The sequence below is a fragment of the Onychostruthus taczanowskii genome, unplaced genomic scaffold (genome assembly GCF_017590055.1).
Source record: "Onychostruthus taczanowskii isolate IOZ18803 unplaced genomic scaffold, ASM1759005v1 scaffold113, whole genome shotgun sequence".
Taxonomy (NCBI): domain Eukaryota; kingdom Metazoa; phylum Chordata; class Aves; order Passeriformes; family Passeridae; genus Onychostruthus; species Onychostruthus taczanowskii.
Genome location: NW_024497963.1, coordinates 1,942,456 through 2,003,948, shown reverse-complemented (window position 1 = coordinate 2,003,948; position 61,493 = coordinate 1,942,456). Strand labels below are relative to the sequence as shown.

At 40.0% G+C, this 61,493-nt stretch overlaps 1 protein-coding gene across 1 annotated transcript; it reads right to left on the bottom strand.

Annotated features, from left to right (window-relative positions):
* Positions 1–759: 759 nt before the first annotated feature.
* On the bottom strand, positions 760–8,265 carry LOC121347615 (hypoxanthine-guanine phosphoribosyltransferase-like). Its single transcript, XM_041426387.1, has 9 exons — positions 8,248–8,265; positions 5,228–5,334; positions 4,650–4,833; positions 4,257–4,319; positions 3,692–3,709; positions 3,413–3,495; positions 3,297–3,324; positions 2,171–2,293; positions 760–807 (listed from the first exon to the last, which is right to left on the bottom strand). The coding sequence occupies exons 1-9, from the start codon at positions 8,263–8,265 to the stop codon at positions 760–762; spliced, it is 672 nt and encodes a 223-aa protein (XP_041282321.1).
* Between the last annotated feature and the right edge of the window lie 53,228 nt (positions 8,266–61,493).

Genomic DNA, 61,493 nt, shown 5'->3' with positions numbered 1-61,493 from the left:
AGATGTGCTGCCTGAAGTGAAATTGCAAGACTGTGATTTGGAAAATACAGAACAAAAATGCTAGAAAAACATTATACTTACAGTCTGGTCTGTAACCTGGACTCTGACATGTCCTTTTAACAAGCAGGCTGTAAGGCAGAGCAGAGAAGGTTGGTTTTTAAAATATGTCTTGCTCTAATTTGTAGACTTCCCTTCTGCCACGCCCCTCCAAAAGGTCCCTCCAAAAGGTTCTAAAATCATGCACTTAAATTAAAACTCCGAGTGCGGGGCCGGGCCGGGCCGGGGGCCGAGGCGGGACGCTGAGGCCGGGCGGGGCCGGGGCGATGGCGCCGGGCGGGCCTCGGTCTCCCCTCGATCCGTCCTCAGTCCCGCCTCGGTCCCTCCTCGTTCCGCCCTCGATATGCCTCGGTCCCGGCTCGGTCCCCGCCTGTTCCAGCCCTGGTGCACCCTCGGTCCCCGGGCACAGCGGGGTGGATTCGCTCCCGGGCCCGGAACGTAAGGGGCTCGGCGGCAGCGCTCGATATCGCCAGAGCCTCGGCCCCAGCTCCGGGCTGCTGCTCCACAACGAAAATCCCAGGGTCTCAACAGTTTGTGTTCAGCGCCTAGCACACGTGGGAATCGGCGAGCTGCAGCTCCTGGGCAGTAACATTTAGCTGCTCGTTCTTCTTAGGGACACACAAGTAGCAAAAGTAATTCCACGGTGTAATGTTTGTCACCTAATCTGTAGCCGGGAATTGGTGCTCCAGGAGACTGATGTTATCACATCCTGTATTTTTCTTTGGCATTCTCTTTCAGAATACAGATGTGCTAAAAGAAAAAAAAATAGTACAATATTTATCAATCTCTGTCTTCGAATGAAATGCAAGACTGATTTTTCAATTGCATTCCCAGCATTGTAATAAAAACACACTAGAACCATAATTATTGCAAGTTTCCTGCTTGCAGTAAACTTGAGATTTTAGTATTCTTTCCAAGTTTATCTGTAATATATATGATGCCTTAGGTTTTAGATTTTACATTTTTCAGATTCTGTGTAGCTTTACTGTGTAGTTCTGAGTTTCATATTATGGGAAGGTAAACTCTCTTCACAGAGTAGGGAGACAAAACAATTCCTTCTCCAGCTGGGGACCAAGGACAAATGATCCAAATCTCAGGCCCAAAAGCATAAACAACATGGGCTGAAGAGAGAAGAACAAGAAGGATGGGACTTCACAACCTAAAGCTGGAACTGGACAATGAACTCCAATATGCAAATGGAGCAGAACTGATCACAGTGAGTGACCCTGTGAGCGCTCGTGCATTTTGTGACCATTTTGGTTCATCTTGGGTGCAGCCCTGGCTGGGCTCTTGTGCTGCCCAAGGTGGATCCATTGAGGCCTTTTGGTAAATCCCTACTTTGTTCTTTAAATCCATCTAGCCTCTGTGCTAGGTCAGCCTTCACAAGGCATCATATAGGTTTATATATCCTAAAGAACTTAGGCTTGTTAAATTACTGCATTCATCTTCATGCTGCTGAGCTATAGCACAGATTCTGTGTCTTCAGCAGAACTGACGTCTTAGTAAAGACTTAGAAGTGAAAACCTTTCTGAGTTAACAAGAATTAAGGAAGGACATTGGAAAACAGATCAACCCTATTAGTTTATGATGTTTCCAAGTCTACTACTTTTTGCAGCCTAAGGAAGCTGTAATAGAATAAGGGAAGAGAGACCTTGCAGCCGTGTTATCCATAAGTGTGTGGAAAACCTTCACACGGAGCCCCTGCACAGCCACTTTATAAACTTGGTGACAGAAGAGCAACATGGGATTGAACTAAGACTGACAAATATCCAATTAAAGTCAAATTACAAGTTATTTTATTTTTAGATTGGGCCACAGATTGTATGCTGCTCACCATCCTTGGGGTTCAGAATGTCCTGCAGCATGGCTGAGCCATGCGACTTGTGGAGTAGAATTATGAAAAGGTGAAGCACAAACATTTCTTATGCACCTACATTGCATTACCAACTCAGCACCTTAAATATGGTTTTGCTCTTTTAATGGAAGTTTACAGCTGGAATTGAAGATTTTTTTAATTGTTGAGAAGGTCTGAGTAGAAGCAAATATTCTTGCCGGGTACCTGTGGTAGGTAGGTACCTGATACCTGGCAGTGGAGGAATGTGCATGTACTTACATTTAAGTCTCTGAAGTATTCATTATAGTCAAGAGCATATCCAACTACAAATTTATCTGGAATTTCAAAGCCTGTATCTGTAAAAAAAATACAGTTCTTTTTATAATTCGGTGGTGTAAGTAGCTTTTAAGTACACAGATGGTATTCAACACATACTTGAGCTGAAAGTAATAGGCATCATCTCTTTCAGAGTGCTGTCTTAAGAATCGGAGCTGTAAATTGATGTCAGAGGTTAGAATCTAAACCATTCCCATCAGTCAGTAATATAATTAAGGTGTTAAGAGAATGATTTTTATTAACAAAATAATTGTTTTAAACCTAGTTATGAGTTAGTCCTGAGAGAGGAGAAAAGGAGGGAGATTTTACTTGAGTGATTCAGTAGACTTTTCAGTTTGGAAACAAGGCAAATTTAATAATGCCAAATGTCAAAACAAATGCCCTCTGGGGTCAAAGCAAAACACAGTTGAGATTTGATTCTGTTTCTGCTATCTAAATAATTAAATTTGTGTATTAAGTAGCTAAATCTGCACTCGGGAAAAAAAGAAGGTGGTCATGGGAGGGAGGGAGGGAGAAAAAGAAGATTTCTTCTGCAAAACCATATCTATTCATGGCTTGTCTGTGCACTTCAGAAGAAACTGAGAACCTCCTGGACAGCCACTAGAAGGACTGTCTGAATAACTGATGCTTAAAGCAGCTGTTTTTATAAAGCATTGTGGTTACTTGACAGACACAGGGATATTCCACAAAATTTCTTTAGAGATCTACTAAAAGCAGATCTAGAATGCTACTTGAAGGCATCTTCCCAGTGCTGACAGACTCCTAGATTCTGGAAGCTTCTACGGTTGAGGATATGAAGAAATATTCTACGGCTGAGGATATTAAGAAATATTCTGAGTGTTGTCATTCTAGTATTGAGGCAACTTGAGGTGGTGTTAAAAAACCTACAGAAAGAGATTAAATTCCTTCAAACATAAAGTAAGAAACAGGGAATCCATCAGATTTTATGACTGCATGGAAAGAGCCATAAAACCTTTTTTCATTAATTTGAGCAGCGAAGATGATAGTGCACAGGTAAATTTCACAGTTTAAAAAACACTTAATTTTTCAGCAGCTGCGTAAGGATTACTTCCTGCATTTGCTTCCTCACCCCCAAACTTCAAGCCAAGCAAGCACCTGTCAGCATACACTGACTATTCACCCAAATTATTTTAATATATTAAGTTAGTGGCTATATCTTTGTACCTTACAACTTTTACCATCCTTGGTTTCTTGTCTTTTATTTTTGAAAGCAGAGCTTTCATTGTTCTACCAGTCTCAATAATGTCCTGAAAGAGATAAAAAAACAAATTATCCTTCAAATTTGAAAGGAAAACCAGACTGTAAGTGAATTAAATTAGAGGACACCAACGTGGTAGCCCAGTAACATAATTAATTATTATTTTATATGTAATGTATATTAATTTGAAAAGAAGTGAGAAAAAAAATCCATGTCATTCTACCCCTAGTTCAGTCATTACTTACCTCTACTACTAACACATTCTGGAAGAGATTACATAGGGAAAGAAGGAAAGAAAAGAAAATAAAAGAAAATACTTAAATGTCAATTTTCAGCAAATTATACAGCCAAGAAAAGCACACTAAAACCCTCAGTTAAAGGAAGTTGCACTGATTTTCAAAGGAGATTGTCGCTTGAACTACTGACTTTATTTTGGTGCTTTCCGAAGAGTCTCTCTGTAAGTATTTATGAAAGCTTACAATATGGTGATAAAGGCACCTATGTCAGGTCTATACATTGCTCTATGTATAGCACTAGTATTCTAGAGCCACACTGAATGAGTCAGTTTAGTATGGTTCATTTCTGGGCATTCCGGGATAAAATGGGGAATAGGATCTTTGGGAGCAGCCATCACTGATCAAGTTTCCACTGAGATCAGTGGGAATTATTCACTGTTTCAAAGCCCAGAAATTTAAATCAGTGTTAAGTGGCTGGAAGTATGCAGTATCAAAATCTTAATAAGTATGGATTTCCTGGAAAATACACAAGAACAGTTGTTTCCCTTTAAAAGCTGAAGATGATAATTCGTACCTTCCCCTTTAGTGTAGAGAGTTCCTCTCCAACAAAACTGACTTTTTTTGCAGGTGAATCATTCTAGAAGGAGAAAGAAGAGATTGAAGTCTCATAAAGCATGCCCAAAAGTGTTATTCTGCATTTATTTGAAAGGTGTGCTGCTCTTGATTTTTGCAAGAGGAGGGAGTTTGAGCTCTGTCCCTGGCTTTGTCATGTTGAGTGTTCTGCTGTATGTTTATTCCAGTGAATGTGTAATATCCACCCTTTGGGGAAGATCAGTAAATCACTTCCTTTTTAGTACATAATTTGAACAGACTGCTCAATTTTTGTATGCATAAACTCAAACTACCAGTATTTAGAATGCCATTCTATGAAGAGAGTCAATTTTCCAAAGCAAAGAAAGTTGCTTACACAGTAGCTTTTTATTCTGACAAAGTCCACGGTAACAGGCACAGATTTATCACCATTTTGATTTAGTGCTTTTATGTGGTCCAGCAAATCAGCAAAGAATTTATAGCCTCCTTTAAGGACACAGAGGGCAACAATGTGATGACTTCCCATGTCTTGCATGATATCTCTAGCCAAACGTTCTGTCCTGTGAGAGGAAAAAAAAAAAAAAACCAAAAGGGAATTCTGGAAAGAGTTTAAAAATTCTCATCTTGCTGTTATGTTTTCATAGCTAGAAAATTGTTACCACAGCTAGTCATAGGAAAGTTAGTTACATATTTGCACAGTACAAGCTGATTTAATCCATAAACCTTAATATTGCAGAATAGGAGGTCTTAAAGATATTTGATACAAGCTTAACTGAGCTTGTAGAGGAATCCTCTCCATAAACCCCCTGTTGTACTAGACTTTAGGACAGAAACGTTAGGCTGCAGGGTTTCCGTGTTTCTCATGGGTTGCACAGGGCAAGGACCTTGGTCTTTTCATTTGGATGGACAAAAATTGGCATCACTGTCCCTGTTCTTTTCTGTTTACCCTCATACCGATCCAGGATGAGACCATGAGGAATGAAGACTCTTTCTAAATCTTCTTCATAATGCTTAGGAATGCAAAACAGGTTTTTGTTGTAGCCGCTCTCCTCATCTCTTATCTGCAAGGGAAAGGAAAGTTAGGCTAAAACTAGCAACAAAGAAAAAACTTCCAGTCTCTGATAGTGTGAAGAAAAAATTCCTCCACCCCAATAATGTGTCAAAATAAAAATAATTCTGAGAGTTTTGGATCTTTCTGCTAGGAGTGTTCACAATCTGATAACTCAGGAGCTGGTGGCTGAGTTGTGAATGGAGTTGTGAATGGATAAACAAGTACTTTGCCCCAGTCATTATGAGATGAATTCTTGGCCACCATCAACTCCTTTATAAAGCCACCCAAAACAATAACCTCCCCTCTTGTTCCATTTGCTATTCTGCAGAGCTCAGTAGCTTGCTCGTGTGGTAGACAAGTGAAAATGTAAGGCAAGGAGATTGGGATTACGGGTCAGCATGTGACTTTGAGGTGCTGCTCTGCCTTGATCATAATTTTCCACTGTGTAAAAGAGAAAACTCTGCCTTCTAAGCCTGAATTCACAGTTGAACTTTTGACATTCCAGCCATTAGCTGTCTCAGAGGACAAGGGAGATGGCTCACTCCAAAGGAGAAGCTTTGGGATGGCATTGGGAAGAGGGGAAGCTGCTGAGGGTGCCCATAGGTGGGAAGCTGTTCTGCTGTTTGCCTTTGGAGCAGAGTGCTCCTCATCATGGCTGGGGTCTGGCCAGGGCTATGTCCCACAGATCGGGACCCTAACCCTTTTTGCCTCCAGGGTTTCAGATTAGTTCTTTATTAGTTCTTTATAACGTGCTGATTCCAGGCTCTTGCACCCAGAGATGTCTGCATGTCTAGAAGATCCATAATCTTCATTTGGGTTTCTCTTCTGGCCCCAAGCAGATCGATGTCTTTGGAGTCTACCTCCCTTCAAGACCTTGATGAATGTTTTGTTCACTTATAAAGTGGTGGTACAAAAGCAGGCAAGGAAACATATAGGGAAGTAGAAAGAATTGTGAATAAGATTAATATATAAATTATAGAAAAAAATTAGGAAAATCCCCTCAAATTCATGAGATTGTGTCACACCTGATACTGCCCTGCTGTAGTTAAAAATACAGAACTTACTGAGAGAAAAATTCAGAGCTGGCTCAAAGCTTCAACAGTGAAAAATAGGTTATCTACATACCAATTACCTTCCACAGAACTCAGTAAAGCATCTTTCTAAAAGCTCAGAGCTGTGGATTCAGCAGTAATAGCATAAAGTATTGCTAACAACAAGTCAACATCTGCAAACTTTTTAGACAGATGAATTGTTTTTAATTCTTCTTTTCTTTGGCATAGGAGGGATAAGTGCTTAGGAAGAAAAGAAAAATGGACTGTAGGAGGCAATAGTAGGTTATTACTTGCAAAACTCATGGCAGTCAAAAATGAAATAACCAGTTACTGCCATTTATTTTAAATTGGCCGCAAATAGCTTCCTGCATTTAAAGATAAAACTGGAGACAGGTGTTAAAGGAAGTTTCAGAGAACAGATTAGCACAAGGCAATGGGTATAGAAGCTCATCCTGGCTGGACTAAGCATATTCTGCAAGTACACTGGGATCAGCTGGGTCGGGCTGTGCCACAGCACTGAGAGAAGCTTTAGTGAGTGTAGAGCTGCTCATGGCTTGATGTTCGATTTACCCAGCTGGACAGCTTAAAACTGGCCCATTTCTGCCTCTGGGCAGCTGCTAGTGGTTAATACACAGGCAGGGTATGAGACTGACTTAATTAGAAGCATTGGTCAAAGACAGTGATTATTTGAGACTACTGGAGCACATAAACATCATTATCATTTGAAGTATCAAAAAAGCACCTTTAAGGATAGTCACTGACACCAGTATAAAAGGTGCTGTTTGTTTTGTTGTTGGGTTTTAGTTTGTCTCCAAAATTCCCACGTCTATTGCATTCTACTTAACTGCAGCCTAAACACAGTGATAATGCTCCCTGTAAATTTGAGCAGCTTCTTTTGCCTAAACATGATACTGATTGCAGTATTCAATGGACTTCAGCTTTACATCTGCTTTTGCTGTTATAAATGCACAGCATTTCTTCTGCACAGCAAGTTAAAGGTCAGCCTTCTTGCCAAACCTGAACTTCCTGCTGCACTTGATGAGTGACATCACAACTGCTTCAGCTCAAGCGAGGGATGAGTTTGTCTGTGTGGATGTAACTGTAAAGTAAAGGTAATCTTGAGGCATATAGATGTGAACAGTCATTGCTGCTTAAAGCTACTCCAGCAATGCAGCTTTGTAGCTGTCACTTGGTTTAGCAACTCTGCTCACTGAGAGTCTTGGGTACAAATATCAGCTACAACAATACCCTCTGTGGGAAGCATTTTTAAAAGCCTAATGAAAGGTTCAAAATCAGAACTGTAAGGATTGCATCAGTTTGAGCACCCATCACCACAGCAACCTGCCTTACAGGCTCATTAAAGCCTGTGCATTGTTGAATATTGCCTTGGCATATACTGAATAATACAGTGACAGCCCATAGTAATAAAGCAATCTACTAAACTGTCATACTAAATCATTAAATTTTTAAATAATGAGTTTATAACTTGAGGAATTAGTCATTTAATTTAGTTGCAGTCTCATCTGTTCAATTACTGGTGTAAGTTTCTGAGTTTAAGTGGAAAAAACAACAAAATTAACTACAGCAATTTCATACAGTAGATAAATTCATTATTTCATCAGCACAGAATGAAAGAATATGAATATCGGTATGTTAAAGTCAAATAATGTCATGCATTTGTAGAGAAGTGAGTCTATCAAGATGCCTCTGCTCTGAAAGCCCTCTTTTCTGCTGAGTAAATATAAGAACCAAAGCCTTTCATTAGCCAGTATTTCTAATGTTCTGCTATTTTTGCTGAAGCTGACCTTTCCCCCTCAGCCAAAGTTCCCTTCAGGCAAATAACCAAAGACAAGGACATTATGCTTTCTTACCTGCAGTCCATGAGCCATAATCCCTCTTTGAAGGATGCTCTTGCAGAAAGAATGAGTTGGTGTAACTACTGCAGTTTGGCTTGCTCTGTTTTAATATTCCAGTCAGACCATGACTTGCTTCTAAAAGGTCAAAATTGCCATCCTTCCTGCAGGAAGCATTACTTCCTTCTGCTAATGCACTGACATCACAATCCCAGGTTTTTACCTAATCAGATTAACCAGAAATAAAATGAGTTGAGCCCTGCTGTAACCAATGAGAATAGAGATGTGGGGAACGAGGGAGATGCAAAAGAAGCTCAAGAATCAAATTAATGGGAAGCACTAGGTAGAATCTGAGGTGGGGTTTTAAACTGAAAACACACATCAGATATTTGGTTGTAGCAGGTGGTAAATCAGTGGTGTATGTGTAAAAGGTAACTTTGTGTATAATTTTCTTACACAGTGTTTGTTTACACAATCCGTTGTTGTGACAAAGTCCATGACTTTTAAATATTCTTGTTATAACTTGCTGTCAGAAAATGTCAGTCAGTGATAAGGCAGACTAAACAAAGCATATTTTTAACAGGATCTTGAAGGAGATGTCTGCAACTGTTGAGATGTGGTGAACCCTGTCTGTCATTCTTCCAGGTCATCCTTTCATAAAACGAGAGGGTAGCAGTTCTAGTAACATGCTTCACATCATTTAAAATCAAATCATGCTGACATTTCCTGTAATCTGATTAATCTATCAAACTGCACTATTATCTGGGATTAACATGAAAGTCGAAAAGTCCTAAAAATTTATCCTACTTGAAAAATGAGCTAAAACCAGCTTGCACGCAACATATTACAGGATGTTCTTACTAGATGGGGTATATTTTATTAATTCAACTAGTTTAGTGTTCTCTTGGTGAGGGAGCACAGTAGCTAATGAAAGGAGAATTTCCTTGTTTCTTTGTAGTCTCACACTTGCTCTTCAGATTGTGGCTGTTGACACTTGGGATAATGTAGAAAATCTGTTCCAATGGATTAATGGGCATATCCACAACCTTAAGTGAGACATTAAATAGTAGTTCTTTTGGGAACTGTTAGTGCCTTGAGGCTACCTGACCCCTATTTGATGTAGTCAGCAGGACCTTCCCTCTGTGAATTCCCTACTGTATTTCATGATACATGCTCGTGAGCTCCATATCCTGAGAAAAGCCTTGCTTTTCCAATTCCTAGGGTAAGGTGACCCTTTCTAGCTGACGCATTTCTTGGTTGATTCTCACATAGTTTTCCACATTTAAACAAACTTTAGCCTAGTTTTGCTAAAATCAACATCTTGAATGCAACTACTTGTTTGAAGCCTCTTTCTAATCAAGGCACAAATTATTGGCCCTACTGTCAGTTTCCCGTTTTCAGCAGTAAAACTGAGCAGAGTGTCTGAAATTATAGTGAAAATATAAATACTGTATGCATATCTGATGTGATCTGTAGCTCCCAGCTTAGCTGTGCTCTGTTTCAAAATGCCCTGTCCTTCTCTGTATTATGGACTTTTTTTGTGTGTGTATTCTCTGTACTCTGTATAGAGAAACCTTGACTACAGATTACTCCTTGGATTTCTCCTTCCTGCTCTCTGATCAGGCCACTTGAAAATATTCTCACATGTAATATATTTGCTTTGGTTTTGGATATTAGAAGGCCACCTTTGCTGTGTACATTTTATAACTCCCTGAATTTTTTTACTTTAGGCAAGTTTGATTCCATATTACTCACATTTCTAGAAACTGTACATTGGAGCTTGCAAATCTTTGTGTTTCCTTTAGGCACTGTACTCTTAGATCTGACCTGAACTGGGCCCAATTCTAAAGTCCTGTTTAATTCTGTTTCAGAAAAAGGTTGTAGAAAATTCCTCTCACTGACTTACTGTTGTGTTTTGGCTGCATGGGGAATTTTAGCTGACTGGCAAATGAGCAGTGACTTTATTTATTAAAGCCCATGTTTACTTTTCATTAAACTTTAAACTGGTTCAAGAAGTCTCTGCCTACTCTATTTGAAAACTACTTCCCAGATCATATGTGTTCAAATTAATTTAGACTTCTCAGTAAATTCCACAGAACGATGATAGTAATCACACACCACAATCACCTGTTTTAGTGTTGCATTCTGAAGAAAAAAGTACTCACAGGTAAAGTGCTCATGCTAAAACAGCCGTTTGTCATTGCTGAATAATGAAAATAGAATGGAGCCAGCTGGCATCCGTGGATGGCTTCTCTGTTGTAAATTATGTGATCATACTCCCGTACGAAAGAACAAAAAAGTTTAGGTGTATATGTATTTGTTCCATATGGAAACCCCAAGTGCATCTTTTTAAAATTAAGTGTTCTGAGGAAACCAAATCAGGTTTCAATCTCTTCCCCTGCTCTAAATAATAGGATGCTGAAAGAACCAATAAGTGAAGCCCACACAAACAGTCTGGAAATTAATTAGATCAGCACTGAAAGCTTGGTAAACAGCAGCCAGTCCATACAGAACAACGGTGCTCCTGGCTCTGCATTTATTCCCAGAACTATTGAATCAGTAACTACTTTTCTCAGGGCATGATTTTGCTGTTTCCATACCTGAGTTTGTTAAACAGGTTTACATTCTATTACAGTTCGGAGTGACCGGCCTTGAGACTGCTGTGATCATTTTAAAGGTCCGCCAGAAACATTGCATGAACACTAATAAAGCATTTAACTTAATTAAACTAATTTCCGATGAGTTCTTTTCGTTCAGGAGGCAAACACATGCAGCTGGATGTGCCGTGCGGCTGCGCTTCGGTCCCCGGGCGAGCCCGGCTGTGCCGCGAGAGGGCAGCGCCGGCCAGGCGGAGCGGGCCGGGCGCTTCGGGATCGGGCTGGGAATCAGGGAAGGCTTCTGCTTCCTCACAGGGTGCTGGGCACTGCCCAGGCTCCCAGGGAACGGGCACAGCCCCGAGGCTGCCAGAGCTCCGGGAGCGTTTGGACAGCGCTGGCAGGGATGCCCAGGGGGATTGCTGGGGGGTCTGCAGGGACAGGAGCTGGATGATCACACTGAGAAGGATGGAGAGGGACTGTTTGCAAGGAAGGGCGTGGAGTGGCAGGGCCTTTATCAGTTGGTTGGAACATGGTGCTAATAATGCCAAGGTTGTGGGTTTGGACCCTGTGTGGGTCATTCACTTCAGAGCTGGACTTGCTGATCATTGTGGGTCCCTTCCAATGCAGAATATTCTGTGATCTTGTGACATGGGGGAATGGATTTCTACTGATAGAGTGTAGGTTTAGATGAGCTATTGGGAAGAAATTCTTGACAACAAAAGTTGGTGAGATCCTGGCACAGAGTGCCCAGAGATCCCTGGCAGTGTCCAAGGCCGGTTGGACACTGGGGCTAGGAGCACCCTGGTATAATGAAAGGTGTCCCTGCCCATGGCCCCTTCCAGCCTAAACCATACCCTAATTCAGTGATTCTGTCATCCCTGTGGGTCCCTTCCAGCTCTGAATATTCTGTGATTCTGTGAAATATTTACACCAGTTCCAAACTTGTATAATTGTGGATTACAGAAAAACTGCTCTGATCTTCACCACTGAAGATATGACCCATAGGCTCCAAGTTCCAAGTGGCTGCTAAAACTTAAATTAAAACTTAGCACTTGTATTCAGTGGCTGATGGGTTATTAGGCAAACTGATCAATATGTATTGCAATGGCTAGATTTCAGTTATTCCATGCCCATCCTAAATCTGCTTTTTTTTTTTGCTTGGCACTTTGCATTCTTAGATAAGACCAGTTGCTTAATTGGTTTGTGAAAAATCTGTTTGGGAAAACCACAGTGCACATTCCATGGTAAACAGTGCATGTTTACAATTAAAGACTAGGAGCAGTTACACAAATTTCAGTCTCCTTATGTACTCCTTTAGATTGTGTAGCTTTTTTATGTAGAAAATTTAATGATTATGAACCTTTATACTTTCCTAATCGATTTTCTGTCTAGCCTGAAATTTTATTATTTTACTGAAATAGAAAAGTGATATAAATCTCAATCAGTATTGGATATTTATAAATGCTGTGCATGGAAATGTTTTGGTTTTACAACTCATCTGATAACCGCAAAAAAACATCAATAACCCTAGGAAACACAGACTGGTGGATGATAGAACTGTAGAAGCTTACCTGGATTTTAAATTCGAATAATTCTTGAAAATATCCTGGCACCAGTTCATAAGTAGATGAATGATAAATTCTGCAAGCTCAGAAATTCTGATGGCCAACATGGAGGAAAAGTGCAGTATTTATTAACAAGATCTTTGAGGCCCTTACAGAAATGGTGGAGTGACTGTTTGAAGGAAACCTTTATATATCTTTTGCTACATTTAGTTTGTAGATTGGATAAATGTTTCAGTCTCCTGGACTGTCTATGTTAGAAAGCCATTTTGAGGGAGGATCTGATTAGGACTGGGGCACCAGAGCAGAGACAAGGAATCAGGACTTCTGGATTTTATTCCCAGCTCACAGTTTATTTACTGTATACCAATGGCCAATTTATTTTCCTGGCTGCTCCTGTTGTACCTCTGACCTCCCTCTGCCTGCTTTCCCCCTCTGCCTCCTGTAATCAGCTGACCTCAGTGACTGAGTCTTCTCTGCCCTGGGCTGCACGGGTCCTTGTCAGTTTTGGGGACATGCCTTCCAAGAAGCCCCATTGATGCCATCACTGCTGGTCAAATGCTTGATTTGATAAAAGGCTGTGACCTGTTTCCTTGCATGAGAAGCTCCAGTTGTTGCAGTTCAATTTGTCTGTGAGCAGACAGGAGCTGCTGTGTGCCTGCCATGGTGTGCAGTGTGTCTGATCCCATTCCCCCACCCCCCAACAGCTGGATGGGCTGTTTCACCTCGGGAGCAATGGGTGGTCCGGGAAGCAGCCTGCTCTGCTCTTGGGGAGCTGGACTCATCTCCACTACAGAGATGTTTAATAAAAATATTTGTTAAACAATGGCTTTATCTGAGTGTGTGATCACAGCTGTTTTATTTTAGCAACGTAACAGCAATAACAATTAAATCCATATTTCTCCTTGGATATTTATTTTCCTGAATTCATTCTCAGTGCAGTGAAAGAATTCGGTGTGAATTGCTGAGTTAAAATAGAACTGCTTGCAGTAGATTTCAGATTGGTTGTATTACCTTAATATGATTCTTCTATTACTTGAGACATTAAACCAGTATAAAAATACATACCACAGAGAGTCCATGTTTTGAAATATTCTAAAACTCTTCTTCATAATCACTATTTTTAATTGTTAATGTCATTCTATTCTGCAAAGCCATGTTTGACTCTTAGGAGAGCTAAGTGCCATCTTCCCATAACAGCATGTAAGAAAATTGTGGACTATGCATTTTAGTAAGATTAAAAAAATAATAATCCCTTTTACAATACCAGGCAACTACTGCATTCAAGTGAAGATATCTCATCTCTAAATCTCAGTTTTATAAACCCATCTATTTCAGTGTTGCCACTGCCTTCTGTTGAGATGTTCAGTATTGAACATGACACTTTGGTAGGAACTGGTTTAGAAAGATTTTGCTGCTGCTACTTATGCTCCTTACAGGCCCTGGCTGTGGAGCCCACCTCCAGTGCCATTGGCTGTGCAGGCTTGCCCACAATGTGAAAAGCCAGTTCAGTACAGTTTCCTAAGACAGTGGAGGGAACAAAAAGAAAATTCTGTTACTGATTCTTAAGTTTTCAATTCCTTCGTCAGACACAAAAGATCTACTTTCAACATAGATCACGTTTATCCCCATTAGAGAATAAAAAGTTCTTCCTTAACTGAAATAAAAGGGTTATGCTCTCAATGCACATTTCCATTGGAGTCCTCTGCAGCAAAATGTCCAGAAATTCAGAGCATTCACCACACTTTTATCCTGCATATATACCCAAATTCAGGTAATTGCTTTTCTTCAGTCTTACACAACCTATATCTCAGAATGGCAGATTTTATATCTTCTTAACACATGTGTTTTGCTAACTTAAAACTAAACATGGCTGCTTCATGGCAGTTGACAGTTGTCACTGAAACAGGTCAGGAAACTGGAAAGATGATGGAGTCTTCTTATATTTGTCTTTGGATTACTCTCAAATAAATCCTCCAGTGTTAATAAATAATATAGATTTCTCATGAAGCCCCCTTAGGCAACGTTTTTAAAAAGCAGTAATTCTGAAAAACAATAAGTTCTCAGTGCTGATATTTTTGCAACTGACTTACTTGTCCTTTCAAAAATATTTTGTGTTTAGAAAAGGTGCAAACCCCAATCATCATTGTAACAAGTGTCTTTGTCCCTGCTTTCCTTCTGAAGCCACCATTTTAATCTGGTGTAGGGGCAAGTTTTGTTTTTGCAAAATATATAAAGGGGTATAATTTAAATTTCCTGCCACACAAACACAGTTGTATGGAAGATACAGATTTATCCTAAGAACAACCATGCATTTAATATGGGACTACATATGGAATATTTGCTAGAAGCCATCTCATTGACATCAGTTAGGATTTAAGGGATTTAAGCAAATAGAGCACACCTCAGCATTTCTGAATTCATTAGCCTTCCACTGACAGCCTGCTCCTATTCTCCAGTCAGCATGCACAAGGGTTTCAGGCCTAAATATTGGAATTACTTGTATATCACCTTTACTCTGACCACAATTTGAAAAATGAGTATATAGCCTTGCGATTACGCTAAAAGAATTAGGTTATATAAAAGATCCCTAATGAAACACATTGTTTCATGCTTCCCCTATGTCATATAATGGTCTTGATCTATGGGAAAAGCAATAAAACCCAAATCTAAATGGTTGAAAATTAATGGAGTTCTACTGTAGCTAATCTACATCTACTTTAAGATTTGTATTCACTGATAGTTAAATTTATGCAAGTCTGTTTAAAGCATAGAATTAATTTAATTAGTTATCTAAATTTTAACCCTCAAATGATGCTAATATTTAAAATCTCATAGTTAAGGCTTATGCTTATGTCAAATTGTTTTGCTTGAAAGAGATTTATAAAATCCACATTTTTAATTTATAAACAGTTTTGTTTCATCCAAAAATGTTTATCCCGTTTTCCAGTCTGAAATACTGCTGTACTTGCGCTGCTCTTGCGTGCCCCAAATGCAGCGAAATTAATTCCCTATTCACTCTGATGATGACAGCGAGTGTGTTATTCAATGAGAACAAGTTGGGTTTGTTTCCAGCTCTCCTTGAGGCACCTTGGCTCAGAGCAGAGACCTTGTATGTCACCAAAAGGGTCTTCCAGGCCTGTTAATCAGAGCCACGTAAGTTGTCACGGCACAGTGGACACAGCGACTGGCTTTCGCTCTGTTCAGCTCTTCACAAGAGTAGTTCACAATGAAGCTGAAACCCGTGGTTGAATATTAATGAAGGCAATTCATTCTTCACTCCATATCTAGTCTTTTCCATGTTTCATTTGAGTATATGCCAGAACTGACATAAAACTAATAACTCGGAGGGAGCCCCCTTACGTAACGCTGTGCGCTGCCCTCGTGTGACATGGCAATTTACTTGTCTTTGTGCATTGCTGCTGCTGTAAACGTGCATTTCAGAAAGGGCCATGCAACACTGACTGGAAAAATCTGACTTTGTAGATGTGATGTAGCAGAAATGAAGACAAAACAGCATGGGAGGCCATGGGTTCAGCTGCTGGCTGAAGATCACTCAGTCTGTCCACAAATCTAAAAATGCAGCACTGTGTGGTAAAGCTGGAAAACCTTTAATATCTTGGCTTTTAAGAAAAGAAGAAACTTAAAGTCATGGAAGGCAGTTGTGATAGATTTGGTCATTTTTAGACATGTTAGATTTTCATTATAGCAATTATTCTTTTAATTATCTTTTTAAACAGCTTCCATTGTAAAACATCACCCACCATGACTGGCTTTTCAAAAATGCCTTTTAATCAGTAGGGGTCCAATTTGGGAAAGCACAGAACTCTGCATTAAGGACTATGCCTCTTGAAGACAGCTGAAACTTCAGGCTTGTACTAAGGTTTCATGAAGTCCAGCTTCACTCGTGGTGCTGAAGAAGCTCGAATGACTGAGGCACAGAGTAAACTGGAGCTGAAAACCCCTCTGATGCAGCTTTGCTGCCTCTCATCTCCTAACAGGAAGTGTGTGAGAGTGGCAGAAGGGACACCTGTCCAGGTGTCATAGCCAGAAATTGGGACATTGAGAACTTCCCTTTTCCAGTTCAAAAAATTCCACAGACATGCTGTCAGTAAGAGGCTGTAACAGCAGAGTTTTTGTGTGGAGAATATGGTGCATACAGTGAATCTGCTCAGGAAAACGAGACAAGCTCCTAAAAGAAAAATACGTTTTGGACAGCTAGGGGGTATAATAGTCCCATCACAGCTGTATCAATGGGCTCAAAGCAAAGGCTTTGTGATTTAAAACACACAGTATGTTGTTATCTTTAAGTGTATTTAAAAAAAAAATCCATCATCTCAAGCTGTGTTTTCTATCTGGAAGCTAGAAAAGGTTGAGGAATTGACTGCCAGGGAGCAGCAGGGGACAACTGCTGCCTAAGGGAGACAAGCAGGGTAACACACAGGCTGAGATGAGTGAAACAGGTCTGGGGAGGGGACTGGGATCAACCAGGAGTCCAGATCACCTGGAAGGGTCATGGTGATGCCGCAGTCCAAGCTCAAGCTGGGAAGTCAATCCACAGATCAGGTCCAGAGATCACCAGGCCAGCCCACAGCAACAAGACAGATTCCTCCAAGCTGGGGACAGGTGCACATGGACAGGGCTCTGACAAGGATGGGAGCCCAGTCCTGAGCTTGAAAGGAGCCACTGCACCATGTGAGACCGGCCATGGCCAGTGGGGCTGATGGGGCACACAGGGGACCCAACTGCAGCACGTGTTCTCTCTGAAGAAGCCCTGAAGAGTCAGACTTGTAGTCAATCAGAAGAGAAAATCACAAATAAACCTTTGATAGCTTTTTAACACAATACTTGTGCATGTCTGAAAGACTGAAAAAAATAGAAAAAAGTTACCAAGAGAGATAGAGATCACACAAAAACTGACATCGGACATTAGCCATTCAGGTTTAGCATCGAGGCAGTGAGGTAATTAACAATCTTAATTTGTTTCCATCAAATACTTCCACAGCCATGCATCTTCAGAAGAAGTGAGGAGATAAATGCCATGATGTAGCACGGGGCAGCTGGTTTGGATCCTTGTCCCCATATATGCTGGAAGAGCACTAGAGCAATTATTCCTGTGTAGGCATGTTCAGACAGCCCATCATCATAAAGTTAACAGAAAGCAGATATAGCTCTCAAATATGTGGAACTACATACCTCCCAAGCATTGTCAGAGAAGTAATTTATATTTCTAGTGGATTTTTTTTTCAGAAAGAAATTAGAAAGATCAACTTAGTCTTCCATTTCCATGTTTTTCCCTGCTAATTTGGATTATGACAGGTCTTTTATGTGTACTTTTGCATCCTGCACTGGTGTACAACCTTTGAGAAGAGGGGAAGCGGGTTTCCTATAGCTCCCAGGACGTACTGGAACAGTGAAAACTTCAAAACTGAAATAGTCCTGTAAGAGAAACTTCATGTAAGCACCTTCCTGAGAAATGGGAGATCATATCTGCAAAAGGGAATTTGAAAACTAGTATATGTATCTAAGAGACAGGAGTAACAGTTGATATCCAACAAATAATTTATCTGGTGACCAATTTTTCTGTCAGTTCTAAATGTAACTTGTAGGTTGCATGACATTATTATATGACATATTGTGATATATTGTATGGCATTGATTTTTTACTCCCTCTCTATGGTTTTCTTCAGTGCTATTTGAAGGTAATAAAAAGGATTGTTTTTTTTTTTTTCTTTTTGAATAATATATCTGATTCTCAGGTTTGCTGCATAGATAGTAATATTTGTGTTTTATTCATCATCTCTGGATAAACTTCCTTACTTGCCATCCAAATAGAGGACAAACCTGTCTGACAAACCTGGACTGTGATACAAGGATTGACCTAATCCCTCTCAGTCATGGCTAGGGATAACTTTGGGCCATGTTGTGATGCCTTGCTCTAACTGACACTACAGTTCATTCACATGGCTCATTTAATAAGGAGTCCCTCTATTTGTGTAACAATATGTGTGCATGGACTCAGTGCTGGGCTTACAGGACAGACTGAAAATCCCCTCTGAGGAGCAATCTGTGACTATTAATAGAGACATGACTGTGTGGCAAAGGGAGATCAAATTCCTCTCTTGTTTTAAAAGCAAAAGGAAGCAAGTATTTTTCCATGTTTACTCTGTCATAATTTTTCTATAGGAAGCCTCTTTTTCCTCCTCTCAGATGGTAGTGAGCTTCTTAAGATGGGGACTGCATTTGGCTAGTGAGCAGATGATGTTAATGTAAGGTCATTGATCTTTGTGACATAATGATAAAACTGATGATAAAAGTGCTGCATTGGGTACAAGTCAAAGGAAGAAACTGATTGTCAAACTATCAGGAAAAAATATGGAAGCTACTTTGTGCATATACCTTTTTTTTGTTTCAGTGCATGTAGAAGAAGAAAATTAAGCAATATAAATGAAACAGTATTTTACAGTGATATAACTGTGAATGCAGTTAATTAGTACTAGGGAAATAGGATTCTAAACATAATGTTGGAAATGGAGTCTTGTTAAATAGATGATAATGCTTTTGCTGGCTGTGTGACAAGCCCCAGTACAAGATGTCTAGTCTGTAGATTCCACTACTGAGTAACTCATTGCCATAATTCATGTAAAACAATACAATTTTATCATTCTCCTAATAAAATTAGGTACAAAATGGGTTTGTAGTGCAGCATTTATGCTGTCCTCTTTGCCCCAAAGGTCAGTGCATTGTCTGCAATAAATGTTCAAGTCATATTTGAAAGAAGAGTAACTGGATAAAAATGTCTTTGTTGGAAGTGTTTGCTTCCCAGGAGTGTAGGAGCTCGAGTGCTTAACCATAGTTCTGCAGCAGATGGTGAGCAGCCAAGCCACTAGAATGGGATGAGAATCTCTTATGTCAACTTTGGCTTCAGGGATGCAAACCACTATTTTTTATAGGGAGGGGTCTTTCATCTGCAGTGCAGCAATACATGTTGTTCAGCTGCATTTTAACTAAATGGTTCTATTTCCTACAGCATATGAAGCGTCTGCTTTGGGATAATAAGAGCTATTTTCTGCTGAAATCAGTGGCAAGATTATTTGATTTCAGTGGAATCAAGGCTTAGACAATCCATTTAAATGTCAAATCACAGTAGCAGGCATTTTTGCTTTGAGCAGTATCAACAGTGTTCCATGCTGAATTATCAACAGCATTCTGTATTTTTACAGCAAAATCACATCTTGTCTTAGTTTCTGAGGTGGTGGGAAAAGGAATTCTGCTGGCTGGATGAAATCTGAAATGGTTTTGCTCTGAACCAGTTGGGAGTCAAAGGCCTGGAATGACAGGGTCAGGAGAGCAGAAACCATCCTGGTTTGGCATGAAAGGGGAGAGACAGAGATGAGGGACACAGAAAACATCAAGATGTCTGAATAAACAAAAGAGCTAGACTTTAGCTGGAGCAAATCTGAGAAGATGCAACAAATTCAGTGAAACCTACTCTGGTTTACTTCACAGATTTTCCAGGCTTTGACTGATCTATATCATACAGTGGTTCTCTTAAAGTATATCCCATCACTAATTATTTGTTGTATCTTAGGGTCTGACATGCACTTTTTGAGGCCTTTTAAGAACTGATTTTACCAAGAAACCACAGGATTCAGGATAATGTGTTTGAGACTGTTTGGTGTCAGCGGTGGTTTTGTCTCTTTGAGGTTTGCTTTGTTCCAAAGCTGTGGGTTCAGTGGGAAAAGTCTTCATGTAGCATCTGGTTTTTCATTGCCTGTTCCTTGTTGAAAAAAACCATAGCATTTCCAAGTTGCAAGTGAAAAGTGTGTGCCCTGTCAGGAACCTTCCCCCATCCTTGTTAGAGTGCAGGTATGCTACCCAAATCCTACTCAGAGCTCTCATTTTATAAATAGTGGCCAAAGTACAAAAGGCAAAACTTAAACAAAACTGAACATAAGTCTAAAAGATATGAACCCAAACAGTCCATAAATCAAGTGATAAGATACCACAAGATAAAGAATTCATGAAAAACAAGTGTGTAAGTTTACTTGGTAGCATGTTGGAAATGTGCCACCTCCTGCAATTGATAATCAAATCCACCTGAGCTAGTGCTTGATGACTAAAATAATGTGAAATATTTTCCATCTACTGTATTAGAAACTAGATTAGAAAAATCAAAAAGAAATATTTAACTACTCAAGAAAATAAGAAGTGAAAGTTGTGTTTTCACAGGCATTTCCTTTGCAGTAAATCAACAATTGCCTCCTTTTCGTGTCCTCTTCACTTATGGAGGAGGAGGTTAGTTTTCATTTTTCACAGGCAGCAAGATATTTCTGCTCTTGGAAGTGTTGCTGTAAAGTAGATACATCTCAAATGGAGTCTAATTTCTCGTTCCAACCTTCAGTCTTTGCTGATTCCAAAACGAGGAATTTTGGAAGGTAAGTGCAGAAGCAAACTGCATCTTTTCAACAGCCCTCTCTGTTTAGTCAGATAAGAAGTTCTGTGAAATTTGAGGGAAACCTTCAAAAGTGTTAATGATCTACTGACTTATTTTTTAGTTGCAAAATTGGCATAAATAAACCTAGGTCCAGACTCAAACACGGGTTTTCTCGAGACTTCATTTATTTCTTTAGTTTTTCTTGTTGGTGAGAGGTAGAAACCTGTCTGTAGACATGGCTCAACTTTATCATCATATCAAACTAGATGAAGTGCCCCTAACATAACATAGAGAACATGTTGAGCACAAGTAATTCATAAAGCTTGTGAGTCTCCAAGAGAAGGGTGGAATGTTATTCTTAAAATTCATTGCTTTTTCAAGTGTATTAATAAGATAACCATAAGAAAACATGGTGTGGTGGGTATCATTGTGTGGCAGCAATTGTGTATTGCTGACTTTTTTGCTTGTAACTAGCACATTTTACTTAACTATTTATGCAAATAGTTTGATTTAAGTAAACGCTTTAGTTAGATTCAAGTCTGAATGAGTTTTAATGGCTGCATGTTTCCAGATGTTGGTTTTTCAGTGAACTGAGTGGAAATACTAAATGATATGGCTTGAATAAGACCACAGCACAGGGTAGAAGTTTGCTCAGGATCCTTCAAAACTGTTCCATTTTACATAATGAGAATGGAAAAGCATCATTTCCAATATGTAAAGAACTGACTACAGAATGTATTCTTTGGAAAATAATAAAAAAATTTCCTCCTGAAAATTTTCCAAATAAGGAAAAGTGGTAACATGCCACAGTCTGTTTTAAATGTTGCTCGACATTTTCTTAGAAGATTCTGTAGGGGGAGATGAGAAAGGGTAAGCTGTCTAAAAACAGTAACTCCAGGTCTGAAATAATACTGAAATTGAGCAAAAGATCTGAAACACATTGGCTGTTTTAGCATTATATGGATCAGTGACTACCAGCTGTTTTTGGAAAGGGATGTGATATAAAGGATGATGTAATTCAAAGTAAATTCATATAAGTTACTTTCTAATAAAAAACCCCTACATCAAAGTCAACTTCCTAGCAATGAAAATTATACAATCTCTGCCATACCAAATGCTCATTCCAAACCCAAACTATTGTTTTGCTTTGTCAGGGTCTGGAAACATACTTCCCAACCATGAATTTATATCATTAAGTACTGGATGCCCTATAATGACAGTACACAAATGTGTACTATTTAACAGAGACAGGGTATCAGTTTCCCCTGCAATTTTTAATTTTAATTTCATGTCTTCTTCATGGGTTACTAGAAGACTGCTTCTGGGGAAACAACAAAGGCATGAAATAAGTAAGACCATCCCCTCTATTCCTTTAATTACAAGTATCAGTTGTAAAATGAAATAAAATAAAGAAAAAAAGAAGAAAAACAAGCTCCTTTATATGGTGACTTGATGGGCTCAGATCAGGTCACACCACAAGTCCACTGGGCCTCATTTGCTTGTCTCCTATAGCACTACATTTCTTTCTTCTGCTTTTTATACAAACAAGTCCAGACCTGTTGACTTCATTTTCAGGCCATTATACTGGGAGTGGGTAGGCCAGGTAGCATCTATTGCCAGGCCTTCACATTATTTCAGTGAACTTAAAATGATCATCTCCTGAGCATCTCCAGGAACAATCCTGCAGAAATATCATTGAGCTGAAAAAACCTGTCAGCTCTTCTCTGGACCAAGCCCTTAATGACTGTCCTGTTCTTTTAGTCACAGTCTCCTAATGAACTGAGAGTCTTCTTTTTCCTTTTCACAAAGTCTCTTCAGTTCATAGTGAAAAAGTCCCAGATGCCATCTAATTTTTACTTCTAAATCTTTTTTTAGACATTGGAAGATACCCATCAACACCCAAAGATAGCTGCTTCTGGTAGATACTGAAGAACAGGGGAAACACAGTGTTACATTCCCAGAGAAATCAGTTCCCCAGATTATTTTATATTCAGGGACTTCCTAAGCTGGAGGATCACCTTTATTAGATTTCTTCAATGAAATTGTTTAGTCCCTGTCAAGCTTCTGTGATCTTCCAACATGCCCAACAACCTGTAGCAAGAAATTCCCTGAGGCAGTCTGTTGGTCTGATGGTGCTTTTGTGTTTCTACAAAGTGTGGGAATTCACAGCTCTCTTTTACCTTCCTGCCGATGATCCTAGCCCAGGAACTCACTCAGATGTTGCTCAAGCACTGAACAAGGTCTTTGACTGATGCAAATGGAAATCAGTGGAATTAGAATGAATCATGAAATAGTGTGATGCTGTTGCTGCACAAAAACATCTTGAGTTTGAGATTTAGGTCAAATTTTTCCATCTCTCTGCCCAGTTTTCCTACAGAAGTTCCTATAAGAGTGGCCTTTGTGACAACCCTGCTGTTAAGTCCCAGAAGGGAATAATTGGGAGATCCTCTGCTGTAGAGACCTATTGCCAGGACTGTGCCTTGCCTGGTCATCTAATCTATCCTGCCTGACTTTGCAGTGTTCTTCCATTGCAAATATACAGGACATAAAGTGACACAAAACATTTCCTAAAAAGACACAGAATTTTTCACCCTGAGGACGTATGACACCTGTGGAAAATCTGATTTCTGGTTGCTTGACAGTGGGAAAAAGAAGGTGCAGAAGTGACTTCTGAGAGTTCTTCAGGGTAAAGTAGTCTTGATGTCTCTCAGATCTCACAGATAAGTATGGAAATCCATCCCATTACACAGAACTTCTCTTTTCTGCTCCTTTTCCTTAGGATGAGGCTTCAATTTCATCCTCGCTGCATAAATCTGGAATGTAACTTTATGTGCAGGAATCTTAAAGCCTTTAGATTGGTTGGAGCAGCGAGAAGCTTCTGGACAGCTGCTTTAGAAAGAACTTGTTTAGATCACCTTTCTAAATGGAGTTAGAAGTGGGAAGAGTTTGTGAGAGTGGATACAGCCCATACTTGCAGGAGTTAATGCAGAACTGCATCATTTATTCACACACCATTGCCAGTAATACTTTGTCTGCAGCAGCAATATGCTTAATGCTGGATCCCTTCCCAAGGATGTAGCCTTCTTTTTTTGGCAAATTTTGCAGCCTGCAGCCATGTCTTGCAGCCTTGCTCCTGACCTGGATCTTGGCTGACTGAAAACTAAACTCAGCATGTATCCTTTATCCTGGAAGTTCTGCCTTCCATCTTCTAAAAACTCAGCACAAATGCCCACCTAGCTTGCTCCCTCCCAGTTTTAATTGCTTTTAATTCTGAGTATCAGATCATCTTTTCCACTTATTTTTGCAGCAGACAGTTATTAATGGGAAAAAATGTTCCTGGTGTCTGGCTGTGGGGTGGATCATGTTCCAAATACAAAGAACGACCTACTTTTGTTATGTGATGTGGCAGTTTTCCTCAGCTCCAACAGTTTTTCAGTAGCACTTAGCACCCTCACCTAGCTCTTGCCACAGACTATTTCCCACTACAGGAGTGTTCATTTTCAGTACAAAAATATCTCTAACAAAATGACAGATTACCCACATTGCTGCTTTTTAATGAAGCAGACTCTCCAATGTAAAATAGTCACTGTGGGTTTCGGTTTGGCTCAGAGGTGGCTTGCAATAAAATATTGAGCAGTAAAATGCTAGGTTACAGTAATGCTAGAGTAATACCAAATTGTGCATGCCTATCACATTTTATTCCTGCCCATGAAGGGTTGCTCTGTTTTTACTTAGAGCAGGGGCTGTTCACCCCATTGGAAAATGTCCCTGTCAGGTTCTAGATGTGCTGACTTTTGGAGGACTGAAGCCATCACTTGGCTCTCATTTGTGATCATTACTTGTACTTTTAGTTAAATGGGTCATAAGTTCAACTCCAGACACCTTTGGTGATGCTCCCTGGGGCAGACAGGGTGGAGGCTTTGGGTGCCCTCCCTCACAGGGGACATTGTGGAAGAGGTGGAATGCCAGTTGTGGATTACTTGTGCATAGGACTGTCAGCTAAAGGAGTTTCAAGGAGGTTATCCTTGTGCTGCACAATCACAATATATTCTTTTAGAACTTGCCAAAATGCCCTTAAATGTCCCAAAATGTCAAAATGCCCAACTCTCCCGTCTGTTTCTGATTTAAAAACATATTCTACTGAAAAAAGTGCTGGGTCAGACCTGAGAGCTAGCGAGTGCTTCTGATCAGGCTCCAGCATCTCCTCAGTTCTCTGCATGCTCATGCAGTTCAGACTGCTCAGAAATATAGAGGACCAAGTCTGAGATGAGAGCCTCCCCTCATCAATTAATGCCCAATGGCAGCATCTTCAGGGTGGGTGTCATCTTTGGTAGGCAGCACTTGTTAAAGTCTTCATAAATCCTGTTTCCCACTTGATTGGTTCCACTGCTGGAAGTGTCACCTTTTGGAGCAACAAGAAGGTGTGACTCTCTCACTTCACAAATCCATTAACAGGGAATCTTCTGTTACTGCCAATAGTTTTACCTGTTCTAACTTCACTGACGTGGTCTGGATTAGTTGTGATGATAATGAGAAATACACATTTTGAAGATTACCATCCAGATGGCTGAATAGATTTTTATTTATTATGTGCTAATAAACCACCTATTATTCAATTGGCACAGAGATGCAAGAGTAATTACTTGGATATATTTAATGATTATGTCTGATCAGGTGGATTTCTAATGATGGTTGCATCCTGAAGTTCTTACTCATCATACAATAACAAGAGCTTTGAAAATCAGGAAAGCTGTAGGTGAACCATCTTGTGAAAGCTTTCTTAAACTATAAATTCTTCTTCAGATATATGTGTTTTATTAAGTGGTTGATGGATAAAAATTAGGTGAAGTTGTTCATGTGGGGACTAATATATTATGGACATTCCTGAATTATGTAACACAAGACAAATAGTTTGATTTTATTATTCAGATGCAAAGAAAGCAAAATAGTTGAAGGAAGGTATTAGCATGGTAAGAGAGGAGCTAAAATACAGGTACTTGGTGATGTGCAGAATGTTTCTCATGCTGCCTAACGATTTGGGACATAGTCTCAGATGTTCATGAGCATTTTGTATTCTCCCTCCACACCAGGGGACACACAAGCTGCATTGTTGCTTCTTCCTCTGAAGCTCAGTAAGATTTCACCCCAGTGAAATACCATCTTCTGTGTCTTGCTGAAGATCACAGAGGTGGGAAGGATAATGCCTAGAACACTGCATTCTGACCTTGCTCTTTGCAGGGATGATTAGAGAATCAAGGGGGCAGAGAGGAGTTGGGTCAGGAAAGCTGTCTTGGGAATCAGGATAAAATATCTCTGGCAAGAGAGAGAAGGGAATGTGAATGTGGACCTGAGCTGTGAATGGATGAGAGCATTTGGGTAAAGTGGGAGAGGGAGTAATAAGAAATCAAAGTACATACTTAGGTAGATCCAGTATTTTTTTATTTTGTTGAAATCTCGGAACTTGAGGTTTTTAATCTCTTATCCCTCTTTTATTTGCATAAATAACAAACTCAGACTGCAAAACACTGCAGACTTGCTACCTGTGCTACATACCTCCAAAATCTTTCCTTTGGCTTCACTGAAGGCAGAATTATCTGTGCCTACTTAGTCCCTAAGCACTGCAGAGCTGTGGTTATTTAAATAGTTTTATTTCCAGGCTGACTGGCACTAAGCCATTTTATTCTACTCTGAGTTGTTGTATGTGCACTGGTTGGATGATTAGCTGGCTCTTCTGCTTTGCAGACTGTTTCACTGAAACTGTCTCACTGTGGAATATGAACATTTTCCTTTTAAGACATTATCTTCTGCATTCTACCTTATGGCATTTTTATGTTTGAGACCTTCTCAATTTTTAATAGTTTATGGTAGATGTGATTCTGTCACTTCATAAATCTTACAGTTATTGTGATGTTCTGAACAGCAATGCTGCACACCTCCAGCCCTTCTGTCGGGCAGCATCAACCTCTGTAAGGACTTGAGTAGGTAATTTTGTGGAGCTCTTACTGGCCCAGCAATGCCAAAGAACTGGAGAAGAAGCAGAGTCTTCCTAGACTAAAGCTGAGATTTGTAATTCTGCTCACTCCTATCAAAGAAGAGCAGAGATTGCTCACTGCTGTCAGCTTGGGCAATCAGCTTTTTCTTACTGCATTAATTTTGAGTACAAACTCCTAATGGGACTTTCAAAGGTCCAAATTTCGTAAGTGTCTTCCCAGGCACAAGACAGTGAATGTCAGGGTGAGCTACAGTTTTACTTTTCTGCATGTCTCCAGTGCTGTTTTTTCCCTCAGTAATGACCACAAATGCATCGTAATGAACTTTTTAAAAATTCTATGGAATATTGAACAACCTGAGGTAGAATGGGAACACATCTTATGAAGGACAGCACAAATAGAACACAACACAACAATCAGTAATCCTTGCTTCAGTTCAGGTCTCCATTTGTTCTGAAGGATGAATTGGAAGTATATGCAGTTAAATAGATGGGACACTGAGCTGGGAAACCAAGATTTATGTGCTTGTTTCTGCTCAACCCTAACCATCAATATCACTTCAGACAGGACTTTTTGTTCTGTTTTTTATGGTGCTTTAGGACTTAAAGATGTAGAAGAAGGCCAGAGCATAATTTTTCTCTTGTGTCAAGAACCAATCTTCCTTTCTTTTTCCTAGTGATCTTAATGTAATTTGATGTTTTTGGAAGTGCACTACCTTAGACTGGTTAGATCTCAACAGATTTAAACGCCAGAAAGTTAATTGGGGAAGGATTGATTTCAAATGCCTTTTTGTAAGCTTCTAAAAGATGATCAGCTCAGTCTTAATTAGACACAGAAAGGTAGATCTGTACTATTGTTCTTCACATGGCTTAGTGGACAAGGTACTATTCACTTTGTGGGCATTGAGTCAAAAGTTGGTTTTGGAGGTCTTTTCCAACCTTCATGTTTCTGTTACTCTAAAAATAGGCATGAGCAAGAGACAGGAGGGACTGCATGATTTTACAAGGATGCAAGTTCCCACTTTAATATTAAACTTTTAGGCACAGAAAGGTTCAGATAATCCCAGCCTTTACCCTGTGCGTCTCTTCCTGTGTTCCTGAGCACTGTTGGTCTCCACCCTCGCCTGCAGCCCCATTTCTCCCTGCTTGCATAAATGCACATGCTTTTGGTATATTTTTGACAGCTTGTGGGGACCCTAAATGGTCCTGTACTGATTTTTAAGGCCTCATTTCTCAGTATGTTTTTGACATGAATGACTGCTTGAACATGAGGCACCTTTGCTGAAATTTAAGTTATTCAAACTGTGACTAGCTAGTTATTCAAACGTGTCAGCTGACACCTTTGCCTTTTCTGTGCTAATTTCTCTTCATTTTCTAAAACCTGAAAGGTTCCACACTGTCTGTCTCCTCTGTCAGTTTATCACTTGTGACACTTACATCCATAGCTGCACTAGCAGTCATCACTTGGACAGTTAAAATGGGTGTGTAATTCAGTAGGTTTTGTGATTTTGTTTAACTAGGTATAGTAGACACTTATTTTCCTTTTACACAAGGGGAAAATACATTTCCTGTATTAATGTTCATGTTTGCAGAGATGTATCACTTTAAAAATAAAGATTAATGGGTTTTGTTTGAAGGTTTTGGTACACATCCAATCTATATGTTAATAAAGCACAGCAAGCTATGATGGCTGCAGTGTAATTCTTTCTCTGTGGATGATGATTTTTAGAGACAGCATATTTCAAAAAGCTATTAAAATGCTTTGTTTGTAACTTGAAGAGTATATACCATGAACTCATTAAAACCTCTTTCATCATTGTTCTCATTAAATTATCATTAAAGGTCAGGCCCTGCTATCTGATACAGTGACGTCAAGGAGTGCATTACGTGGCTGAGCAAGCAGCACTTGGCTCTAAGTCATCCCCACTAATGGGACAGGTTGGTGTGAGAGCTGTGGAAAAAGCCTTCTTCCACGTTTATTTCCCCGTGAGTTCAAGCCTGTGTCACTTGAGCTGCTGCATACACAAAGTCCAAATTCTGAATTTAATGATGACGCTTCCAGTTGGGGCTGCTGGGTAGTTCTGGATTGTAAACACTGGAGAGGAACTCAGTGGCTTAAGTGAACTTCTAGTACGCAAAATGTATATGTTGCAACCTATATTTACCTACAGTTTTATTTCACCACATTTCATGTCTTTGCAAATTACAGACAGCAGTTTTCTTTCTTAGTCAAAAGCTTTTCAGAAAGTTCTGACTCCAAGTTCCTTCTCCTTACAGCAGCAGAGGGTTTGTTGTGTGAAGGAGACGACAGTGCACATGTTTTGAGAGGTGAATAGTGTACATTCAATGTGAAAGATTATGCAGTTGTTCTGTAGAGAATATTTTCTGTGGATTCAGCCTAATGAAACATATGCTTCTTATTATATCAAATACATTTTTTACAATAACCATTTCAACATTATGAAAACGTTTAGATGTTTGCTCTACAATTTATGTCCTTCTTCAAATGTCACCTCTTTAAACTCATAATCATTTTATGAAAAAATATCTCAGCTCTTTTAACAATTATTGCACTCAGAAAACAAAGGAAAGCCAGTCATATGTATTCCATCCCAAACCAGGTTTGACCTCATTCAGAACTAATAGGATATTTTTTATAAGGAAAAAGGAAAAAAAATAATAAAATTAATCCACCACTCCATTCCATTAGTCTTTGTTAATTATCTTCTGCAGTTGCTCTGTCTCTTCTGGGTTTCTCTCCCTGTGGAATACTCTGGGGGCTCTAGAGCAGAGGAGGAATGAGGCACATGAAGCCTGCAGTGCACTCTGGCTTTCTCCTCCAGGGTGCTCTGCAGGGCAGGAGGGAGGCACAGGATGGAGTTGTGTGCTGGACTTCCTGCTTTGCTCTTAGAAAGAACAACATAGAGGTAAAATGGGCTTTAGGAATTAGGAGTTTCTCCTCGCTGGAATGCATCCTCTGGATGGTTCAGGAATACACATTTTGGACTTAATTTCTTTAGTGTTATAGGGCCTAGTTCCTATTTTCCTCAAAGGACAAAGAGTCAGGACTTCACAATTTCCTGTCTACTTTGATTTCTATGTTCACTACAGTTGACTGAAAAACAGTTTTGAAAGAAGAAATTTTTTTAATTAACAAGTCTGAAATAAAATCAATTATATTTTGTGAGTTATGCAGGTTTGTTTTTTTTTTTCTGACACCTTAATATCCTCCCATCAGTAAATAATGTATTTTTCATTTACTTTCTTACTTTATCAAACGACACAGGCTTTAAAAATGACACAAACTACTGAAACAAATTGCTGTATTGTGGGTGTGCATTGCCTGTGGGTAATGTGATGAGAAAGAACAGTGAGCTGCAGTTCTGTGATGGAATGAGATGATTCTGGAGTTCCACCCAGCCATTCCGAGGTTCTGTGCAGACAGCTGAGACTTGCTTTTAGAATGTATCAGCGAGAAGAGAGGAAAGGAGAGGAACAGGATCATTCTGTTGTTGAGCATCATTGCTCTACAACCAAATTGATCACTATGGATCTGCTCCTTTGTTAGTGTTCCTTGTGTCAAAGACTAGTTGTAACTTTGCAGAATAAATCTCATCTATAAGAACAAAGGTGCAGTAGCTGTAGGCCTGTTTGGCAATACTGAACCAGTGAAGTGGGAAAGAGATAAGCTGGTTTGCTAATGGAGGATTCAGCAGGATTGTTTACATCGTGCAGACTGCTTACCTGGGCAGAGAGCTCAGGAAGGAGAACATTAATTTTTCATTTGCCAAGTAAATGAAGAAGGAGCTTATCTGAAATTAATTTTGGCTCAGTTCTCTGTTGCTGCCCAGGCTTTCTATACTTGTCTGCACACTACCTGCAACTGTTGTGCATTTTTTATGTGTCCAGTACTGAAACAGCTTCTCACTAAAAAATGCTACTGGTTTGTGGTTGATACTCAGCTCTGCTTTTCCTCTACCCCGACACACTCTCTGTGCATTTATCCAGCTGGATGGAGCTAACATCTTTCATTAGATTAGGGGCCTGTGTCCATATAGGGGCAGCTACAGACATGGGAGTGTGGGGATGGTTGTATTTTTTTGGGCGTGGGTATGGCTGATTTTAATTCCACCTGCTCTCTGCTTACCTGGATTTGAAAGTCAAATTTGCTCCCTTAGTGGCTGTTGAAACTGTTGAAAATTGTCCACAGGATATTCTTGAAACTGAGACTTAGACTGGGTAAGGATCCTCATGATCAATTGAGTTACCCAATTTAATGAGTCTGTAAGCTGGAGTGATTCAATCTCCCAAGTGGGATGTCCAGGTGTGCACATTGTGATGATCAGAGGCACATCCCAAGCTCCTGCAATCATCAGGACACAACACAACAGTGGTATTTCAAGGTCATGTACATGCTGGAACAGACTTACATATAGAACACTGGATTTTTTCACCACTGTAATTGCCATCAAATGGTGATAAAATAGAAAAAATAAACCTAAACAAGCAACCCAACCCTTTCAGATTCTAGTCAAAGTTAAAAAAAAAAATAGATCAAACCCCTGAATTGTGACCTTTAGTGGTTAGAAGGCATTATCACAGGATTAGTGCCTTTCTCAGTTTGCTATGTATGAAAATTGAGGATGTGACCTTACCCAGTTCTTGCATTCATAAATATTAATTGAATAACAAAGAATTTTAATCTCCAGGTACCTTGTTACAATTCTGTTTGGAATATAATCACTTCAGTAATTTTCCTGCCTCAGGCAAATGCAAACCCTGGTTATCCTATACCTTTTCTAGATATGACATGTGATGCTGAGATGTATTCCAGACTTTCAGAGTCTTTGAAGGCCAAAGCATTACAAAGCCCATATATATTTGCCTTCCTTCTCTGCTTTTAATTCCCAGACTTCAAAGCACTTGTCAGATTTTTTTATTTACTTCTCAAAAACTGTGTTTGGTTGGTACTGCCCCAGCCACTGTGGCTCTTTGTGGGATGTTGGTGTGCACAGTGCAGGTGACTTGCTGTTAGGGACACAGGGAAATTTAGTTGCAGTGATGTATTTTTAATTGTGCCGTATCTGAAGAGTTTCCTTTTTCTTTACCACCTCAGTTAGATTAAAAATCCTAGAAATCATGTTGATAACAGCAGAATTTCATCTGTCTAATCAAAAAAAGTTCAAGACGCTCTGCAGTTTAGTCAGAATTACTCAGATTAATAAGTGAAGTGCTGTTTATATGAATTTTGGGAATCACTAAAAGAAACTGGCCTTCAATCCCTTCATTATAAGGTGTTTGATTCGCCTTGAAGAAAGATGTTTGTGTTTTTAACCATTCAGCAGACAGGTATGCACATAATAGCAGGCTCAAAATCACATAAAGAAAGATTGCCCCCTGAGTTTTAATTTAAAATTTGTAAGACAGCCATAAAAGTACAAAGGTCTGCATAGGTAGGTGCTGTTATGAGCTGTTCATAATTACCACATCAATGTTTCTGTGACTTCACCAGTCCATTTTAACAATTTAATACAGGTGGAACCCATTCTGTTATAACCATTTCTCACTGGTGTGACTGTTAAATTAGTGTGAAACTTGACAACCATAGAATTTATCTGCTGAAAAAATGGTAAATCAGACTCTGGGTAAACCAGTGCATTCTGTGCCTTATGTATTCTGTGTGAAAGTTGGTATGAAAAGTAACCAAGAATAATATGGAGTTTCATTCCACCTCTCACTGAAAGACTGTGACATGTTTGGCAGATATTAAGAATGGCTCCCAAGACTTTGTGAAAGAGGTGACAGCCACAGCCACCCATTATCCTGTTCCACATCATAAGCAAATATAAGTAAAAAGAACTTGGGACATTTCCAGACTTGCACAAAGCATGAACTGGAATCTTGAGACCAGATTTATCCTCCATTTGAATTACATCAGAATAAATTTGGCTTTCAGTTCGTTCGTGGTTTTAACTGGAGGGTCTGAAAATGTTGAATTGCTGGAAATGTTTTCAAGTCCCAGACAAAGTAATCTCTTCTCTAATTGACACAATTGAGAGAATTCTATACAAAGTCAGTAAAAATTCTTGCATAGATTAAATTTACATAGATTCAGTCCCAGACAAAAGAAGCTGTTAACCTATCAGCTAATTATGACAATGTCAGTTCCCATGCATAGACAATATACTTGCTAATGTCTGCTCTAATGGGCATTGTCATTTGGTTGAACAAAGATTGGAAAATCAATCCACATGAAGGCATTTCCTTCAACAATCTGTTCCTAACGTGATCTTCATTTGTGAAATTCAATAGCAGCACAAGAAAACAAGTCTGATATTTCCTTGTATACATCCTATGGGCAGGGATTTATTGCTGTAGAGGGTAAAACTTGTACCAACAGACAATGTTACACAGCCAAACTGTTCACTATTTATCTGTGGCCTAACATCTAACATTTGATGAATGAATTTACAGCAAAATAAGGTTACTGGAGCTTGTTCAATTGTTTCATGTGGTTAGGACAGCTGTAGGCAATCTGTATGGACTCTTTGCTATTAGAAACCTATACAAGTTTAGGCAGTATGTATTTCATTTATGATGTGCCAGAAAGTATATTAAAACTGAAGATCACTCTATGAATACTCCTCTATGGATGCTTACAGCAGAAGAGGAATTTCCCAAGACTAAAAGTAACCACAGTAATTCCATTGGAACATCTCCTGTAAATGAAGTCCGTCTGTCTTGAGTGTGTCTTCTACATGTGCACTGTATGACAAGAGAGGTCACTTGATATATATTGTGTCATTGGCCTGACTTGCTCTTAAATTGAAAAAAAATATATCTTTACATGACTTGTGTCCACATAAGTAAAATCTCTGGTTTTCTTTAAGCATTGATTCAAGGCTTTGAATTTGAACCTTTTAACATTCAGGATTATTCAGTCAGAACCAAATATCACAGTCCCAGCACTCCACATGATGTTAGGTGGAAATAAAACTAGTCTGAGGTTGAGTCATGTAACAATCAAATGCATGTGAAATTCAGTCCCAGGAATCAAACTCTGTCTATTTTGCCCATCCTCCTCCAATCCCCATTAGAGATTTTCCAGACATTCACTGATTCCTTCAGTTCTGCCTCTCTTTAACTTTGCATCTGTGCTCAATTATTTTGTCTTTGTCAGCTGTTCAAACAGAATCTAAAAATACACTAAAACATCCACTTGCAAACGTTTCTGCCCAGAAGGAACCAGGAGGGTTTTGACAATGGTTAGCTCATCATTTATTCCAAACCAAGGAATGAACCTCCAGCTTTTTTTCCTGTCCAGGAATCCTTATAAATAACAAAATTAAGTGACAGACAGCCTCCAAGGTTTGAAGTGCATGAGAGCACAGAAGGTTCTGACTTTCATGGATATATACAGACAGAACAGACTTCATCACAGATAAAGATTAGATTTAGCCAAGTTGAACTTTCTTGGAATTTTAAGGATTTTCTAAGGATAGAAAAAGTTACTTGGGCCATTTTTGGTGAGCTTCTAATTGAAGGAGAACATCATACTTGAGTGCCTGTTGCATTTCCACACGTCTCTGTGTTCTGTACTGACAATTAAATGAGTGGATTTTTTGTTTATATTTAGGTCTTAGTCATATATGAGTTTCTATAAGGTAGTAATTAGAAAATCATCCTGTTGCTGTTGTGCACTCACATTAAAATGTTGCGATTACTTCTTCTGTTGTGCAAAGTAATTGTAGTTATATATTTGCTTCCTTATCTGCCAGTAAAACCAGGATTCACCTGACAAAGGGAGCCTCACATTCAGCACACATTCAGGCTTTGGCACCCATGAAACCACTCATTTGTTTGCAATTAAGTGCATTCAAATACAGTGAGGACTTTGCAATGACTTCAGAACATACAAATTCACACAATGGCTGAGCTGTGCATAGCCCTGGTTAACTCTAATTCCCTGTGCTTGGTGGTGCAGTACAAGTTTTCAACTGGAATACTCTTGAAACAAATAAACAGAATTTTTGTGGCATTTTCATATAATTAGAAGGAATGTCACACACACTGTAAGGTTAAAGGTATTTATTTTCTTAAGTGTGAAATGTGAGGCTATTCCAGCTGCATCTCAAGGTAAAACTTGCATCTTCATGGGTGGTACTAGTCTTTGATAACCAAACCAACAGGAAAAGGGGAAGGTAAGACACCAGAGTATAAAGCAAAACAAGGGTACGTGTCATAATGATCAGGGCATGTTGAATAAAGTGCTTTGCTTTCACAGAATCATAGACTGTGTTCAGGCTGCATAATCAGATGAGGCAAGTCAGGAGCACTTCACTGCTGTGCATCAGACTGAGCTGAACCCTGCAGAGGCAAAACACATTTTGCTGATGTCAGTCACCAGAGCTGTAATTCTTATTTGAAAATACAGGGCACAGAGTATCAACATAGACAACACAGAAACCCCCAGGGCAATGTCCCTGATGCCTTGAGAAGACTGCCCTAGAACAGAGGCTGGACAGAGTTACAGAACAAAGTAGGGATTTACCAAAAGGCCTCAATGGATCTACCTTGGGCAGCACAAGAGCCCAGCCAGGGCTGCACCCAAGATGAACCAAAATGGTCCCAAAATGCACGAGCGCTCACGGGGTCTCTCACTGTGATCAGTTCTGCTCCATTTGCATATTGCAGTTCATTGTCCAATTACAGCTTTAGCCCCTGCAGTCCCATCCTTCTTGTTCTTCTCTCTTCAGTCCACGCTGTTTGTGCTCTTGGGCTGAGATTTGGATCATTTGTCCTTGGTCCCCAGCTAGAGCAGGAATTGTTTTGTCTCCCTGCTCTGTGCACAGAGCTCACCATCCCTTAATATGAAGCTCAGAACTACACAGTAAAGCAGCACAGAATCTGGAAAATATAAAAGCTAAAACCTGAGGCATCAACCCATCATCACCCATTCTCCTGCATGGCAAGATGTGCATGTCCCACATGAGAAAGAGATTCCCTAACCCTGTGCCCCCGACTGTGTCTCATCTCAGCCCCTACCTGTGCCTGTGGCTTGAACTGATGCTCATTGCACAGCAGGGTTTCTTGCAGCTGAGTTACAAAACAGGGAAGGACCTGTGAGACACTGCCAAAAGGCAGCATTTAGCCTCTAACTCTTCCATCTCATTTATTATGCCATTGTATCCATGCTTGTATTCTTATTCTAATATTTCTGAACCCAGCTGCCTGCTTAGGAATACAAAGTCATCGATTGTCATTATCACCAGTTCTTTTTATTTAAAAAAATCCACATTGCCATACAGATAGCTAGGGCAGCATTTATTGTAACCAGTTGCCTTTCCAGCTTTGCACATATGAAAGTTTACACAGTTTGCTTCCAGAATTTCTTGTTTTGCAAGTTTGCAGAAACCACCAGAAATGGCTCACTTAAAATATACATCAAAAAGAAAGTGGTGGTAATGGATGAATGCTTTCATAAGAGTAGCTGGGGACAAATTCAGCCAGCAGCAGCTCACAGCAGAGCAGTCCAGCCCCGATGGGAGTGAAGTTCATGGATTATATCTGTGGGAGAGCAGCACTGTTTGGAAGGCCCAGATTTTAGAGTCAACTAAAATTGATATTACGGGCTTACCAGGATTTTCAAAGCCACCTAAGATACCCCATTTATAGTGGAAATTAGGAACCTGGGCAATTTTGAGGATCTTACTGCCTACACAACTACAATTTTAGGTACTTATATTCCTTAATTATCTCTCCTTAGGTGAACTCAGAACCAAAATTATATTGACTTTCCCAAGAGTGTACACACCAAGATCACTTAAAAAATGCCAGATGACCATGAACAGGGTCAAAACCAGTTTTGCATGTTTTTAGCAGAACATATTAAGAAGCCTAAAAAGCATATAACCATATTTATACTGAGTTACTGTTTGAGTAGGTACTGTGGGGAAAAACTTGGATGATGCATGCAACTTGGATTATCTGTATTTTCAGTTTGCTGCCTTTTGAGTTTTTGGGTTTTTTTTTTCTTCACCTTTATTCTTTTGTTTTACTTTGAAATTAATTTATGTACAATATTTATGCATTGTCAGTAGATTTCATCTTGAAGTGGATGTTCAGTTGTCTTGCATTGAACATATTTCTCAGATCATATGTTTCAAGACAGTTTGGAAAGTCAAGCATTCTTTAGATCAGAGCAACGATATTATCTAAACCCGAGTCCAGTGCAAATCAAGCGGAAACCAGCACGAAGCTGAACTCCCTAATGGTACCAGTTCTTAGAGATGAATTAAATCCTGCTAAGTTGAAAAAACCCTTTCAGTTGGTACAAAAGTTCAAAACAAATACAAGCTGTTATCATTTGCAGTCATCTGGAAAGGAAAATGCTCTTAATGCAATGCCAGTAAAGGATATTCCCTTGAGTTTTCATGCTCCAAGCTACTGTAGCTTGTTTACATTCCCAAAGAAACTGTGTGAAATCTTTCGCACACTAATTCAAACCTTTGGAGAAGTTTAAGGTAGGACATAGGTTGTTAGAATATTGCCTCTTTCATACAATGTAGCATTGTAACCATAAGGACTCCTGGATCCTGCTTCTCTGGATCCTGCTTCTTTTTTTTATTTCCATGCACTAATCACTGCAGGAAGCATTCGGCTTCTAAGGCATTTACACTGGGTAAGCCAAAAGAAAACTATCCAGCAGGTCGAGGCATGGAAAATGGTAACAAACACCTGCTGCTTCTACATATGGATAGATTTTTCACTTAAGTGGAAATCGCTTAGCTGAAAATCAAAGCACTGGTGGAAATCATATGAAAGCAGTCAAAGCCAGAAAAGCTTGTAGGAGTGTTTTATGAGAAAGCATGTAGCTCCAAGTGTTAACTTCCCCAGATAAATGTGCAGAATTAGTTAGCTATTTTGTCTCTTTCATTTGCTAATCAATTTTCCCCACTACCAGCCTATGACAACCAGTAGGCCTGCACATTTGTTTCATATGGTTAAAGAATGTTTAACCCCCTACTGACCCTCTAGTGTTTGCTCTCCTTCCCTCAAGGCACGGAAGACTTTAAAGTAGAACCCGATGAATGAAAAGAATTAATCTCTGGGGGGCTTTTGTCATGAAAGCTTGAAAGGGGATCAGAACATGACATGCTGACAGCTGAAGTCAAGAGGAAAATTATGATATAATACAGCAAGTCAAAAATGTTACATGCCATCGAATCCAAAAGACAAACAAAGTATACATATTGCCCTGGTTCTTTTTTGGCTGCTCTTGCTACTGGCAACAAGTAAAATCTATAGTGGAACCCCTTGAAAAGACAAAGGGTGTTCATGGCTGGTCTTTGAGAATAAAGCTGTTGAGCTTCTCAAAAATGGGTGTAACATGTAAACGAGCTTCTTCTGACCCTTGTGTTTTATACCTTTTATAAGTCTATAATGGATCTCTGCTGTTAGTGTTCTGGACAGTTTTGTTCAAGTTTTGTTTTGTAACTAGTTTAATTTATCTGGACATTCTGAGGCTTGGCCTTGATAGTTTCAGATTTTCCTGTTGTCTTCATTCTAAGCTTTTGAAATGGCCATCACATCAAACAGGAAGGTATGGATACATTGCAGCAAAAATAACACATTTTCAGTCCTCCTGTGCTTATTCCATTTTCGTTCTGCTTGTCATAGCCACAGCCACAGCTATGCTCAATAGCTACTGAATGGTGATCCCAAACCCAGACATATTTTCACAAGTGGTATTTCAAATCTGTGGCTGACTTTCTGGTTAGCATAATTTTAGGAGTCTCCCGAGCTCCCAGCAAGCTTTGCCAGCCAGGACAGACGGAGAGGCAATGCTTTGAGTTTCCAAATTATATTACAATGAGCCAAAGTGAATTTATTTTGTTTGTAATTCTGTTCAAGAATTATCTATTAGAAGACGTGAGAATAGAGCCTGTATGGTGTTATTATCCCAGCAGGACGGTCCGCTCACAGAGTGGGCGTGTGGCTCCAGCCACAGCGGGTGCTCAGAGCGGGACACGCGTGTGAGGGGCCGGGAGGGGAGTATGGACGTGTGGCTGCCTCCTTCCCACTGCCCTGGGAGGCGACACCCGTCCTTTCCTGATGGGAATGCGCGGATCTTTCCTTCTCCCTTTCCTACTCCCTTTCCCTTTCCCTTTCCATTTCTCTTTCTCTTTCCATTTTTCCATTTCCCTTTCCCTTTCCTTCTCCCTTTCCCTTTCCCTTTCCCTATCCCGGCCGTGTCCGCAGCCGCAGCCGCGGGGCCGTTCTCCCCCTGGCCACCAGGGGGCCCCCTTGGCCCAGGCAAAGCGCGCTGCCCCGGCCGCGTCCCGGCGGTCACAGCCGGCCCAGGACCGGGACAGGCACGGCCCCGGCCGCGTCCCGGGAGGCACAGCCGGCCCAGGACCGGGACAGGCACGGCCCCGGCCGCGTCCCGGCGAGTTAAACCCGGCCCAGGACAGTAAGAAAGGGACAGTCAAGCCTGTATTGCCCCACAGGCTCTGCTCACCCCGACCTCTCAGTGTGGAGACTGATTACCTCCCCTAATCACCGTGTGCAGTGATGGAGGGTAGCTCGTACCATGCTGATTAAAACTGGTTTATAACCTCAGTGTTCAGAGTGTGTGCTGAGCACGCTTTCAACCGAGGTGTTAAACATTTACCAACAAAATTAACAAAAGTTTTAGGAGCTATGAAAGTGAAATACTGGTTTTCCCAGTGTTTCTAAGAGAAATGTCCCCAGAAATGGAGCAGATGACATTAGCAAATTTGAGTTTGCTAGAATGAGTCCTAAAATTACAGAACTTCTGTGAGTTTCAACATTTTGTGCTAAAAATGCCAAAGTTGTGCCTTGCGTGGGCCATTCACTCGTGAACTGGACTTAATGATCCTAGTAAGGCACATCCAAATGTTCTGTGATTCTTGACAAATGTGATATTCCCATATTTGAGATTGTGGCAGGTAAATGTGAATGAATCATAGAGTACTGGACTGTAAAACAGACAATCAGAATTTTGCAGTGTGTAGAAGACTAAGGGAGCAAACTCAATGTGATACTGTTTTAAAGAGCAGCAGAAATGTCCCTGCTAGCTGCTAACTGCGTGAAGACTTGTCAGATGTGTGGCAGCTTGTAGAAGCTCCCAGTGTACCAGACAGCATTTGCAGTAATTGCAGCAAAATTGTTCCCAGAGCTGTGTGGGACAAGTCATGGGAACATCTGGCCCTTAGTGAGTGAGCCTGAAGGAGTCCCCAAAAGCCCTGACCCCAAACCTGGCTCTGAGTGAGCCATCAGTCCCTTTTCCATTCTGGGAATGGTGCTGTGCTCTGCTCAGGATGCCCAAGGACACGGGCAGTTTGATCTCCAGAGTCCACATCAAACGTGTTTTGGAAGCAGCTGAAGGCTGGCATGTTTAAAGCAAGGTGAACAGGAGTTCCAGTTTGGTCCATCCCATGAAGGCTGGCTGATTAAACACAGTTCTTAATCCATTTAGAGAGCAGATTTAAGCTGAGAAGTGGAAGCGTTACAAAACAAATAAATAAAAAACCCCTCACAAAGATGAATCAGTCATTCTTGACTGGAATACCTCCTCGCTGTATGGCTCCTTTTCCTTCAGCTGAGAGCTGAGCTGTTCTCAGCAAGAGGATGACAACTTTTGGCTTCTTTCTGCCCCATTTTTGGAGCACAACTGAATGCTCACTTGGGTCATATCCTGTCTGTGGAATTCCACTGAGCTCAGTGAAAATAGCTACCAAGGAGGGGCTGGAGGAGAAGAGCCTGAAATTTGGATTGAACTGAAGTTGATACACTGAAAACTTAATATCCACAAAGTGTTGGTGGGTTCTGTTTGTGTATCCATAGTTACCACGAATCATCCCAGTATCTGCATTCTAAGTGCAACAAGCAGTAAGAGGAAAAAAGTTGCTTTATCTGAATCTTTGTTGCTTTAGGATAAAAAAAAAAATATTTTGAAAAAGTCTCAAGTGGCTAATATAGTGTTTTATATTACTGCAAGAATTTTGTTCAGATCCCAGCTGTTTAAGAAGATGCTTCAGGAGATCTTTACAATGACAAGGCCTGAAGTTAGTGTGTCAATAAGATACAAAGAGCTAAGTTCTGCTCTGTACTGCTGCTTTTAGCTTTGTCTAAGCCTTATAACTATTCCAAGTTTTATCAGGGCTATACCACTGCCTAAAATAATTTCAAAACAAGCATTTAACTGTGAAAAACATCTACTCGGGGGAAAATAAGTGAAGAATAGGTACAATCATATGATTAAAGTTGATCCTTTGGACACATCCAAATCTCATCTTAATTAGTATCAGTCTTCCACTGACTGGGAGCTGTAGAGTGTGTGGAATGTTGAGTTCTCATGTACTGGCAATATGGAAAATACCATCTTCAGGTTTTTTAACATTTCCTTCAAATACAATTTAAAATTGAATCTGGATATGCTGACTTCAGATTCTGAAGAGAGCTTCTTCCCTTTGTCATGCATTTCTTCTGTGGATTTGCAGATTCATGGTTTTTGCTGAATTGATGTCAAGGAAATAAGTTTCAGCAGAATTGGTTTAAAGATCCATGTTAAGCTTAAGAATTTTGTTTGTAATTCAGAGGTTAAGGGCAGAATTTTTGACAAAATGAAAAATTATACTCTGAGTAGGTAACATGCTTAACGTAAACATTTGTTATGATGAAAGATCCCTAAAAACCTGAAGGTTCAGTGAAGTTCTTGAGGCTCACTGGAGCATAAATTTGTCTTCTAAAATGACACTACTTTACATTATTTTAAGTTTCCTTAATGTCTTAAAGTGGTTTAGCTGTTGCTCAGATTTGATCACATGTAAAGATAAAAAAACATAGGAATGAACAGATACTAATATTTACATTTTATGTGCAAAGTTCATGTAGTTGCAACAGGGTAAGAATGTTAGCATTTACCCCAATTTTAGGTAAAAACACTGCAATCATACTGGAGCTAATGGGATCCAATAGTGGTCAATAATATTTGATCTTCCGTATTCGTTGACAAGATTAAAATACAAATTTATTTATATTAGCTACAGCTAAGCCAGCTGGTTAAATATGAATTGAGGTGACATTTACTGATATGTTGGGATAGTTGGAGCATAATTTAATCGTAACCAAATGCTAAATATATCTGCCATTTTCTGGTTATGTTGCTGAAAAAGTGCATCTAACTGCCTGAAAGGCATATCACACAAATTATGGGGCAGTTGTTTTAAGCAGAGCTATGGGTTTCTTGTATTAACACTAAAGTGATACTGACAAGTGCTGCTTTCCTTCCAGCATTACTTAATGTGTCTCTCCTTAACTAGTTGCAATATATATGAATCACATACTTTGGTCTGTAAGTTCTGCAGTTGAGGCCATCATCTGTTACATTATCCTTCCTGTTTGAGTTTATTTGGCAAAGCAAAGGAACACTGCAAGGAAGAAAGTGATCCATTTTGGGTTTCCACTGCTCTGGCTGCTACTTCAGTTGTATCATTCCCCTTCTGTCAGGTGAGATCATTATTACATGTCCTGGACAGTAATTCCCACTCGGGGTGTGTAGGTTTTGAAGCAATCAGTCAGAGGTCAGATTTGGTCAGGGTGGGACCCTTTCCAAATTACTCCTGGAAAAGGTGGGACCAGTTCCTGAAGCAACATTCTGTGAGTGGAAAAAATTATTTGGTGAAAGCTGTAACATTTCACGGATCTTTTATAAGGCAGCACTATATAGGAAAGCCTGGGAACAGACTGACTGAAAATGAACAAATGTCTTAATGAGAATTCATCCAAGTTATCCCTTCATCTGGAATATTAAGTTGAAGTACATCTGACTTGCTTCTCAATGCTATGATTTTCTGGTGTTGTAATCAGAATTATGATTCCACTACGGAGACTTTTAAATTATTCTTCACCAAAGGAGACTAAATCACTGTTCCCAGTCCCTCATTGTGGAACTGTGACATCAGCTCAGCTCTGGATCTGCCTTTTGCTCCTGAAAATCCATCTTCATCAGTAGCTCAAAGGTTAGTTAGAGTAAATATGAAATAAGTGGAAGCCAAGTTAAAGCAATTTATCTTGTTTTGTCTTTATTATTTGCAGGCCAAACTGCTGTAGTTAAGCAGCAAACACCACTGTGGATAACAAATGGGAGATGCTTACATTTTAGAGCAAGTGCAGAACTATAAATTTAGGAGGACACACTTGCCCGTACGAAAGCCCATTAGAAAGGCTGAAGATTTGTGCAAGAGGAGAATTACTGAAATAATAACTAAAGTGAGTGTGCTTTCAGCAGAGGCTGGTGTTTCTGAGTAATTGTGTTGTATGTACACTTCAGACACTGACCTCGTGTCTCAGACATTCACCGTGCCCAGGGCTTGGTTGCTTAGCACTGAATGCTAAGTGACATATTAAGTTCAACCAAATGTCACTCATTGCAATGATGTCATGTTGTCCAAAACCCATTAATTACTTTGAAAATTCCCACAGTAACTGAAAATCTCAGATTATCTGCCTGAATTAATGGGAGCCCTGTAATTGAGTGATGGATCCCATGCTGTTATTTTGTACCCTATGCACTTTACATTTTGAATTAGTGTGGCAAATACAGGTTTTGGTCATCTCTACTAATCTTAGAATCGCTGCCAATTTTAATATTGTCATTAAGAACAATCCCACAAATAAGAAGGAACGTGAAAGGCAGTATTCCCCACAGTACACCTTAGAAACTAATATCCCTTAGGAGTGATATGCAATTTGGTGGACTTACATGGCTGGGAGTTGGAGTCTGTGCCAAAATCTCTCATTCCTGTTTTAGCAATGTTCAAGATTCCAAGGGAAAGGAGTTAATTTTTTTTTTTAGTATCACCTACTAATTGCAGTGCCATTTTTCTTTTTTTCTCTTCAGGTAGGAGTGTATAAAGAAAGGTAGTTTTGAAGGGTGTCAGTGCACCAAGTTACCAGTCTGTACATAAACTCCAGAGCAGTGCATGCTCCATGCTTTTTTAAGCCAGGGCTGGAGGTGCATTTGCAGGGTCATTGCAGACCTACTTCAGGCTCTTGTTTGGTGCCCACATCCAGGCTCCCCTTCTCCACTTTCTCATAAGTTATCAGCAGTTACTGTATTTTATGTGATCTGGCTTCAGTGCTGCTGCATTGTTTAAGCTAACACCTATAGGAGAAGATAAAACCTCCAAATTAATATTATGAGATTTGAAGAAATGTTTTCTGGTGGATAATATTTCAGATGAAGCCTGTCTCTTCACAAACACTTTGCAATCTTCTTGGTTTTTCTGTAACAAGGCCTTGGTGAGATTTTCCTTTCATTTTAATGTGTTCATTGTGAGCAAGTTGCCACAGTGAACCAATATTCAATATTCAGAATTAGGTTATGTTAGTTAAAGTTCTTCCCAATGTGGCTTGATATATTTGATTTGTAAGAAGAAAGTATGAGAAAGAAGGAAAAAAAGATTAACTAAATTCTGTTAAGACTTTAATGATCAGGCCAAATTTCTGTTGGTAAAAATTATGGAATTGTCTGGTCTCTCCCAGATTGCACCAAAGAAAGATGTGTCTGAAGCTGCTGGAAAGGAAATCACAATTCACAGGATGGTGAAATTAAACATACCTGCACTTTCTCTTTAATAAAAAGATGCAGAGTTATAAAAGCAATTTTCTTGCTTTGCCACTGTACATAGTGGCAGCAAGAGATGACTTGATGCTTCTTTGGTTATGTTTTTAATTTGTCTTTGTTTCATTCTTTTATTCTTCACATGTGTACCAGGCATGTTCAAACAGAAAGCTCAGAAAGTGGCTGACTTCTGATGCAGTCAGCAGGCTTTGGAAGCAAATTTCTAGATAACTTATTCCTTGTGGTACCCCTCATTAGGAATGTAGGACCAGATGGGGAAACAATACAGAGTATTTTTTTATTTATACTATCAACTTTTATCTTACAAAGAATGATGTATTCAGCATTTTCCAGGATGTCTTTATGTATCTCCAAATACCACAATTGTGTATTGTGGGGAATGTTAGATCTCATTCAATTCAATCTCAATTAAAAAAATTTAAAATAGAACTTTATTTTTTTTTCAGTCTTTCCTTTGAGGAAGAGTGTGAGTCCTTAAAAAAAATAACAGAAAAGAAGAAGAGGAATGTTTATTGGAATCAGACAGTCTTACATAGCTTCTATTGAGCTAAAACAAAATAGTGTATTGATCTAAAATATGTAACATAATCAATAGAAAAAAGAACTCTAGATCCCAGAATATACTGAATAAAAATGCAAGCACCAGCAGTGGTTGGCTGTCTGAAAAGAGGGACTACTGGACGTGTAGTGCAGTTCCTGAGGCATCATAAGACCCAAAGCTGAACTAAATCTTTTGGAATCCGTGGGGTGATTTAGGCTTTATTCCAGCCAAGGACTGGTCAGCAGGATCTATTTTGGGGATGAGGAATGCTCCAAAGTGCTGAATGCAGGACTCGGGGCCACTGGGGCATATCGTTATCCATTCCACGCTGCAGAAGGGACTGACTGTGTAATTGCCTGCCTAGGCTGGGCAAGCACCAGGCCTTGCAGAAACCTGGCTGTCCCAGCCTCTCCTGCCTTTAGCAAGCTCATTTATTTGCAGCGTTTTGCTAACGTTGCCCTTTAAACTGCCTAAGAACCAAACCCGCTGTGACTTGCCCCTCCCCAATGGGATATCTCCTTTCCTAGTGTGCTAACTCTGGAAATGCAGTGGAAGAATGCAATACCCTTGAAATTGCACTTCTCTGCCAGGAAAATCAGATTTCACTCCTCAATCTAAGAGTATCTCTTATTAATAGCTAACACGTATGTAGCAACTGTGTTTGCATTGCACTTCACCAAGAGGAACAAGGCCTTCTCTTTGCCCTGATTAATATGCAGCCTGGATAAACCAAATGTGGCATAGCAAGTCTATCTATTTTAAAGTATATTTAGCTTCCATTACCACAAATAGCTGTCAGTTTTATGTTCTTGGTGTTTGTTTTCTTAAAAACAGGCCTGTGAGACTGGGTAATGCTGTTATTCCTAGAGGCAACTGAAGCACAAGAAGCTGATTAGCTGGAGTTCGCACAAAAACATATATGGCAGATGAGGGATCTAAACTGACATATTCTGGCAGCAGGTTCTGTTCTGACACGTTCTCTTGTCCTGGCTGATGTATTTCCCTTGAAATCAGGCAAAAGAAGGCAATGAAGAAAGAAACAGCTTTTACTTTAAACGGCCTGTCTTGTTGGACATCCTGCAAGCAGAGCCTGGGGGTTCTTTGCTCGCTTTCAGACCCTCAGGAAACACCTGCATTCAGGAGAAACCCCTCTAAAGCCACAGCTCTCAGCTGGATATATCTGATGGTCAGGCTTCTCAGTCATGGAGTGGGTCTGTGTAGAAAGATAATGTTATCACTAATCACAGAAAGCAAAGGAAGCATGGCTTAAGGCACATTTTAGAATGTTTTAGATGCTTGTTGGCATTTATTATTCAAGCTCAGCGAATTCTTTCCTCCACTTCTTGGTAAATGGATTTTCAGGTTCATTTTCCTGAATACTGACATGTTCTACACAACCACATAATGGTTCAAAGTTACAGAACTTACTACCCCTAAAAGTATTTGCTGCTGGGAGTCGCTTTTACTGACTTTCCAGAAGAAAGCAAAAATAAAAAAAATCCAATAAAAGCTTGCCTTTCATTTTGAATTTCTGAGCACACAGACTCTTCCTTTGTCTTTGGCTTAGACAAAGGAAGTGTACTATCCTACACTGATGTCAGTAACATCACAGAGATGCAGGAACATGTTGTCAGCAACTGCCTGCATCAAAGATCAATTTTTCAAGTCCAGCTCTGTGGTATTGCAATGAAGAGCACATGCAACATTACCAGTTAGTCAAACAAATAATATTTTTGACATACTAACTTATCTGAACACAGGAAAGGCTGTAAACTTACCTAGGGGAAAATAAGAAAGATGAGTGTCTCTAGAAGGTGCATATCAGGAGGATAAGGCTGCTTTTTGATGGTAGGAAACGTGCTGAACTGTAGTGAACACAGACTTTTCTTCTTCATGGTGTGGTTATCTTAAAGCCAAAATGCAACCAATAATCCTTTTTCTGTGGATTATCCTTTATCTGAATTAACACAAAGCATTTATTTTGGCTTGCAATTGTGAAGGCCTGTTAAGTCATTGATTGCCATGGGGTACTTCAAATATGTTTCTGCTTCCATCCACTACTGGTTTGGTTGTGGTTTAGCCTGTGATTGCTTTCAAATGTGTCTCATAAGCAGACATTCTTTTGAGAAGTGTTATTTTAAAAGGTTGAATTAATTTAAAAGAAAGTTTCTTTCCCCAAAATGAGCATATATTTTGGATGGCACAAAGTCATACTGCAGGGAAGGATAATGCAATACAAGATTACTGCCTTAAATTAAAAATCAAATAAAGCCAGTGGAATTCTGTAATCTAATAAATTCCAGATATTCTGGATTGCTGAGGCCAAAGTACTTGCAAAGTCCCTAAATAGTGACTAATTAGAAGAAAAATGTTGACAAATTGCACAGAATGAAGACAAGACAGAGAAGGTAGATTTGGGAAAGAAATAACATTAAGTGAACCTTAGAAGGTTCTCCTTGGTCAACATGTAACTTACATTATCCACTGCAATTTTTAAGTGATTAAATGTTATTATCACAATAAAAAGAGCCAAGGGGTGATGGGTTAAATGAAACTAATTTTAAGACCGTCAGTTGTTTAATTTGAACAATCTTGTTGCTGAATAAGAATCGTTCCAGTCCATGTTTAATAACCTTGCACATGGCTTAATCCAGACTTGCAAGAAGATTGGCTGTGTATCAGTTCCCAGTCAGGATCACGAGCCTTGTGCAGTTCCAGGTAAATGCAGGAAGCAAAGCAGAACCACCTTGTTGTGCAGGCTTTGTGTGAAGAGTCAGCTGGGAATGGGGGAAAACCCTTTTCTTGCTGCAGGAAAGAGAGATGTGTGAGCTACAAACTCTGTGTCACCAGTTCCCTTGCCTCCTTCTGTACCTCCTCCTGTTCTCTCTCCTCCTTCTCTTACCTCCTCCTCCTTTCAGCTATGCCAAAGTGTGGCAGGTTCCAAACTCAGAGAAGGCACAGTCCTTCCAGTTTTATGTAGCAGATCAGAGAAGAGAAAAAGAGGGAGTGTGGGAATTCAGCAAGGGTGGAACCCACCCGAAGGACTCTGTGCACTACACAGTTCCACAAGACTCTGTGTCTGCTCTCACGAGTCACAAATTATTGGTAGACATCACCAAATGTGAGTAGGTACTTTTTCACTTAGAGTGTAGGCTAGCTTTTATTTAACCTGATGATGTTTTGAATTTGGATTATAAGGTTTAAAATATGTTTTATCATAGGACTGAACATAAGCCAATTTTATCTTGGCATTTACTGGAATGATGTATTTTTTAATAACTTTTTTTAATTGAGGTTTCCTGAAATGGGGTTTATTTTGCAAATTTAAAAAGTGTAGAAAGCCACATTCTTGATCTTCTTTTTAAGAATCAGATCCTATCAAACATGTTTTTCTACCATAAATTCCCATGGGTATAGGAAAGTGCTTTCTTTCATTAAAATATTTGAACTAAGCATTTTTTAAAAATACTTTAATGTAGACAGATTTTTTGTGCATTTATTTAGTATTTCTAATAGATCTTGTCAGACAGAAGAAATCAATAAATATCACATATTATACAAGCTGGTTTTAGCTTCTGAATAGCTCTGACTCAGCACAGATTATAAAAAGCCAGTGGCTGTTGAAAATGGCTTGGTTCTGTTTGGTTCACTGAGATGGTAAAATATGCCAAAATAAGCACAAACTCTACTGGCACTACTAAATAGTTTTCTGTTTCTATTTGTCTCAAAAGTAACTAAACACTCCTCAGTTTTACATCAAGAATTACTGGGATTGACTTCTGCTTCTTCAACTAGAAATACTTCCATGTTTATATTTTGATGTGAAATGTGTTTTTTGGTGTATCTTTTTAATATCACTTTATGTGTAATGATATTGTTGTAAAATTAAGGACAAAAAATGCCTCAAATGTTTAAGTGGAAACGACTCTAAACCTTGTAAGAATATAAGAAAAAAAAATGAGATGGTGTTCTTAGGTGGTGCCTGACATCTTCACCAACTCTTACTATCACACTCTTTTTATTTAATTGCACAGATGTAGACTTGTGTGTCTTGTCCTTTTCTGGAAGTGGGAGGTGGGAGAGGGCTGGGTGACCTCTCTTTTTATTAGGCTGAGTTTCCACATGTGTAGGATGCAAAGAGAGATGGTCTCATGGTCTGTGGCCACAGGGAGGATAGCTGATGCACTGTCTTTGATGTGTTTGATGTTAGTTCATTTTACACAGTTGGATCAATTGTGTTTTATCAATCATCCTGAAATAGCTGTTTGCAAGATTATAACACCCTTGGCTGGAGCAGTGAATAATGCTGACTCCCACTTCTTGGTTCCCTCCCTGCTCTCTCCAGGTTAAAAGTCATGTGCTGGTATCCATTGTGCACACCCTCTGTGTGCTAAGGAAAGAGGGAAGAGCTTTGTGCACACAGCCTTCCCTGGCAGCTAGAGAAGCTGGGAAGGGCAGGGTAAGGTCCTTGGCTCCCTGCACTGTAAGTGAGCAGGTACAGCGACAGCTCAGGCTGGACATGGACATCCAGGTGGGCAGCAGTGTTGGCTTTCAGCAAGTTTACCCAAAGCTGTCCAAATTCAAGATGTTCAGAAGGCTGCGGCATTTCCTGGAGATTATCTGTGATCCTAAGGTAGATATTGCCATAACAATTCCATATTCCAATCAGGAGCCAGGCTCCTGATTGCTTCTCACGCTCTGAGTTGTCAGTACAGCTGCTGCAGGATATTCCTGTTCTGCTGTGCTCAGTGCTTCCGAATCCCACGTCTCTGTGCTGCCCCAGTTCAGTCCTTTTCAGACAAAACCAGAGGGAGGATTGTTTAGAGAGTTTTTATGAAGTACAAGCTGCAGATTCTCCCCCAGTGCTGGAGTCCTAAGGCAGCTGCAGTTGTGTGGGGAGAAGGGTTTTTAAGCAGAGCACAGAACCCCAGAATCATTTTGGGTTGGAAAAGACCTCCAAGGTCATTGAGTCTAACCTGTTCCTGATGCCCACCCTGTCACCCAGCACAGAGCACTGGGTGCCACCTCCAGCTGTTCCTTGAACACACGAACAGCAATCACAGGCAATCCAATCCAGAGGTGTCACGAATGGAGTTTGCTTTGAGGTGCTCCTCCCAGAACCAGCCCAGTTGAGATCTGTACCATTGTTCTTCTTACTGTCAGCTGATGAGCTTCTGACCAAAATCATAGGATGTGCTGCTTACAATAGCAGAGGAGCTGACCCAAAGATGTAGGAGGTCTGCTCCAGTTCTTTGTTTCTACCAAAACCCCAACTGCTGAGTTCAGGAATTGGCTCAGATTCTCTTAAATGAATGCTGAAGGCCCTTGTGAAGCTGCAGTACCCTTGGGGACACTTGGTGACACTTGTAGATGTTAATGCCCCCCAGAAGGCATTGAGAAGTCATCTTTGATTAAGTATGAGAGTGTCCTGGGAAGGGCTGATGCTGAAATCTGTGCAAAAGTAACAGAGCAGAAAAAAAATCTGTTGCAAACAACCACTTAGCAGTTATCTAAGTAAAATACAACTATTGCTGCTGTCATTCTCTGTGTTTAGATGCTGATGGTCATGTGTTATTTAGGAAGGAGTTTCACCACTTTTGGTTTGGAAAATATTAAGAAATGCAATTGTGTTCTGCACACAAGCAAAAAAAAGAGGCTGGTCCCAGGAAAGAGGGCTATATACAGTTGTATGTTTCACATCTGCACCTCTCTTAAGACAGCTGCTGAAAATGGTATTGGAAATGACAGAAAATGTAAGATTATGCAGAATTCAAAGCATACCAATTTAATTGTGAATATGGTATTTAATGAAAGAAAGGGAAAAATATACTTGTGTAGATTTTGAGTATTTGTGACAACATACATGCTAATTATTGTCAGTTTGTGCAATTGGAGAAGGTATAAATCTATATTTCAAGTAGTTTTAAAGCTTCGCGGAAGTCTGGTTTTAACCAATTTTATTTGACTTTCCATTAATGACTGAGAGGAACACACATGCAAACTTGTAAGCTATAGTTACCTGGGAGTGTTTTCAAACATTCTGGAGAATAGGATGAGAAAAGCTGTGTGGGGAAACATTGCACAGTGTTTGTCCAAGAGAAAGACTTCCCTCTATGTCAGCAGCAAGGTTCCCCAGCAGCAGCAGCTCCCTCCCAGTCTGCCTTTGCCAGGTGTGCTGCAGAGGCTGGTGGCCAAGGCCTGGCTGCACTCCACACTGCTCCGGCAGCCTCCTTGCCAGCACATTCCTGCTGCCATTCCGCGGGGAAGGAGGGAAGCAGGGAGGCAGGGAAGGAAGGGCTGCGCTGCGCCGTTAGCGGCAGGTGCGGCCCTGGGCTCCAACAGCCGCAATTCAGAGCCTCCCACAGTCCCTGACAATGCTGGGAACCCCGGGGGGTCCCACCTGTTCCAAGGGGGAACAATAGTGGCTTACAGTATTTTTGGCCCTTTCCATCCCTTGGGGTGCCAAAGGGAGTGTGGGTGTCTGGGTGGCTGGCTCTGTCTGTAGGTGGTTACAGGGCATGGTGTATTTTGGACACATCCAACTCGACCGTTTATCTCCATGAGGAACTTTTAAAAAACAGCAGGAAAACAGGTAGAGAATTTGTTGATGTGATTTGTTCCTTGATGAATCTAGAAGAAAAAAATTGAAGAGTGATAATTTGAAAAACAGACCCCTTTATGATTCAATAGTCCTTCAGAGTCGGCATGTTTATACAATCACACACAGAGAAAATGGCCAGAAGAAGGCATCATAAGAAGTTATAGTTTTTCAAAATTTCTGTCAATGTGTACATATTCTGTTCAGTTTACTTTAGAAGTTTATGAACTACAAATTTTTGTTTCCCTTCTTAGCATGATCCAGTCAGCTGTAGTAAATGGTAATCCTTGCTTTTAATCTGGAGAGACATGTATTTGAAATTGAAAGAACAGAATTTCAATACCTGTGGCTTGGTGAGACATGAAATATAATCCAAATCCTCTTATTCAATTTACCTGGCTTACTTTAAAACAATGGCATCTTTTTTTGTCTTCAGTCTGTTTTTCTGTGGAAAAAATATTTACTTGACATAAGGTTGGTATTTATCTGAAAGCTGTTGTGTGATAATCCTTGCATTCAGGGCAACAAACTGTAGATGAAAGGTTTCAGCTGAGCAGTCCACTGCAGTTTATATCTCATAGATGCTGCTTTTGTAATGCTCCTGAAGGACTAGGAAATGTAGCTCCTCCAGATTGCTTGTGATGGCTTGCAATGCATTAGGGAGACAACACATTTGAACCCTCCCAGGCTCCTTGACACCATATCAATAAATAGTTATCTAAGCAGAATTCACTTTATACTTCCTTTGCTTATTACAGTTTTGTACTTGCATTTTATCTGAGACATAGCTCAACACCTTTTCTGGGTCCTCTCAGCTGATAAATTCAAGTATTTTGGGCCTCACTTTTCTTGATCTGCTCTCAGATAATGAGTATTTTGATGTTAAAACTAGCTGCTCGTGCCTTTCTGCAGCTGTATTGAAATCTCTCTCCTTGCTGTTAATTGTGAGACACTGTGTGCACACTGTGTTGTCTCTGCCTTCTCGTGTCCCTGTTTGGATTGGACTCTGTCTTCATTTCACCAATTATCTTTTCCAGATTCCATCCAAGAGCTTCTAACACAGCAGGCAGTTACTGCAGCTGGTAAATGCCAACAATCCCTTGCATCTCACTTTCCAGACACTGTCATTCCACAGCCACATCTCCCTTTCTGGGAGAGACCTGAAAAGTTACCTCAGTTCTGCTCAGAGCAAGATTGGTTTGTGTGGGGAGTGGCAAAGGGAATTATAATGGCTGCTTGTGGCAGAAATGGCTTCGGCAGTGGCAGGAGGTGACAGGCTCAATTCTGCCTGGCAGAGCGAGGGGAGCAGAAGGGATGTGTGCCAGTGGCCTGGGGCAGTGTCAGAAAACAAGCTCATTTTTAAATGGTCAAATATATATGCCATTTATATGGGAAGTCTTTTCCCTCCAAATGAACATTTTAATTAAAAAGAAAAAAACATTCTCAGAATTCAGGTATTTTATGGAAGCAGGAAAATTGTGGGATGATGATCTGAGGGGTGCTGAGAACTACAGAAGGTAGTTTTGATTTAAGAGCAGGCCTTTATTTATCTGAAGCCCTTTGTTCCAAGGTTTTCCTGTAGCCCTCAGCAGCTGCGCATGTTCCCCCAGGTGTGACACATCACCTGGGAGGCTGGACTGCATCCTACAAACCAAACACCCCTACAGCATTAGGTACACTAGTTTCTCAAGGCACTTCTTTCTAGGCTGGGCTTTGCTGTCCCATTGGGAAATAGCAATTAAACATTGGCTGTAAGACCTTTAATCTGCAAAGAAATCAGGTTTTACACATGCTGTTCTCGTGTAGCTTGCAGCAGGTCTGAAGAAGGGTGGGCCCAATCCATGTGCCTGATCGCCTCCACAAGGATCTGTTGTGGATCCCCAAATCTTGTAGTTGAGAAACTTGTGCCTTCAGCAAAAGTAGTTCAGTGCTCATTTAGCTGACTCAGACTTGTGGAACTAACACTAAATGAAACCCTAAGTTTGGAGGTAAAGCAATTACTGAGGTACCACCCCTGGGACTCAGAAGCTTCTGGATTATTTCAAGACATAGGGTAGAAGGAGGCAAATGCAGTTCAGCACTGACAATGTAAGATGTCTCTTGGGAACATGCACTAAATGGGAACATATCCAGATGTTGGGCTCCCAGATGTGTGAGCCATTGTGGAACAATCATCCAATCAATCAGTTTGTGTAACAGCAGGAACAAAAAGAAAATGCATCTATAAATGTGAGCTGGAAATTGAAATTCAGCATGCTGTAAGGCACAGAGAGGGTCCTGTCAGTGCAGGGGACACTGGCTGTGCCATGGCTGGGGAGCTCTGGGTAAGGAAGGCAGTACTGCCAGGCAGGGAAGGGAAGGCAAAATTCAGCTGCTCACTTGTGTGTTGATGTGTAACAACAGTAAACAGAAATGAGATGTGCACCACATGAATAGCCAACTTGCTGAAAATCAGATCCTTTCATTGTTTACAAACTGTGGCAGAATCACCATAGATTAATGACATTCAGAAATCACCACTTCCACGCTGTATTTTTATAATTGCCTTTTTTTTCTAATTTGTGTTTTCTTAACCCATTACAGTCAATTCAATATGATACAAATACTTGTAGTTTAAAGGATTTATAAACAAAAATGAATGAGGAGAAAAACACTATGGTACTTTCTTTGACCCAACATTTACACAGAAAGTTTTTTTATTTTGACATGACTAGACAGATACCAAATGCCAAATGGTTTTAACTAACATCAATACACAATTAGCGGCCTTTGTAATTAATCAGGGCAGAAAATTGGAGACAAGGGCCCAACACAGGCTTCTCTCAGCCTTCATGTCCACTCTGCAGAAGTATAAACCTTTTCCCTGCTCTTTGGACAATGTTCAAAATGGCTCCTGCACAATCCCCAGATGACAATGACCATTGTTGCCATTCATTCAGAGATCTGTCACTCTTTGAAACCCTGTCATTAGTTATGTTCAAAGGCAGGAAATACTAATGAGGTTTGATTTCACCAGTCTCCATGAGGCTCCTTGCATATAATTCCCCTCACAAGACAAACTCACATTTTGTGTTTATTTTGCAAAATACAAACTTAGATGTAAAACATGAGAAAACAGTAGCTGAGAGATGTTATCCTTAAACAGTCCTAAAACTGTGGTAAAGGTACTCCAATAAAATCCTCAGCTCAGCCATATCACTGCAGCCTGTTTCTGTATTTATGTGATTTTGGGTCTTCAGTGTGCCTGTTAAAAACACATTCTGTTTAAGAAACACTTTGGAGTCCTGGTATGATTGTATTTCAGTTTAAGTATTTTATATTTCTTCTAGTCCAAAGTATAAAACAAAAGCTGTATTTTAATTTTCTTGTCACTCATGGAATTAATTAAAAGGCACCACAGTTCAGATCCTAAGATGTTTGCTTGATTGAAATTTTATGAAAGATCTTTGCAGCAAATGACTGTATTCACAGCTGATCTATTTTGCTGTGCAGTTTTTTATGTGAATCAGGTTTTCAGAGTTCAAGTTTTTTACTGTTTTTCCACTGATATTTCTAATGATCTTTCAGAATGACTCACTTATCACTCACCAGTGTGATTAAGCATTTAGCATTCTGACTGCTAATGTTTCCTAGTCCAATCAAAAAGGTCACAGAACAACACATTACTAAAAAGAACAGTGTAATTAGGTTACTTGCCATGTAAATTATAGCTGCTAGAGTTGAAATGAACTTCTGTACTTAGACTGTTGTTCATGCAGGAGTCATTACACATTTCTGAATTTCATCTTTTAAAATGTGGATTTAGTATGTTTTTAGTTGAATAGCTGAGGGATTTTTCATGTGGCTGGTCCTATTGCACAGATTTGGCTTTAAGCTGGGATCAGAAGAAAAAACATAATCATGTATAAGAATTAATTACAGCTTTAGTGGATAAGCTAACTTTAAAAGATACAGGCAAATCTGTACTCATCAAATAGTACTTTTTTCCAGCTTCTTTGTTGATTGTCTTTGTTGTGGGAAAGTATGAGAGATATTTCAGGAATGACAACCTGATTGCAAAGATAAGTACCAGAAAAGATTTGATCATGTCACTGATATCGATGGGAAAATATAACTTGGGTTTTCATGGGGATTGACTTGATGGGCAAGCTAAAGTGCATGTGTAAGGATTAGGCTTGTCAGTGGGAAACACTAAGTCTGGTCATTACAGTTAGCTCATTTATGGTACAAAGGGGCAAGGGAACATTTGTATATCTTTGGTTCTTTCTGAATAAAACTGAATTATTTCAGTCAAGCTGCCACCTCAGCTGTAAAATATCAGGGCCATCAGATGGGAGCAGTGATTAGAGACTGCAGAATGACACAAATCCATCTGTGCCTTGGGTGCCAAGGAACCACTGGGATTCTCTGTCCCCAGTCATAAGACTACCATAGAAATTATAATAATGAATAACATGGTTCCTTTTTTCAAAGTTATTGAGGAAATCAATGACTGGTTTATAGCACTATGCAGAAATAAAAATAACTCATTGGGGAAATTCATGTGTAAACTGTTTTTCTTCTTTATTCAAAGAACTGAAGAAAATTATTCTAACTGAACGCTGGTCTGAGAGGTGAAGCAGAGACTGCACAGTCCTTGGTGAAAGGTTTCAGTGCTTTTAAACCATCACTGAAATTTGCCCTCCATGGTCAGTCCCAAAGAGTCAGCCTGGAGAAAGCTTCTCCAGTGTACACTAACTCCTCTTTCCTAAGAGCTCCCTCTGCCTATCCAGCCAGTGCTTCCAGCTGATGCCCAGGTTCTGAAATCATCACTCCTAGCTTTTTTCCCTCTGGAAGGGAGACATGTGATAATTTTATTCTGAGTTGTCATAAGGTCTGCATTAAGGCAGTCTTCAACTCTCAGGTCTCAGGCCCTCAAAGAGCTCTTTATGCCCTTAGGCATCTCAAAATGGGGAAAATTAGAGGAGGAATCTGGGTCTTCAGCCACCTCTTAACACTCAGATTTAGAGCTGTGTCACACCAAGGTGCAGCCCCATTTTGTTACACCATACTTTCAATGCAATTCTCTCTGCTTCATCAATGGCAGTCATATTTCTGTGTTTCACATGGTATATTATTACTGATTTTATTATAGCTGAGAAAGATGTAATTATTCATGCTATCAATATGGCTCTGATGGGACAAGTATTCTGTACTGCACGGTGTAAAATTTGTAATGCCCACTGAATGCTCCTTTGTTATCAGCAATTATTCAGTAATGACAGGACAATAGCAGTGTCTTGATGTTTAAAACACAGAAGTATTTAAAATATTTTCCAATCTAATAAAACTCCATTATATAAACAGAGTTCCTCAGTTCCATACAAAGTTAGGTCTTCAGGACTGTCAGGAAGTTCCAGAGTCTGTGGGTACAGACAGGATTTGAAAACAAAGCTTCAGAATAGGAGCCTCAGTTTTCTGCTTGGGCCTGTAGTTCCTTCTTCAGCTAAACTGTAATTCCAATCTAATTTGTGAAATATATATTTGAATTATTTCCCTAATAGGGACACCACAGTCACCACAGTACTAGTGATTTCTCTTGCACAAACAGTTCATTTCTAAACCTGCACAAAACCCAGTCTTGGCTAAGCAGGCTGTTCGTAGTCACCTGCATGGGTCACAGGGATTCCAGAGGATCTTACTACCTCTGTACTCCTGAAAGTGCATTTGTGCTCCTGATTATGAACAATAATGTCTAAAGATCAAAGTAAAAGGGTAATTTTTAACCCTGTGGTAGCCTACAGTGGAGTTAATTACATGAATAATTCAATATATCACAAGCATGCATTGTAAAACCCAGGCAGAGGAAGTACCTGTATCTCTCTGCCCAAGGTGCACTGAGACTGAGAGATTTAGCTTTGGTTTGTGTTTTTTTTTTTTTTTTTAAATCAGTGTTCTTTTTGAAGTTTTCAATTAGCTTTGGTTTGTGGTTTTTTTTTTTTTAATCAGTGTTCTTTTTGAAGTTTTCATACAGTTTTATCCCATAGATAAGAGGAACAATGGTACCTGTGTTGCATTGCATTACAGGAGCATTTTGAAGGGGTAAGCAAACAGCTAAGGAGGGGCGTTCTAAGGAGCCATCAAAACCAGACTGAATTTGGCAGTCAACTGCCACCCCATCTTCCCCAAGGCTTCCTTGTGCTCCTTAACCCTCCTTGAAAACCAAGCAAAATGTAAATCATGAAGTTATTCCTTTCTTTTCCTTATCCTGACCTTTGAGATCTTGGCATGGTACTGCCATGCAGGAAGAATCTGCAGTTGGATGTACCTTCTATCCAAGAGCAAGACAATGTGCATTTATTTCACTTAAATAAAAGGCTGGGCCAGGAAACTTCTTAATAATAATAATAATAATAATTTAAAAAAAACCCCAAAAACTCACAAGCAAGGAAACATTTTTTTCTCCACAAGGATAAATTAATTTAAAACATGCTATAGGGTGTGTCTCACATGCTTTGATGGGTATGTCAGACACATGACATTATTTAGCATTACACAGCACAAGGCATCATCTTTAAATCAAAGTGTTGGCCTGTATTTTCCCTTGACATGTAGCAGATGCCATTTGCTTACATAAATCTTTGGATGGGCTTGTTAAGTTACAAGAATAGGCACAGTACTGAACACAGAGCATTAGAGTCCTCTGCAAGAAAAACTAGTCACTCTCTGGAGAAAAAGAGCCTGAACTGTACCAATTCTAGTGCCAGTTGTAGGCAACACCATCAAGAAGTGCTCTCAAAGTATCATCCTGGTGTTTAAAGGAAACTGAGGCAGATGATGGCATTTCCTTGAAATGCTGGTTTACCTCCCAGGTCAAAATAAAAATGCAGTGGTAAGGGCTTTTCTCTCCATCCTCACAACCAGCTGGATCTTCATAAAGCTGCCCACAGCCTTTGAATATAACTTCCTTGTTTCTCTGGCACATTCAAGAAAACTCCAGTTGCTCATATTGAATATCCAAATCCTCCAGTTTAAGTGCAGAAGCAATTCAGAGGATCAACCCTTCCTACCAGAGCCACATGACATGGAAGGAGCAGAGCCCCAAGGTGTGAGATCTGCTGCACTGGACTGGAGGGAAGGCTGAAAACTGGGCAAGAGCTGCTCCTAAGGAAGCCAAGGAGACAGCAGTGTCCTAGCAGAGGAATTACATGTTTCCCTTGGAGAACAGAAAGTGACTGATTGGTAATTTGAACAGTATCAATACAATGCTAGATGAGAGGACTCATGAAGAAAAGCTGTGGCTAAAGCAGATGAGTGGTCATGTTTGTGGGGCTGAAGAGATTGGTCAAAAGTCTTTTAAGCCTAACTTTTGTGAGGTCACTCTCTGGGCTGCAGCTGTGGTAGCGGTGATACTGGAACAAAAATTCATTGCTGCTTCCCTTTGGACTTGTTTCTCTAAGAGTCATCCCTGAAACAATAAAGGTATATTCATTAATAAGACTTTTTTCTTCCCCTTTCTGTCCCCTCTTTTTCCTCCTTTCTTTCTCTGCCTCTTTTCATCTGTACATTGCCTCAAGCATTTGCATGTTCACTAATCTTTTCAATACTCATAAAGCAAAAGTAATATGTAACCTGTGGGGAAATGTATTGATATATTTTTTCAAGGTGAAGTACAGACCTTTTCAGAAGTGATGAGGAAGCTTTGTCCTGGACTAGTGGCTGTCACACATGGCCTGGACACACAGGTGTACTCAGGGTTAGAGTGTGCTCCCAGTCACTTTTCCAGGCACAGACTGAAGCCTGATACTAAAGAGAGAATGAGCACGCAAAGCATGAGCATCTCTAGGATGTTCTTTAAGATGGAAAAGAAAGATGGAAAAAAATAAGAAAAAATAAAGAGAAGAAAATGTTAACAGCAAAAGCAAAAAGGAAGTGAGCTGCCATGTAGAATTTGTTTGTACACATCCTTTTGAAAGAAACTGCTACGTATTCTTCACAAAGAGTAGGAACACAGCGCCATGTGCTGCACACGTCATACAGGGAGCCTTTAGAAGTCCATTTCAAGTCCTTGCTAAAACAAGTTTAGCAGTCTACAAACAAGAATGCTTTTAACGTTGCAACACCCACAGTCATTTTATAGGTCTCGTGGCTTGGATCTCATTCTTGGTGGGGGTTGCTCTTTATTTCTTATCCAGAGTGTTTACATCTTTGTGGTGTCGGCAATACAGACCCATCTTTATAAGAGCAGCAAGAAAGAAACCAGCAATAAATCTCTGCAATGTGTTTTCAGTATGTCTATAAATCTGAAATATTTAAATGTAAAACAGTCCCTTTCTTTGAAAACTGTGGATTCAAACTCAGAAAAGGATTGATTACAATATTTTTATTCAAGATGATCTGAACAAAGATGGGGCTAATATCTTTCCTTGAATGTACTCTTTAAAATAAGAGGCACCGAGAAAAAAAAAAAACACAGTATTTTATTAAAGGTATTGTTGGTGGTTTGTCACAATGGGAGTCAAGCCAAAACCGTTCTTACAGAAAGAAATACAGTTCAGTGACAAAATTGCATAACCTGTGTGTTAAAAAGAGACGGTAAAAAGTTCAGCTGTTTAGGTGAAAAAGCAAAACAGTCACAGATAGATTTCTCCTCTATGTCTCTATTAATCATCTTAAACATAGTGTTATTCAGACAGGTGAATACAGATTCCCATAAGTAATCTGTAAGTAGCTGGGGAGATTTCATATACCCAGACATCTGTGCTGGTTTTTTGATGAAATAGCAGTTTCAATCTCCTCTTTTGACAAATGATAATATTTTCATAACAATGCGATCCCCTAAGGATCAAAGATTCACTTTGTTAAGTGCCTTTAGAGTATTCAGCACTTTCTAGAGTCAAAAATAGTTTCTGCCCAACAGAGACTCAATGCCTGGGACCTGAGACAGAGTGATAAATAGATAACTGAGGTTTGAAAGGCAGGAGAGAGACAGACCCAGACAAAGAAAACTACACAGCGAGGTATATTTGAATAAATCAACAGGTTCTGTCTTCAACAATGTAGAGTGACCAGAGAAGAGGTAGGATTACATGGCTTGTCATTCTCTTATCGACAAAGTGCTGAACCTAACAAAGCTGAAAGAGACTTAAGAAGGAGACTGGAGGAAATAAAAGAGATTTTGATAAAAACAGAGTCCTTCAAAAGACTCAAGGTCAAAATGTGTGTTTGGGGAGACTCACCCACAGTAAAGCCATTCTGATACAGCTCTGCTTCAAATCATCCTTTCAGGAAAGAGAAATACATTACCTCAGCCCTTCCCCGAGGCATATACCTTAGTGTGTGCACCCACCTTCCAAGGGATATCTATATGCCAAGATTATAGTAAAAAAACACTCTGTGTTCAGCTATCTCCTCTGTACACCAGAGTTTTTCACCTCAGCCGTTTAACACACGTACTGTTCTGCCAACATACAGCCCTTGGCCCTGGTCTTGAGAGCACCTGGTAGGATTTTGGCAAGAAAAGAGGCACAGAGCATCGAACCTGAGGCAGCCCCATCAGAGGCAGGAGCTGGGTCTGCAGCACGTCCATAGGCTGCCCATAGGGATAACGCACGGGCGTTTTCAGAGGTCAAGTCAGCCCACTGAAGCTCTGGATTCCGGCCCCCTTTGGTGCTCCAGTTTTCAAGAATTTTTACAGCAACAGCTTCAAAATATCAGGGCAGAATTTATAAGCTGCACATAGACAGATTCCACAAATAGTCACACAAGGCCAACCCACACACCCAAATGGATATTTCCCAGCTGCTGGAGCCAGTGGGGTTCCCTGCTGCGATCTCTGTCCATCTTAGCAGCTGGGAAGGAGCTTCCTGCTGCTTCAGGGGCACATGGTC

Coding starts and splice junctions, on each gene's coding strand:
- LOC121347615 (XM_041426387.1), bottom strand. Junction 4,834..5,227: donor CATGGTCTCATCCTGGATCG/GTATGAGGGTAA, acceptor TTCCTCTCACAG/GACAGAACGTTTGGCTAGAG. Junction 4,320..4,649: donor TCAGAATAAAAAGCTACTGT/GTAAGCAACTTT, acceptor TTCTCCTTCTAG/AATGATTCACCTGCAAAAAA.